Genomic DNA, 72,089 nt, shown 5'->3' on the forward strand with positions numbered 1-72,089 from the left:
AGTTCAGCCTGATCCACCATGAATCGATCTTCCTCTGCAATATGGTGGTTTGCAGCTCATCTGCACTTCCTCTGGAGGTGTCCCATTGTTCCACAACCTTTGCACGCATAGTGTTTGAAGCCGCATTGATGGGCTCGATGATCACCTCTGCAGCGCCAACAAGGTGTTAATTGTCTCGCATTAACGATTGATGGCGGACTCTGGATCATCTGAGGTCATGCAGCTGCCAGCGTGTATGTTCTGCCATTCCTGCCCGAAAACGACGTTACTTTGTGCACAGTACTTGCTGAAACCTCTTTATGCTGCGAAATCTGTTTGGTGTTATCGCTGGTAGACATAAATGCCTGGGCTATCGTTATGGCTTTGCTCAGATTCGGTGTTTCAACAGTCAATAGTTTGCAAAGGATTACCTCATGGCCAATGCCAAGCATAAAAAAAGTCTCTTAGCATTTGCTCAAGAAATCCATCGAATACGCAATGTCCTACAAGGCACCTCAGTTCGGCAACGTATCTCGCCACTTCCTGGCCTTCAGACCGTTCACGTGTAGAATCACTACCTTGCCATCAAGATGCTTTCCTTCGGATTTAGGTGCTCCCAGACCAGCGTACACAGTTCTTCATAGGATTTGGTTGTTGGTTTCACCGGAACTAGTAATTTCTTCATGAGGCCACAGGTTGTTGCCTCGCAGACGGTAAGGAGGATTGCCCTTCGTTTGGCAGCATTCTCGTCCCCTTCCAGCTCGTTGGTCACGAAGTATTGGTCAAGTCGTTCCACAAAGGCCTCCCAATTGTCCCCTTGAGAATTTCTCCAGGATACCAACAGTTCTTTACATTTTCGTGTGGTTGTTTGTTATCTCGTCGCCAATTGTTATGCTCGTAATAAAGTAATGCATCCGAGTACTGTAGACAATGAGTAAGTGTGACCTTAGCTCCTTTATTTAAACTCCAGAGTGTTGGTACAGCATGGGAGGCCTGCTTATATACAGTGCTCCTAAGGGATGCTGGGATCCCTTGGAACTCCAACAGCTAGGCCCTCTGGTGGTGGTATGATACAGGTTGTCTAGTGTTACATACATAACAAGAGTGAGGTAAGTTAATCACTGAAAGCACATCCAATTTTTTTTTTTCCATAGCCGACATGGTTTTCTGACCTCTGTAAATGGAGGATTATTTAAATTATAGAGAAAGACATGAGATCGAACATAAGAACATAACAATATAAGAACATAACAATATAAGAACATAAGAAATAGGAACAGGAGTAGGCCATATGGATCCTCGAGCCTGCTCCACCATTCAATAAGATCATGGACTCAGCTCCAATTCCCCGCCGGATCCCCATAACCCCTTATCGTTTAAAAAAAACTGTCTATTTCTGGCTTAAATTTATTCAATGTCCCAACTTCCACAGCTCTCTAAGGCAGCAAATTCCACAGATTTAAACCCACTGAGAGAAGAAATTTCTCCTCATCTCTGTTTTAAATGGGCAGCCCCTTATTCTGAGATCATGCCCTCCTGCTCTAGTCTCCCCCATCAGTGGAAACATCCTCCCTGCATCCACCTTGTCAAGCCCCCTCATAATCTTATACGTTTTGATAAGATCACCTCTCATTCTTCTGAATTCCAATGTGTAGAGGCCTAACCAATTCAACCTTTCCTCATAATTCAACCCCCTCATCCCTGGAATCAACCTGGTGAACCTTCTCTGAACTGCCTCCAAAGCAAGTTTATCCTTTCGTAAATATGGAAACCATACGCAGTATTCCAGGTGTGGCCTCACCAATAACTTATACATCTGTAGCAAGATTTCCCTGCTTTTATACTCCATCCCCTTTGCAATAAAGGCCAAGATACCATTGGCCTTCCTGATCACTTGCTGTACCTGCATACTATCCTTTTGTGTTTCATGCACAAGTACCCCCAGGTCCCGCTGTACTGCGGCACTTTGTAATCTTTCTCCATTTAAATAATAACTTGCTCTTTGATTTTTTTCTGCCAAAGTGCATAACCTCACACTTTCCGACATTATACTCCATCTGTCAAATTTTTGCTCACTCACTTAGCCTGTCTCTGTCCTTTTGCAGATTTTTTGTGTCCTCCTCACACATTGCTTTTCCTCCCATCTTTGTATAGTCAGCAAACTTGGCTACGTTACACTCAGTCCCTTCTTCCAAGTCATTAATGTAGATTGTAGATAGTTGGGGTCCCAGCACGGATCCCTGCAGCACCCCACTGGTTACTGGTTGCCAACCAGAGAATGAACCATTTATCCCGACTCTCTGTTTTCTGTTAGTTAGCCAATCCTCTATCCATGCTAATATATTACCCCCAACCCTGTGAACTTTTACGTTATACAGTAACCTTTTATGTGGCACCTTGTCAAATGCCTTCTGGAAGTCCAAGTACACCGTATCCACTGGTTCCCCTTTATCCACCCTGTTTGTTACATCCTCAAAGAATTCCAGCAAATTTGTCAAACATGACTTCCCGTTCATAAATCCATGCTGACTCTGCCTGACCGAATTTTGCTTTTCCAAATGTCCTGCTACTGCTTCTTTAATAATGGACTCCAACATTTTCCAAAACACAGATGTTAGGCTAACTAGTCTATAGTTTCCTGCTTTTTGTCTGTCTCCTTTTTCAAATAGGGGCATTACATTTGCAGTTTTCCAATCTGCTGGGTCCTCCCAAGAATCCAGGGAATTTTGGTAAATTACAGCCAATGCATCCACAATCCCTGCTGTTATTTCTCTTAAGACCCGAGGATGCAAGCCATCAGGTCCAAGGGATTTATCTGCCTTTAGTCCCATTATCTTACTGAGTACCATCTCCTTAGTGATTATGATTGTGTTAGGTTCCTCCCCCCCTATAGCCCCTTAACGATCCACTGTCGGAATATTGTTAGTGTCCTCTACCGTAAAGACTGATACAAAATATTTGTTCAGAGTTTCTGCCATCTCCATGTTCCCTATTACTAATATCCCGGTCTCGTCCTCTAACGGACCAACATTTACTTTAGCCACTCTTTTCCTTTTTATATACCTATACAAACTCTTGCTATGTGTTTTTATATTTTGTGCTAGTTTACTTTCATAGTCTATCTTCCCTTTCTTAATCATTTTTTTAGTCGTTCTTTGCTGGCTTTTAAAAGCTTCCCAGTCTTCTGTCCTCCCACTAGTTCAGGCCACTTTGTATGCCCTTGTTTTTTAAATTGGATACAATCCTTTATTTCTTTAGTAAGCCACGGATGGCTATCTTTTCTCTCATACCCTTTCCTCCTCACTAGAATATATTTTTCTTGAGTTGTGAAATATCTCCTTAAATGTACACCACTGTTTATCAATCATCCTACATTTTAATCTATTTTCCCAGTCCACTTTACCCAACTCTGCCCTCATACCTTCATATTCTCCTTTATTTAAGCTTAGTACGTTGGTTAGACCCTCCATCTGAATCTCACCCTCCATCTGAATTTGAAATTCAATCATGCTATGATCACTCATTCTGAGGGAATCCTTTACTAGGAGATTGTTTATTAATCCTGTCTCATTACACAGGACTAGATCTAAGATAGCCTGCCCCCTGGTTGGTTCCATTGCATACTGTTCAAGGAACCCGTCCCTTACGCACTCTATGAACTCCTCCTCAGGGCTACCTTGTCCAATTTGATTTGTCCAATCAATATGGAGGTTAAAATCACCCATGATTATTGCTGTTCCCTTTTCACAAGCCCCGACTATTTCCTGGTTCATGCTCCAACCAACAGAGTTGCTACTGTTAGGGGGCCTATAGACTACGCCCACCAGTGACTTTTTCCCCTTATTGTTCCTTATCTCCACCCAAACTGTTTCAACACCCTTATCATTTGAGCCAATTTCATTTCTTACTATTGCAGTGATTCCATCCTTTATCAGTAGAGCTACCCCACCTCTTTTTCCTTTCTGTCTGTCCTTCTGGATTGTCAAGTACCCCTGAATATTTAATTCCCAGTCCTGGTCACCTTGCAACCACGATAGACAATGATTATTGCAGTAAACAAGCATTACTGCTAACAAAGGTAACAGCCTAATTGGGGTTTCAGAATCTACTGTTGCTCTATTGATGAAGGGATGTCTAGTAATATTGTACATATGTGCAGTGAAGAAGTATTTGAAGATATTTCGCCAGTCAAAAGTCAAGAGTCAAGAAGGTCGAGAACAATCAAGAGTGTGATTGTTCCCAAACTGGTGAAACTATAGTGGCATATGGGTAACAGAAAGCAACCAGTCCAAGATTAGCAATCTAACCCTAAAGCAATGCAAGGCTAAAATAGATATTTTGCATATTTATCTTTGGGGAACAGGAAAAAATTCTTCAAAACTTTTTATTGGTGGAATATATAGGTTGAATATGGTCCATGGAAATGACTTGATGGCCAAAATACATTTTTTGGGCGGGGAAGAAAAATGTTAATAGCCAGGATGTGGCCCCTAGCTTTTGATTATTTCCAATATTTCTGATCCAGTAAGACAAGTGGGTTCAATGGTGGCCCCTGAACATTGAGGTAATGTTTACTACTATGTATGAATAGTGGCTCTCAACTCAAAGTTCCCTTTTGGGGCAGTCTCAAAATAAATCCACAAAATGTTCGAGGTTCGCGTACTTTGATAAAGTGTGGTAACTGTTTCTTGTCTGTTTTGTTGGTGAGTTTCCCACAATGGATCCACAGGTTGGTTTGGTGAGCAGTTGAGTGACTCCGAACACAATAGTCCCGGATTTGATTCCTGGTCTATGCTGAGTAAGCTGATCTCATCTGTGGCAGCAGCAGAGGCCGTACAATTGTGTGTAGTGCCCCCAGATTAGGGACTGAATAATTATCTCCATGTCGCTATATGTTGACCACTGCTGGAGGTGCACATGTGGATGTCAAATGTTAACAAACTGCCCTTGGCTGTGATGTCCTCCACAGTCAAGTTACCTGCTAATATTCAGTGCCAAGGCTAAAATAGATATTTTGCATATTTATCTTTGGGGAACAGGAAGAAATTCTTCAAAACTTTTTATTGGGAGAATATATAGGTCGAGTCCATGGCAATGGCTTGATGGCCAAAATGCATCTCTTAGGCAGGGAAGAAAAATAGTAATAGCCAGGATGTGGCCCCTAGCTTTTGATTATTTCCAATGGAATATCTCTGATCCAGTAAGACAGGTGGGGTCAATGGTGTTCCATCAATTAAGTGGCCCCTGAACATTGAGGTACTGTAGTTATCTACTTGGACAGCACATCTTGGGGGGGTCACTGACGTTTGTCGAATGGTACCCCAGCAAGAAGTCAAAGCCTTCAGGAAAGGAATAAGAACATAAGAAATAGGAGCAGTAGGCCATACAGCTCCTTGAGCCTGCTCTGCCATTCAATAAGATCATGGCTGATCATCTACCTCAACTCCACTTTCCCGCCCCATCCCCATATCCCTTGATTCCTTTAGTGTCCAAAAATCTATCAATCTTAGTCTTAAATATACTCATTGACTGAGCCTTCACAACCCTCTGAGTGAGGAAATTTCTCATCATCTCAGTTCTAATGGCCTTATCCTGAGACTATGACCCCCTGATTCTACACCCTCCAGCCAGGGTAAACAGCCTCTCAGCAGCGAATGGAAGAGAGAAAAACTGGCAAAAAGAAATCAAAACTATGGTAAAGTGATCCAAATATTTTGGATCTATTGCATCAGATTACAGATCTAACGGGACCTTTTACATTATAGGAGTACATCGGATTACAGATGCTCCATTTCCCCTCCATTGGCTACAGTCCTTCAGGAACTGAGCAGATCACAGACCAATGATTCTGCCATCGGGTTAAGGCCATCTGTAACATAAAACACAGGGAGCCAGTCTCATACTTTCATACTCCATAATGAAAACGAGCCCAGTATGACCGGCACTCAATTGAAAAATAAAAGATGGTGAGTTGGCGCACGGGTCATTACTCCACCCCCCCAATAGCAGCGCGAGATTGAGATGGAACCAAAAGTGGGGTCATTGAGCTAAAATGCAGCCGCAAAATACAGACTGGTTTCCACGTCGGAACCTGTGCTATTGCATTTCAAGTCAACATGGTCACAGGCATTAAAAAGAATATTAAACGGCAAATGAGATAATGTTTGATAACTGTGCACGATGTAACGGCAATAAAGAAATTCCCACTCTGCTCTTAGAAACTGCCGCTGGCCATCATGTGCCAAAGCAAACAGTGCTGCAAGAAACCAATGGAGAAACCATTTGTGCTTCTTCACTATTTGCAAATAACACTCGAGCTGCATTCTCAGGCACTGAGCCACAAAGTGGTCAATGCACAATCTTGTGGCTGTGATCCGCACACAGCCAGTGTCCAGGTGGCCCTCCACATCATCAGCCCTCAGTTTCCAGAAAAGGTCCATATCTGAGCTTGTCTCTTGCTGACAGTCTCTCTTATGTAGTTTTCCATTTTCTCTGGGTTTCTACCCTCTCCGCTCCCGTGTCGTTCAGCATTTGCATTTTCTTACTCTTTTTCTTCATCAATGCTGTGTTTGGCTCATTTGCAAGAATAGAGTAGAAAGCAACCTGACCTCTACATCAAGAGACTGATAGTACACTGCTTACTGAGATGAACTGCAAAGCAGTGTGGCGGACAACACAGTTTGCACTAAGCTTCCAGCCTTAACATTCCCCCCCACCCCATCGCCCACAGCATTTCTAATTTTCTCCCTTCCTTCTCTGATGAGTATAATGTATACACCTGTGAGGATGCTCACAGGTTTGTAGAGCTGTTGAAGTACACTCCACGTGGGAGTCCTCCCTCTATCTATTGGGGACTTGGCCTGGAGGGTGTTGCAGGGAGCAGTCCCGTGCAATAAATTTTTAAGCCGGTTCACGGGCTTAATTTCTGCGGTCTGGAGGAGTCCGTGTTCCACGTTTTTACTGAATGTGCGAGGTTGCAGCCCCTGTTCCAATATTTAAAGGGGCTGCTCCTGAAATTCTGGTTGCACTTCAGTCCCACACTCCTGATCTTTGGGCATCCTGTGCGGAGGGGAGCGAGTAGGTCCGAGGGCCTCCTCGTAGGGCTGCTCCTGGGCACGGCCAAGGGTGCCATCAGCCGGTCCAGGCAGCGGGCGGTCGAGGGGGTCGTTCGGCCTGACTGCCTGCCTCTCTTCCGCGCCTACATCCGGGCCAGGGTGTCCTTAGAGATGGAGCACGCGGTGTCCACCGGTACGCTCGCGGCCTTCCGTGAGAGGTGGGCACCGCAGGGACTGGAGTGCATCATCACCCCCGGCACCCAAATTTTAATTTAATTTTATGTTTTAAAGTTTAATTTGTTTTAATTGCCGGGGTTTTTAGTGTCCCCCTCCCCTTTTATAGGGGACACTTGTAAAATTTATGATTTTATTGCCCCAAAAAAAAATCACAAAAAACTACAAAAATACAAAAAAAAACAAAAAAAAAAAAGGGCCTTGGAAATGTTTGTACTGTCCCCCAGATCGGGGGGCACTTGATTTAATGTTTGCCTGTTTACTTTAAAAGAGTTGTAGAGCTGTTGAAGTGCACTCTACGCGGGAGTCCTCCCTCTATCTATGGGGGACTTGGCCTGGAGGGTGTTGCATGGAGCAGTCCCGTGCAATAAGTTTTTAAGTTGGTTCACGGGCTCCCAGGCCGCCTGCAATTTCTGCGGTCTGGAGGAGTCCGTGTTCCACATTTTTATCGAATGCACAAGGTTGCAGCCCCTGTTTCATTATTTAAAGGGTCTGCTCCTCAATTTCTGGTTGCACTTCAGTCCCACACTCCTGATCTTTGGGCACCCTGTGCGGAGGGGAGCGGGTAGGTCCAAGGGCCTCCTCGTAGGACTGCTCCTGGGCAAGGCCAAGGGTGCTATCAGCCGGTCCAGGCAGCGGGCGTTCGAGGGGGTCGTTCAGCCTGACTGCCTGCCTGCCTCTCTTCCGCGCGTACATCCGGGTCAGGGTGTCCCTGGAGATGGAGCGCGCGATGTTCACCGGTACGCTCGTGGCCTTCTGCGAGAGGTGGGCGCTGGAGGGACTGGATTGCATCGTCACCCCCGGCAACCAAATTTTAATTTGATTTTATATGTTTTAAAGTTTAATTTATTTTATTGTGCCAGGTTTTAATGTCCCCTCCCCTTTAGCCAGGGCGCACTTGTATAATTTGTGGTTTTAGTGCCCAAAAAAATCCATTAAAAAAAACACCCCCAAAAAAACAAAAAAAACCCCAAAAAGGGCACTTGAAAATTGTTGAATGTCTCCTCCCACCCTCCCTTTTTTAATCAGGGGGCACTTGATTTAATTGATTTTGTTTTTGCAACAAAAGAGCTGTTGAAGTGCATTCTACGCGGGATCCTCCCTTTATTTATTGGGGACTTGGCCTGCAGGGTGCTGCACGGAGCAATCCCGTGCAATAAGTTTTTAAAGTCGGTTCACGGGCTCCCAGGCCGCCTGCAATTTCTGCAAAGACTCAATAAAACCCCAGCCAGTTGGGTTCGGGGGAATCCACGATGAGGCAGATGGTTGTGAGCCTGGTGGATGAACTGATAATGTGTAGTGTGACTGTTAAACCTTTGCTAATAAACCAACTAGTTCTTAATAGCAATGTGTTGCTATGATTTCTTAAGCAAAGAACCCATGAAGCAAATACATTACAATGAGTAATCGAGAGAGCCTGACTAATAATCCAGAGAACACGAGAACACAAATCACACTATCAGTTTGAGAATTCTTTTTTTTTTAAATCTAGAGAGTGACTATGAAGCTGTCGCAATGTTGTACAAAACCCAGCTGGTTCACCAATGTCCTTCAGGGAATAAAACTTACCGTCCTTACCCGGTCTGGCCTACATGTGATTCCTGTCCCACACTAACATGGTTGACTCTTAACCGCCATCTGAAATGGCTGAGCAAGTCATGAGCTCCCACCACCTGCTCAGATTAACTATGGATGGGCAGTGAACACCGGACTTGTCAGCAGCAACCACATCCAGAGAATTAATAAAGGAAACAAATTCAAAAGAGCCTAGTAGGTAAGCGTCAGTGGGTTATTTGATCTTGGGAGGCAGGTGGTCAGATCCTGAGCCTGCTCCTGTCCTCACCTGTGCTCACTCACAGGAATAGACACAATTCTTTAGCTGGAGGACAATGAAAACAATTGTAGTGCCTTCACTGCTACCCTGGCTGTGATCAACAAACTCAGCACAGAACAGAAGCACATTTATATTTGTTCATAGCTATACACAGTTTCAGGTCTACAGAGCAGTAGTGATACCCGTCCTCCTGTTTACAATATACATAGATGACCTGGAAGAGGGGACAGAATGTAGTGTAACAAAATTTGCAGATGACACAAAGATTAGTGGGAAAGCGGGTTGTGTAGAGGACACAGAGAGGCTGCAAAGAGATTTGGATAGGTTAAGCGAATGGGCTAAGGTTTGGCAGATGGAATACAATGTCGAAAAGTGTGAGGTCATCCACCTTGGGAAAAAAAAACAGTAAAAGGGAATATTATTTGAGTGAGGAGAAATTGCAACATGCTAAGGTGCAGAAGGACCTGGGGGTCCTTGTGCATGAAACTCTTTTAGGGAGTTAACGGAAAAAAAACCCATTAAACCGTGCCCCCCGACTTGTGCATGAATCCCAAAAAGTTAGTTTGCAGGTGCAGCAGGTAATCAGGAAGGCGAATGGAATGTTGGCCTTCATTGTGAGAGGGATGGAGTACAAAAGCAGGGAGGTCCTGCTGCAACTGTATAGGGTATTGGTAAGGCTGCACCTGGAGTACTGTGTGCAGTTTTGGTCACCTTACTTAAGGAAGGATATACTGGCTTTGGAGGGGGTACAGAGACGATTCACTAGGCTGATTCAGGAGATGAAAGGGTTACCTTATGATGATAGATTGAGCAGACTGGGTCTTTACTCATTGGAGTTCAGAAGGATGAGGGGTGATCTTATAGAAACATTTAAAATTATGCAAGGGATAGACAAAATGAAGGCAGAGAGGTTGTTTCCACTGGTAGGGGAGACTAGAACTAGGGGGGCACAGCCTCAAAATATGGGGGAGTCGATTTAAAACCGAGTTGAGAAGGAATTTCTTCTCCCAGAGGGTTGTGAATCTGTGGAATTCTCTGCCCAAGGAAGCAGTTGAGGCTAGATCATTGAATGTATTCAAGTCACAGATAGATAGATTTTTAACCAATAAGGGAATTAAGGGTTACGGGGAGAGGGCGGGTAAGTGGAGCTGAGTCCACGGCCAGATCAGCCATGATCTTATTGAATGGCGGAGCAGGCTCGAGGGGCTAGATGGCCTACTCCTGTTCCAAATTCTTATGTTCTTATGTTCTTCAGAGACATGGACTATATACAGCAGGCGTCTCAAAGCACTGGAGAAGTACTACCAACGCTGCCTCCGCAAGATCCTGCAAATCCATTGGCAGGATCGGCGCACCAACGTCAGTGTTCTCACTCAGGCCAACATCCCCAGCATCAAAGCACTGACCATTCCAATGGACGGACCACATTGTCCGCATGCCTGATACTAGTCTCCCAAAACAAGCGCTCTACTCAGAGCTCCAACATGGCAAGCGAGTCCGAGGTGGGCAGAGGAAGTGCTTCAAGGACACCCTCAAAGCTTCCTTGAAGAAGTGCAACATCCCCACCGACACCTGGGAATCCCTGGCCTGAGGCCGCTCAAAATCCGGCAAGGCACCGAACACCTCGAGTCTCTTCGCCGGGAGCAAGCGGAAGCCAAGCGCAAACAGCGAAAGGAACGCACGACAACCCAAGCACCCCACCCACCCGTCACTTCAACCACTGTCTGCCCCATCTGTGCCAGAGACTCTTGGTCCCGTATTGGACTCATCAGCCACCTGAGAACTTATATTAATGTGGAAGCAAGTCATCCTCGACTCTAAGGGAATGCCGATGAAGACAGTTTCAGGAGTGTGATGGCCAAACTCCTGGAAGCTGGTCTCCATGGGAGACCACTTTGGACAGGGCGCCAGAGAGAGGTAGGGCTGGGTTTTCGGCTTTGCTCATTTCAGGGCAGTAATGGTGATGAGGCGGTAAAGTTTGCACCCAGGAACAGTTTGTGGCTCAATCAGCAATATTCATCAGCTGGGCCGAGTGTGAGACGGAGCGCTAGGAGGTGTTACACACTTCTCAGAGCACTAGGCTGGCTGAGCAACTGAAAATCCAGAACTAAACAGTTGGCCTCAGATCGCTCCAAGAGAGGCCTGTGGGGTTAAAAAACCTGGAAAAAAAACACCAAAAATATTCCCAATAAATAACTCACGCCACCACAACATAAATCACAAAAAAAAAACAATCACCTTTACCGGAGGTCGACATTACTTACCTCACTGCCACTACAGCTCAGACCACTAGCTTTCACAGGCGTTCCCACCAGCACGCTCTACGGAGCGCTACAGGTCAGGTGGCAGCCAAAAATCGAGCCGGTTTCGCAACCATGAGCGTTGCACAGCGGCTCGCCTTTTCTGGGTGGTAATGCTCCACGTCCCGTCGAAACCAGCCCCAAAGTCCCAGCGGGACGCCTGCCCGGAAGTGCTTGCCATTGTCACTGCCGCCCCTCCGGGGCACTAACAGGGGCAGCAGGAGGACGAAAATACAGCGCAAGACTCGTCCCCAGTTTTTACTTTACTAAAACTAGTTTCCTTATCCGGAGGGCAGAATTGGGCATCTTTGGTGCCAACGAGAAGGGAGCCGGGCTCGTTTACAATATGGAGCCTGGGCCTAGACTCCTGAGGTGATTTTTGCCCGAACGATCTAAATAGGTACGTACTTTTAATTGAATTTTAGGCTTTAAAATATTACTTGTGAATTGAGTTTGCCTGAGTATGCGTGGTTCATTAATGATTTAGTGATTTTGCACTACTGTTTTAAAATGCGTGAGACAAACACATTATCTCACCTCTACCTCGATGAATTGTGTCAATTAAAATAGTGCACAATTAGTGAATTCTTAATCAAATTGTGGCTTTTGAAAATATTCAGCAAGAGCAAGTTAATGTTAACCTATTACTTGTTTTTCCACTCTCGCAAACATTAAATAATTTGAAAATAGAACTATCTATCTGCAGTTCCTTCCTCTATAACGACAAGCACACGGCACTGTCATCCCAGAAGCACTGCACAGGAGGGGGCTGAACGAAAGTTGTTGAAAACTCTTTGGTCACCTTTTAATCATAAGAATCACGCTACTACAAAGTTGACAATATTTTCTGACTTTAATTAACATTGGGTACTGTGTTGAAGACTCACGATTGTTTTATTAACAAGTATCTCACCGGAATGGAAGATGACGACTGATGACTCACACCTAATGTGACACTGCAATGCAGTTGTCTTGTGCTGCAAAAACGATACCCCGTCGGTAACTTGGAGTTTTAAGGAGGATATATGGGCCCTGAATTTTTGAGCGGGTGAGGGGCGGGGGGAGGGCGCGGAGGGGGTTCTGATCTCCTGCCATAGCTTCAATGGGAGACAGCCAGAAAGCCTGGGAAAATGGCACAAATGCCTGCTTTCAGTTGTTTGCTCCGTTTCTCCAGAGGTTTTCTGCCAATCGTCTGCTGCGAGAGATTGGGAGATTTAGGGCATTATTCATTATGCTGCAAAAGGTGGGAGATACACATATTAGCAATGTTATGGGTGCGCCCTCACCTCCAGGATCCCCCTCCAAGTCACACACCATCCTGGTTTGGACACATAATCGCTGTTTGTTCATCCTCGCTGGATCAATATCCTGTAATTCCCCACCGAACAAGATTGTGGGAGCACCATCACCACATGGACTGCAACAGTTCAGAGTGGTCAGAATGTGGAACTCAATATCACAAGGAGTAGTTGCTGCAACTAGCATAGATGCATTTAAGAGGAAGCTAGATAAGCATATGAGAAAGGAAGAGAATGATATGAAGATAGGGTTAGACGAAGAGGGGTGGGAGGAGGCTCGTGTGGAACATAAACACTGCATGGATCAGTTGGACTTAGTAATACTTTGTAATCTCAAATAGCTCAGTGAGTAAATGCAGTTGCCAGTGTGGAACTGGGTCACACGAACCAGGAGAGTCTACACCATACTTCCTCCAAATAAAAGGTGTTGCTATGGGAACCCACATGGGCCCTAGCTATGCCTGCCTTTTTGTGGGATATCTCAAACATTCTTTGTTCCCGTCCTACTCCGGTCCCCTCCCTCACCTCTTTTTCCAGTACATTGATGACTGTATTGGTGCCATTGCCTGCTCTTGGCCAGGGCTAGAAAATTTCATTGACTTTGCTTCCAATTTCCACCCTTCCCTCACCGTCACATAGTCCATCTCTAAATCTTCTCTTCCCTTCCCTTCCTTGACTTCTCAGACTCCATTTCTGGTAATAGAGTATCTACAAACATCTACTATAAGCCCACTGACTCCCACACCTACCAGGACTACACGTCCTCCCACCCCACTTCCTATAAGGACTCTATTCCATTCTTCCAGTTTCTCTGTCTTGGCCGCATCTGTTCTGATGATACCATCTTCCACTCTAGTGCTTCAAATATGTCTTCCTTTTTCCTCAACCAAGGATCCCCCTTGACATGGCCCTCAACCGTGTCCGTAACATTTCCCGCACCTCTGCTCTCACCCCTTCCCCTCTCTCTCCCTCTCAGAACCACGACAGGATTCCCCTTGTCCTCACCTTTCACCCCACCAGCCTCCACGTTCAACAGATCATCCTCCGCCATTTCCGCCACCTCCAGCGTGATCACACCATCAGCACATCTTCCCCTTTCAGCGTTCCGAAGGGACCGCTCCCTCCGCGACACCCTGGTCCATTCCGCAGTCACCCCCAGCACCCACTCCCCTTCCCACGGCACCTTCCCGTGCAAGCGCAGGAGATGCAACACCTGCCCTTTTACCTCCTCTCTTCCCACTGTCCAAGGCCCCAAATACTTTACTTGTACTTCTTGCAATTTAGTATACTGTATTCGCTGCTCGCGATGTGGTCTCCTCTATATTGGGGAGACCAAGCGTAGATTGGGTGACCGCTTTGCGGAGCACCTCCATTCAGTGCGTAAGGGTGACACTGAGCTTCCGGTCACCTGTCACTTTAATTGTCCGCTCCACTCCCACTCTGACCTCTCCGTCCTCGAGGTCCTTCACTGTTCCAATGAAGCTCAACGTAAGCCTGAGGAACAGCACCTCATTTTTCAATTAGGCACTTTACAACCTTCTGGACTCAACATCGAATTCAACAATTTCAGACCATAACCTCTGCCGCTATTTATTCAGGCAGCAGCTGTTTATGAATCTGCCAACCCTATTTGAAACATTAAATCTCTCCTACCTTCCACCCTATCACAGACCGTCCCTTCTGTTCTTTTCTCCCCTCCCCCCTTACCCTTCCTCTCTCTGCACCTACTTAAAATCTCTTACATCTCGAACTTTTCCAGCTCTGACGAAGGGTCACAGACCTGAAATGTTAACTGTTTCTCTCACCACAGATGCTGCCTGACCTGCTGAGTGTTTCCAGCATTTTTGTGTTTTTGTTTTGGATTCCAGCATCCGCGGTAATTTGCTATTTTCGGGCCTACACCGTGTTGAGTTAGCGGATCACATTCTGGGCTTGGGGTATATAGCTGGTCTCAGCGCCCCTCTGTTATAGAGCGATAAATCTGCCTGGAATCCTACTACTGACCGATATCCAGTGACTCTTGCTGAAAAGTGTGTGTGCATGGACAGGACGAGGCTCAGTAGTGATGTCCTCCACAGTCAAACAGTTTGCCAGCATTCATTGTCTCATCTCCCACCTGAAGAATGGTCACTTGTAAGATACATAGGAACAGGAGGAGAAAATTTAGCCCCTTGAGCTTGTTCCACATTCAATGAGATCGTGGAGCCGAAATTCAGCTCCGCCCGAAACAGGTCGCACCTACTGCTTCTGAAGTGGTTTTTCCACCTCGTCGGATGAGGTGGCCTCCTGTGCGAAATTCAGCTCTTTGTCGTTTTTTTTGAAGCGGACCAGAATTCGGTCATAATGGGGACGGAAGTTGGGCGGAGAGCAGAATATCGGCAACAAGAGGGGCAGAAGTGGAGTCACCGCCGCTGTCAATCATCAGTGGAACGGTGATGATGTCATGATGCATGTGCGTCACCATGTCTCTCCCCTTCACTTAAAGGGGAGGGCCGCTGCGAGCTCTGCAAAGATTTTAGTTAAATCCACTGGGCCACCAGCGAGGGTTTCGGCCGGGCCAGCGGCCTGGCATCCAAAAGGGGGTGCCAGGCTGCCTGTTGGCGGCCCGGCCGAACCCAGGGGCATATTTGTCCCGCCAATCTGGAAGTCGGCCGGCAAAAAAAATAAAATGGTGGCTGCAGCAGTGCGCCCTCGCCTTTAATGGCCGCTGTGCAGCCAAGTCCCACACGCAGAAAACAAGGTGCACCGACAGAAAAAGCTGGCGGAGGCACCGCACGGCGGATCGAAGATTTTTTTACGCTGAATTTAGATGGAGGTGCGGGAGATCGGCGGTGCGTGCTTTGAGTACACACTTAGGATGGGTCGGCAGCAGCGGGGCGGAAATGGGAACCGCCGGAAAAACCCACCATTGTGAATTTCGCTGGCGGTGGCCATTCAACCACAAACCGGCGGCCTCTGCACTCCGTCGCTTGACCGCTGCTTTCTGGCGGTAAGAGGGCTTTCGGGAGGCAGAGTTTCAGCCCCATGGCTGATCTGTGACCGAACTCCATATACCCGTCTTTGCCTCATAGATTTTTATTAACCAAAGATATTAGGGCTATCAATCACAGATTTAAAATGAACAATTAACCCTGTATCACTTGCCATTTCAGGAAGAGAGCTCCAAACTCTCGCACCATTTGCGTGAAGAAGTGTTTCCTAACTTAACTCCTGAAAGGGGTGGCTTTAATTCTGTAGACTATGCTCCCTAGTTCTTCACTCCCCAACCAGCGGGAATAGTTTCTCTCTATCCACCCTATTAGTTCCCCTTAATATCTTGAAAACTTCGATCAAATCACCCCATAATCTTCTAAGGGGCAATGTAATCAAAGTTGAAGATATTAAGGGGAAGTTGGCTGAACGATACTCCAGCATTTAGCAAGTATGACCCCTCAATGCAAAGATCCTTGGGCAAAGGCACACTGTTGACTGGGAACAAAGGGCAAAGGTTTGTTGTTACTGAGCACAAGTCAGTGAATGTGTTGGGTGGGTAACTTATTACTGTGTGAAAGGACCAACAAAAAGTGTCAGCCTGCACTGCAACAGTTTATCCAGCAGTTTGTTTAATTCCACTGCCAACTTTGTTTAATTGACTCATCCAACTAATTGCATAAAGTTTCGGTTCTTGACATTTAGGCAATTAAAAGTGGGTTGCATTTTGCACTGCGTGTTGTTTGCATTTCACATTTTGAAATCCTTGCCTCTCGGCCCCTCGCCGTGAAGAGTAATTACAGAAAAGACTTGTGTTCTCCTTAACAGCTGGCTCGGTGCCAGTGTTTCTCCCTCATGGATTCGCTGCAAAAACAAGTTAGATACAGAACAGCCAGGAACATAAGAACATGAGAAATAGGAACAGGAGTAGGCCATCTGGCCCCTCGAGCCTGCTCCACCATTTAATAAGATCATGGCTGTTCTGATCCTGGCTTCAGCTCCACTTGCCCGCCCACTCCCCATAACCCTTTACGCCCTTATCATTCAAAAGTCTGTCTATCTCCATCTTAAATATATTCAATGACCCAGCCTCCACAGCTCTCTGGGGCAGAGAATTCCACAGATTTACGACACTCAGAAGAAATTCCTCCTCATCTCAATTCTAAATGGACGACCTCTTATTCTTAAAATATGTCCTTTAGTTCTAGATTCCCCCAGGAGGGGAAACATCCTCTCTGCAACTACCTTGTGGAGCCCCCTCAGTATCTTATATGTTTCAATAAGATCACCTCTCATTCTTCTAAACTCCAATGAGTATAGGCCAACCTGCTCGAGCTATCCTCATAAGTCAACCCCTTCAGCTCAGGAATCAACCTCGTGAACCTTCTCTGAAGTGCCTCCAATGCAAGTATATCCTTCCTTAAATAAGGAGACCAGAGCTGTACGCAGTACTCTAGGTGTGACCTCACCAATACCCTGTACAACATAATTACAAGTTTTGTGCAGGTATTACATTAAACTATGGAATATATTCTTAAAGAATCTCTATGCCACAGAAATGGCACTGAGTGGCGATAGAGGCAAAGTTCCACATGCTATTGCCTAGGTTTTAGTCCAGAGGTGCATTCCATGCAGGGGGGGCTGTTTTGGGAACAGGCTTCCCAAATGTCCTGCAGTTTTTAAATTTCAGGGCTGCTTTATGTTTTTAACTGTTGGTTTCCCGTCTATAGGCAGCCTGATTGACAGGCTGGAGGCCTGCCCGGGTGGAGGGCGGGGGTAGAGGTGGGGGTGGGGAGAAAAGAGGCCTTCAGCATAACAGCACAGTCAAGGAGAGCAGGTAGGTCTATGGGGGGGATGTTACAGATCAGATCATGGGGGGGTGGTAGGTTGTGGGGAGTGTCCCGATCACGAGGCGGGGGGCCAATCACGGGTGGGCTGGGGGGTGGGGGGCGGTGTGGATGGTGGGGGGCTTTAATGGGTAGCATGTTGGGAAGGAAAGACCCCTGCTCCTCCTGGCCCACAAGCAGTGCTGTAAAGGCACCTACCATTTGCATTCAGCCTTTCTTGTCTCCTTTCACCTGCCGGGTTTCCCGGCTTACAGGAGTCGGAGAGGCAGAGCAGCAGGTTAGTGAGGCCTATAAAGGCCCAGCAGGAGTCCGGAATCGGTGGCAGTCGAAGAGGCAGAGCAGCAGCGTGGGTGAGGCCTACAAGAGGCGTGCTGGTGCAGCTGCAGCAGGGTGAGGAGGCAAAAAAGTAGAAAGAAATCGAAAGGGGACGTCACAGACGAGGGGGTAAGTGATTGGCTGGAGTAGTTTTACTTTTTCATTTCTATATCAGTAAGTAACCTTTAGCATTGTTGTTGCCAATTTAAGTTTATCTAGGGGTTAAGTCATGGCAGGACAGCTCAGACACGTGTTATGCTCCTCCTGTACTATGTGGGAAGTCAGGGACGCTTCCGGTGTCCCTGACGACGACGTGTGCGGGAAGTGTATCCGGCTGCAGCTCCTGATGGACCGCATTGCGGCACTGGAGCTGTGGGTGGATTCACTCTGGAGAATGCACGATGCTGAGAATGATGTGAATATCACGTTTAGTGAGTTGGTCTTACCGCAGGAAAAGGTTACTCAGGCAGAGAGGGAATGGATGATCAACAGGAAGAACAGTGGAAGCAAGGTAGTGCAGGGGTCTCCTGCGGTCATCCCCGTGCAAAACAGATACACTGCTTTGGGTACTGTTGAGGGGAGGGCAGCAGTAGCCAAGTTCATGGCACCGTGGGTGGCTCTGTTGCACAGGAGGGCAGGAAAAAGAGTGGGAGAGCTATAGTGATAGGGGATTCAATTGTAAGGGGAATAAATAGACGTTTCTGCGGCCGCAACCGAGACTCCAGGGTGGTATGTTGCCTCCCTGGTGCAAGGGTCAAGGATGTCTCGGAGCGGGTGCAGGGCATTCTGAAAAGGGAGGGTGAACAGCCAGTTGTCGTGGTGCATATAGGTACCAAAGATATAGGTAAATAAAGGGAATGAGGTCCTACAGGACGAATTTAGGGAGCTAGGAGCTAAATTTTTAAAAGTAGGACCTCAAAAGTAGTAATCTCAGGATTGCTACCAGTGCCACGTGCTAGTCAGAGTAGGAATCGCAGGATAGCTCAGAAGAATACGTGGTTTGAGGAGTGGTGCAGCTGGGAGGATTCAAAATCCTGGGGCATTGGAACCGGTTCTGGGGGAGGTGGGACCAGTACAAACCAGACGGTCTGCACCTGGGCAGCACCTGAACCAATGTCCCAGGGGGAGTGTTTGCTAGTGCTGTTGGGGAGGAGTTAAACTAATACAGCAGGTGGATGGGAACCTATGCAGGGAGACGGAGGGAAGTAGAATGGGGGCAGAAGCAAAAGATAGAAAGAAGAAAAGTAAAAGTGGAGGACAGAGAAACGTAAGGCAACAAGCAAAAAGGGCCATATTACAGCAAAATTCTAAAGTGTGTTAGAAAGACAAGCCTGAAGGCTCTGTGCCTCAATGCGAAGAGTATTCGGAATAAGGTGGACGAATTAACTGTGCAGATAGCAGTTAACGGGTATGATGTAATTGGCATCACGGAGACATGGCTCCAGGATGACCAAGGCTGGGAACTCAACATCCGGGGGTATTCAACATTTAGGAAGGATAGACATAAAGGAAAAGGAGGCAGGGTGGCATTGCTGGTTAAAGAGGAAATTAATGCAATAGTAAGGAAGGACATTAGCCTGGATAATGTGCAATTGGTATGGGTGGAGCTGCGGAATACCAAGGGGCTAGTGGGAGTTGTGTATAGGCCACCAAACAGTAGTAGTGAGGTTGGGGACAGCATCAAACAAGAAATTAGGGATGTGTCAATAAAGGTACAGCAGTTATCATGGGTGACTTTAATCTACATATTGATTGGGCTAACCAAACTGGTAGCAATGCGGTGGAGGAGGATTTCCTGGAGTGTATTAGGGATGGTTTTCTAGACTAATATGTCGAGGAACCAACTAGGGAGCTGGCCATCCCAGACTGGGTGATGTGTAATGAGAAAGGACTAATTATCAATCTTGTTGTGTGAGACCCTTTGGGGAAGAGTGACCATAACATGGTAGAATTCTTTATTAGAATGGAAAGTGAAACAGTTAATTCAGAAACTATGGTCCTGAACTTAAGAAAAGGTAACTTCGATGCTTTGAGGCGTAAATTGGCTAGAATAGATTGGCAAATGATATGTACAGGGTTGACGGTGGAGAGGCAATGGCAAACATTTAAAGAGCACATGGATGAACTTCAGCAATTATACATCCCTGTCTGGAGTAAAAATAAAACAGGGAAGGTGGCTCAACTGTGGCTAATAAGGGAAATTAAGGATAGTGTTAAATTCAAGGTAGAGGCCTATAAATTGGCCAGAAAAAGCAGCAAACCTGAGGACTGAGAGAAATTTAGAATTCAGCAGAGGAGGACAAAGGTTTTAATTAAGAGGGGGAAAATAGTGTACGAGAAGAAGCTTGCCGGGAACATAAAAACTGACTGCAAAAGCTTCTATAGATATGTGAAGAGAAAAAGATTAGTGAAGACAAACGTAGGTCCCTTGCAGTCGGATTCAGGTGAATTTATAATGGGGAACAAAGAAATGGCAGACCAATTGAACAAATACATTGGTTCTGTCTTCACGAAGGAAGACACAAATAACCTTCCGAAAGTATTGGGGACTGAGGGTCTAGTGAGAAGGAGGAACTGAAGGGTATCCTTATTAGGCGGGAAATTGTGTTGGGGAAATTGATTGGATTGAAGGCCGATAAATCCCCAGGGCCTGAGAGTCTGCATCCCAGAGTACGTAAGGAAGTGGCCCTAGAGATAGTGGATGCATTGGTGATCATTTTCCAACAGTCTATCGACTCGGGATCAGTTCCCATGAACTGGAGGGTAGCTAATGTAACATCACTTTTTAAAAAGGGAGGGATAGAGAAAGCGGGTAATTATAGACCAGTTAGCCTGACATCAGTGGTGGGGAAAATGTTGGAATCAATTATTAAGGATGAAATAGCAACGCATTTGGAAAGCAGTGGCAGGATCGGTCCAAGCCAATATGGATTTATGAAGGGGAAATCATGCTTGACAAATCTTCTGGAATTTTTTGAGGATGTAATTAGTAGAGTGGACAAGAGTGAACCAGTGGATGTGGTGTATTTGGACTTTCAAAAGGCTTGTGATAAGGTCCCACACAAGAGATTGCTGTGCAAAATCAAAGCACATGGTATTGGGGGTAATATATTGATGTGGATAGAGAACTGGTTGGCAGACAGGAAGCAGAGAGTCGGGATAAACGGGTTCTTTTCAGAATAGCAGGCAGTGACTAGTGGAGTGCCGCAGGGCTCAGTGCTGGGACCTCAGCTCTTTACAACATACATCAATGATTTGGATGAAGGAATTGAGTGCAATATCACCAAGTTTGTAGAGGACACTAAACTGGCTGGCGGTGTGAGCTGTGAGGGGGACGCTAAGAGGTTGCAGGGTGACTTGGACAGGTTAGGTGAGTGGGCAAATGCATGGCAGATGCAGTATAATGTGGATAAATGAATGAGGTTATCCACTTTCGGGGCAAAAACGCAAAGACAGAATATTATCTGAATGGCGGCAGATTAGGAAAAGGGGAGGTGCAACGAGACCTGAGTGTCATGGTTCATCAGTCATTGAAAGTTGGCATACAGGTGCAGCAGGTGATAAAGAAGGCAAATGATATGTTGGCCTTCATAGCTAGGGGATTTGAGTATAGGAGCAGGGAGGTCTTACTGCAGTTGTGCAGGACCTTGGTGAGGCCTCACCTAGAATAGTGTGTTCAATTTTGGTCTCCTAATCTGAGGAAGGACATTCTTACTATTGAGGGAGTGCAGCAAAGGTTCACCAGACTGATTCCCAGGATGGCTGAACTGACATATGAGGAGAGACTGGATCAACTGGGCCTTTATACATTGGAGTTTAGAAGGATGAGAGGGGATCTCATAGAAACATACAAGATTCTGACGGGACGGGACAGGTTAGATGCGGGTAGATTGTTCCTGATGTTGGGGAAGTCCAGAACCAGGGGACACAGTCTTAGGATAAGGGGTAGGCCATTTAGAACTGAGATGAGGAGAAATTTCTTCACTCAGAGTTGTTAACCTATGGAATTCCCTGCCGCTGAGAGTTGTTGATGCCAGTTCATTGGATATAGAAACATAGAAAAAAAGTGCAGGAGTAGGCCATTCGGCCCTTCGAGCCTGCACCGCCATTCAATGAGTTCATGGCTGAACATGCAACCTCAGTACCCTATTCCTGCTTTCTCGCCATACCCCTTGATCCCCCTAGTAGTAAGGACTATATCTAACTCCTTTTTGAATATATTTAGTGAATTGAAGAGGGAGTTAGATATGGCCCTTACGGCTAAAGGGATCAAGGGGTATGGAGAGAAAGCAGGAAAGAGGTACTGAGGGAATGATCAGCCATGACCTTATCGAATGGTGGTGCAAGCTCGAAGGGCTGAATGTCCTACTCCTGCACCTATTTTCTATGTTTCTATGTTAAAATGACTGTCAAAATGGAGGCACACAGCCTCATTACAATATGTAAATGACCTGTTACGTTCAGAATAAATTCACAGGACTATATCGCAAGCTCAAACTGTTGTGACCCTGGTCTCTTTATTCAGACTCCAGAGTGAGGAAGCAGCATGGTGAATCACCTTTTATACCTGCTTGCCCCAGGGTGCACAGGTGACACTTAGGTCTCCCACAGGTGTGCCCCCTAGTGGCAAGTCTTACATTTGGGTAAGGTCTGCATACATACAGGACATGACGAACCCATCTCCTGCGAGCAGTGTGGTCGCCCACCCCTCACCCTGCCTCCATTAAATCCAGAAGTGGACGGGTTCAAGGCAGGTTGGGTTCCTGTTTCAAATGTTTTGAATTTTAACCTCTGACAATACCTGAACCCGTCCATTTGTGGGAGTTAAGAGTCAGCCCATGATCTCTCAAACTCATTCCCAGATAGTGTCCTGCCTGGAACTCTGATGCCATTTTAATTTATTTTCAATCACGATTTGGAAATTTAAGATCGAAGAATAAATCCTCCAATTGGTGAAGGTCACTGTTGGACGCTGGCCGAGTTTGCGCTATGTTCTTGTGCTCACTATTTTAACACCTCTGGTAACCTGGTTAACGTCTCATTTAAAAACAGTCCATGCGGGAAGGTAGCATGGGCACATGACGAGCTTGTGCACGAACTTCATCAATTAGAGGTTCTGCCCAATTAGACAAGAAACAGGAGGAGGGAGAACAGCTTCACTCTCACAGATTTAAGAGACGCTATAAATTCTCCTCAGCATCCCTGCACTGAAGAGTAGAAAAATAAAAGCAGGCAATCAGCCCCATTCTTGGGCGATGATATTGGCAGATAGTGCGTGAGGGCCAATACAGTGAAAGGGAGACAGACGGAGGGAACAGAGAGTTAGAGTGGGAGACAAACATGAGAGACAGCTGGAGGTTTCCTTTAATAATTGCACATGAGCAATACCATGAGAAATCAGCCAGCATTAAAAAAAAAACAGTGGCTGTTTAATTCTTGCTCTAATTCTGTTTTCATCAGGGATGGAGTGCAAAAGCAGGGAGGTCCTGCTGCAACTGTATAGGGTATTGGTGAGGCCGCACCTGGAGTACTGTGTGCAGTTTTGGTCACCTTACTTAAGGATATATTGGCTTTGGAGGGGGTACAGAGACGATTCACTAGGCTGATTCCGGAGATGAGGGGGTTACCTTATGATGATAGATTGAGTAGACTGGGTCTTTACTCGTTGGAGTTCAGAAGGATGAGGGGTGATCCTATAGAAACATTTAAAATCATGAAAGGGATAGACAAGATAGAGGCGGAGAGGTTGTTTCCACTGGTCGGGGAGACTAGAACTAGGGGGCACAGCTTCAAAATACGGGGGAGCCAATTTAAAACCGAGTTGAGAAGGAATTTCTTCTCCCAGAGGGCTGTGAATCTGTGGAATTCTCTGCCCAAGGAAGCAGTTGAGGCTAGCTCATTGAATATATTTAAATCACAGATAGATAGATTTTTAACCAATAAGGGAATTAAGGGTTATGGGGAGAGGGCGGGTAAGTGGAGCTGAGTCCATGTCCAGATCAGCCATGATCTTATTGAATGGCGGAGCAGGCTCTAGGGGCTAGATGGCCTACTCCTGTTCCTAATTCTTATGTTCTTATGTTCTTATTTCTTCGGTGGGGCAAGGGAGGGGGGTGCGGGGATCTGAATTAACAGCAGACGACTAGCACCATCTCTGTGGTCCACCATTTTTAATTGAAGGAATCACAGGAATATTTGCCCCACCATTTCCCCCCCCGGTTTGGAGATTTAGGCTGAGAAATCCGAGTCATTTGCGCATCCCGTTAGCACGGGGCACAAACGACTTTTTGCCTGGGCGTGGCGCCGCTAACGACTCCCGCTAAATTCCGCGGGAGTTTAGCGGCAGCGGTAACCCATAGCGCCCCGCTCCGCTGGCGATTACATCATCACCGTGCACAGCGCCCGGTTATCGCCCCAGAACAAAAATTGGGGAGCAGCCCCGGAAGCTGCGCGGGACAATGCCAATGACAGTTTCAGGGGATGTGGACCGGGCGGGAGGTCGCTCACACGCCGATACTTAAAGGGGAGGTGGCGCCCCGTTGATGCTTCGATCGTGGGGTCCGTGCCGCGATCGGTCGGCCCGGCGCTCTGCTTGAGTGCCAGGCTGTTAGCACGGCACCCCTGCTCCCCGGTGGTCCAGGGAGGCCCATTTCTTCACTGCAGAGTTTGCGGCTTGAGCCCTTCCCTTTAATGAAGTGAAGCATCCCTCCTACGCGGCAGCGCTACATGGCCCCGTGTGTAACGCTGCACCCCGCTTCCGACCGTTCACCACACCACCGTCCCAGAAAAGACATGCAGTGCGATATTTTGCATTCCACTTCCTTTTGAGGTGGTAACGCAAATTTCTCGAGCGGGGCAGGACTTCCGCACCAGGCGCAAAATGTCCCGCCTCCCGGATGTTACTGCGCCCAAACGGGACGCAACGGAATTTCTCGCCCTTACTGTATGACCTAGCCTGACACCCCAGTGCAGTACCGATGGAGTGCTGCACTATTCAACATGTTCCTTAGAAGAGACATTAAACTTAGATGTTTCGTCTGTCTTTTTCTGTGGATGTAAAAATCTCAAGGCACTTTTAAAACCTTTCCTGGTGCCCTGGCCAACATCACCAAGAGCAAACCAATTGTACTTTCACCTCATTGATACCAGTGAGCTCTTGCAACACACAGAATGGCTACCATATCTGCCGACAGTGTCAGCTGTGGCTCAGTGGGTAGCACACACGCCTCTGATGTCAGAAGGTTGAGCATGTAAATCCAGATTGACACTCCAGTGCAGTGCTGTCGAAGGTGCCGTTATACCAAGGCCTCGTCAGCTCTCAGGTGGATATAAAAGATCCAATAGCACTATTTTGAAGAAGAGCAGGGGAGTTATCCCTGGTGTCCTGGCCAATATTTATTCCTCAATCAACCTAACAAAAACAGATTTCTGATCATTATCACACTGCTGTTTGTGGGAGCTTGCTGTGCGCAAAATTGCCTGCTGCATTTCCTACATTACTTCATTGGCTGTAAAGCACATTGGGACATCCGGTGGTCATGAAAGGTGCTATAGAAATGCAAGTCTTTCTTTCTTTACAAAACAACAGTCATTGCATTTGAAAGTAATTTGGTGTATGTGAAGTGTTTTGAAATGTTTGGGAACCATGATCAAATGCTATTATTTATGTTTTCCCCTTTCATCTCCACACCAGATATTAGGACATGGAGAGATATCTAATTATTCCAAAATTTGTTGAATGGTTTGATGCAGGCTCGAAGGGCCGAATGGCCTACTCCTGCACCTATTTTCTATGACCAACGCTCATCAATAAAATATCAATGCGCTAAATACTAGGGCATCAATGTTTTATCTCTATTGACGAGACCTCACCTAATCGATAACATTATTAACTTTTTATTAATAGGACAACAGAGGAGTGGAAGTGTTCAATCACGGTGATGTTTTCATTCTAACTCAGTAACATTAATTCAAAAAAGCAAAAAAATTATATTTATATAGTGCCATTAACGTAGTGAAACGTCCCAAGGCGCTTCACAGAAGCATTATGAGATTTAAAAAATTTGACACCGAGCCACAAGTAGAAATTAGCGCAGGTGACCAAAATCTTGGTCAAAGAGGTTGGTTTTAAGGGGCATCTTAAAGGAGGAGATATAGGGGTACACAAGAACATAAGAAATAGGCCCCTCGAGCCTGCTCCACAATTTAATAAAATCATGGCTGATCTGATCATGAACTCAGCTCCACTTCCCTGCCCGCTCCCCATAACCCTTTACTCCCTTATCGCTCAATAATCTGTCTATCTCCGCCTTAAATAGATTCAATGACCCAGCCTCCACAGCTCTCTGGGGCAGAGAATTCCACATATTTACAACCCCCTGAGAGAAGAAATTCCTCTTTATCTCAGGTAGAGAGGCGGAGGCATGGCCATCAATAGTTGAGCGATTACGATCAGGGATGCTCAAGAGGGAAGAATTAGAGGAGCGCGGAGATCTCGGAAAGGTTGTGGGGCTGGAAGAGATTGCAGAGATAGGGAGGGGCGAAGCCATGGAGGGATTTGAAAATAAGGATGAGAATTTCAAAATCAAGGCGTGGCTTAACCGGGAGCCAATGTAGGTCAGTGAGCACAGGCGTGATGTCTATTGACTTTACAGCCACCTAAGAACTCATTAAAGAGTGTAAGCAAGTCTTCCTCGATTCGGAGGGACTGCCTATGATGATGATGATGATGATTTCTATATAAACAAACAAACAACTATGTTAATTATGCTGAACTTTAAAAAAACACACACATTTTGAAACATGAAGGGGTAGAAATTCCTCTTGGGCGGTGATGCTAAACGCACGGTATCAGATCAGCTGCCCGTTATGCACAGCACCCGATATTGAATTCCACTGACTGCATTGGAACTGAATATCAGGTGCTGCATAAAACCGGCAGCCAATCAGATACCGTGCGTTTTGCACCACTGCCCGAGACAAATTTCTACGTCGAAGAGTCTTTTTAAACTCAGGCATGCATGGCTAAGTTTGAAAGATCCGATACTAAAGTTGGAGCTTCTCTAAACCCATCTGATGTTCTGCCTCAGTCACATATTTAGATCCCACACCACTAGGCACCTCCAACAAACTCAGAATGTCTGCTTTGAAACAACTTTCCTAAGATGTCAAAAGAAGATGGGATTCATAAAATTCACCATCACCCAGTTCAACTTGCATCCACTTAGAACTACCCTCGGTTTCCTAATGTCCAATTAATTTTCACCAAATTCACTACTTATCCAGCAATTCTACGAGTCACTCTCTGCACCATTAATCGATTGGGCTGAAATGACTTGGTGGAAGCTGAAGTTACATCATGCGAAAGCCACAGTTAATCTTAGAGTGATTCTGATTACATTTCTCGTCACGCCAAGCTGACTTGGGGTATATGACTTAAAGTGCTATCCCACATGGTCTCTGCTCAAACTGATACTAAAATGATGTGTCCCGCCTGCATTTGTTGAAGGTAAACACGTGCCACCCTCAACAATAACTTGCTTTTATATAGCACCTTTAACGTAGTACAACGTCCCAAGGAGTTTCACAGAAGCATTATCAAACCAAATTTGACACCGAGCCACATAAGGAGATATTAAAGGCAGATAAAAGAGGTAGGTTTTAAGCAGCATCCTGACAGGTATAGAGTTATGAGTTTGGGAAGTGGGTGAGTTTTAAGGGTTATTCTCTTTAAACCATTTGGAGGTTGGAGTAAGTTGTTAGTGGCAATTGCCAGTAGCTTCTAAGTAAGTAGCAGTTTAATTTAAAGGGGAAAAGTTAAATAGTTGGGAATCTTTCAGGTTTAGGCAGAGAAAAACAAGGTAACTCTCCAGTAGGAGGCAATTAGCAGCTAGTTAAAACCAGTTCTGTAAACAACTGACCAGTAGTGAGTCATCTGACCTAGATACAGTTTAAAAAGAGGCAGCTTGTGCAGAGCACGGAGTGCAGCAGCAAAGAGTGGCATTCGTGAGTTTGGTAAGTGGGTCAGTTCAGGCAAGTGGGGGTGGCAGGTGCTGTTTTGTCTCTGTTTTTCCTACCAGTGCTGACACGAGAGTGGCTGATAAGGACTGCGAGAGTAGGAGACGGAGGCCCAGAGACCAGCCCAACCAGCTGCAGGCAAAGATAGAGGGGTGTGAAATCGAGAGGTGAAGTCACAGCCAAGCTGGGAAGTAGTTGGCTGTTCGACTGGTAAGTATAACTCTCTTTACGACTGACTTTTAGATTGGTTTAATTGGCGGCAAACTACTAAGTAGCTGTTTGGTGTTTAAGTAAATTTTAGTAAGTAAATTAATTTAAGGGTTAAGTCATGGCAGGAGAGCTCAGACCCGTGCCATGCTCCTCCTGTATCCCTGACTACTATGTGTGCGGGAAATGTGTCCAGCTGCAGCTCCTGAAAGGCTGCATGACAGCACTAGAGCTGTGGATGGACTCACTCTGGAGCATGCGCGATGCTGAGAATGTTGTGGATAGCACATTTAGTGAGTTGGTCACACCGCAGATAAGGGTTAGGACAGATAGTGAATGGGTGACCAAGAGACAAAGCAACAGCAGGAAGGTAGTGCAGGAGTCCCCTGCGGTCATCTCCCTCCAAAACAGATATACCATTTTGGATATTGTTGGGGGAGATGACTTTATAGGGGAAGGCACCAGCAACCAGGTTCATGGCACCATGGGTGGCTCTGCTGCACAGAAGGGCGGGAAAAAGAGTGGGAGAACTATAGTGATAGGGGACTCTATTGGAAGGGGAATAGATAGGAGTTTCTGCGGCCACAACCGAGACTCCAGGATGGTATGTTGCCTCCCTGGTGCAAGGGTCAAGGATGTCTCGGAACGGCTGCAGAGCATTCTGGAGAGGGAGGGTGAACAGCCATTTGTCGTGGTACATGTACGAACCAACGATATAGGTAAAAAGCGCGAAGAGGTCCTACAAGCTAAATTTAGGGAGTTAGGAGTTAAATTAAAAAGTAGGACCTTAAAGGTAGTAATCTCTGGATTGCTACCAGTGCCACGGTCGAATCATTAGAGGGAGCAGGATAGTTAGAATAAATACGTGGCTTGAGCAGTGGTGCAAGAGGGAGGGATTCAAATTCCTGGGACATTGGAACCAGTTCTGGGGTAATTGGGACCTGTACAAAAGGGACGGTCTGCACTTGGGCAGGACTGCAACTGATGTCCTAGGGGTAACAGTTCGGGAGTGTTTAAACTAATATGGCAGGGGGATAGGAACCTATGCAGCGAGACAGGGCAAAGTAATGTGGAGTCAGAAACAGATGGTAGAAAGGTAAAAAGCAATAGTGGAAGGCTGAGTAAACAAAGGCAAGAAACAAAAAGGGCCACACTACATCATGATTCTAAAAGGACAAAGAGTGTTAAAAAAACAAGCCTGAAGGCTTTGTGTCTTAATGCAAGGAGTATATGTAATAAGGTGGATGAATTAACTGTGCAAATAGATGTTAACAGATATGATGTGATTGGGATTACAGAGACGTGGCTCCAGGATGATCAGGGCTAGGAACTCAACATCCATGGGTATTCAACATTCATGAAGGATAGAATAAAAGGAAAAGGAGGTGGGGTAGCATTGCTGGTTAAAGAGGAGATTAATGCAATAATTAGGAAGGACATTAGCTTGCATGATGTGGAATCTATATGGGTAGAGCTACAGAACACCAAAGGGCAAAAAACATCAATGGGAGTTGTGTACAGACCTCCAAACAGTAGTAGTTATGTAGGGGAGGGCATCAAACAGGAAATTAGGGGTGCATGCAATAAAGGTGCAGCAGTTATCATGGGTGACTTTAATATGCACATAGATTGGGCTAACCAAATTGGAAGCAATACGGTGGAGGAGGATTTCCTGGAGTCATAAGGGATGGTTTTCTAGACCAATAAGGGGGGGGGGGGGGGGAGGCCATCTTAGACTGGGTGCTGTGTAATGAGAGAGGATTAATTAGCAATCTCGTTGTGCGAGGCCCCTTGGGGAAGAGTGACCATAATATGGTGGAATTCTACATTAGAATGGAGAATGAAACAGTTAATTCAGAGACCATGGTCCAGAACTTAAAGAAGGGTAACTTTGAAGGTATGAGGCGTGAATTGGCTAGGATAGATTGGCGAATGATACTTAAGGGGTTGACAGTGGATGGGCAATGGCAGACATTTAGAGACCGCATGGTGAACTACAACAATTGTACATCCCTGTCTGGCGTAAAAATAAAAAAGGGAAGGTGGCTCAACCGTGGCTATCAAGGGAAATCAGGGATAGTATTAAAGCCAAGGAAGTGGCATACAAATTGGCCAGAAATAGCAGTGAACCCGGGGACTGGGAGAAATTTAGAACTCAGCAGAGGAGGACAAAGGGTTTGATTAGGGCAGGGAAAATGGAGTACGAGAAGAAGCTTGCAGGGAACATTAAGACGGACTGCAAAAGTTTCTATAGATATGTAAAGAGAAAAAGGTTAGTAAAGACAAACATAGGTCCCCTGCAGTCAGAATCAGGGGAAGTCATAATGGGGAACAAAGAAATGGCAGACCAATTGAACAAGTACTTTGGTTCGGTATTCACTAAGGAGGACACAAACAACCTTCCGGATATAAAAGGGGTCAGAGGGTCTGGTAAGAAGGAGAAACTGAGGGAAATTCTTATTAGTCGGGAAATTGTGTTGGGGAAATTGATGGGATCGAAGGCCGATAAATCCCCAGGGCCTGATGGACTGCATCACAGAGTACTTAAGGAGGTGGCCTTCGAAATAGCAGATGCATTGACAGTGATTTTCCAACATTCCATAGACTCTGGATCAGTTCCTATGGAGTGGAGGGTAGCCAATGTAACCCCACTTTTTAAAAAAGGAGGGAGAGAGAAAACAGGGAATTATAGACCGGTCAGCCGGACATCGGTCGTGGGTAAAATGATGGAATCAATAATTAAGGATGTCTTAGCAGCGCATTTGGAAAGAGGTGACATGATAGGTCCAAGTCAGCATGGATTTGTGAAAGGGAAATCATGCTTGACAAATCTTCTGGAATTTTTTGAGGATGTTTCCAGTAGAGTGGACAAGGGAGAACCAGTTGATGTGGTGTATTTTCAGAAGGCTTTCGACAAGGTCCCACACAAGAGATTAATGTGCAAAGTTAAAGCACATGGGATTGGGGGTAGTGTGCTGATGTGGATTGAGAACTGGTTGTCAGACAGGAAGCAAAGAGTAGGAGTAAATGGGGACTTTTCAGAATGGCAGGCAGTGACTAGTGGGGTACCGCAAGGTTCTGTGCTGGGGCCACATTGTACATTAATGATTTAAGCAACAGGATTAAATGTAGTATCTCCAAATTTGCAGATGACACCAAGTTGGGTGGCAGTGTCAGCTGCGAGGAGGATGCTATGAGGCTGCAGAGTGACTTGGATAGGTTAGGTGAGTGGGCAAATGCATGGCAGATGAAATATAATGTGGATAAATGTGAGGTTATCCACTTTGGTGGTAAAAACAGAGAACAGACTATTATCTGAATGGTGACAGATTAGGAAAAGGGGAGGTACAACGAGACTGGGTGTCATGGTACATCAGTCATTGAAGGTTGGCATGCAGGTACAGAAGGCGGTTAAGAAAGCAAATGGCATGTTGGCCTTCATAGCGAGGGGATTTGAGTACAGGGGCAGGGAGGTGTTACTGCAGTTGTACAGGGCCTTGATGAGGCCACACCTGGAGTATTGTGTACAGTTTTGGTCTCCTAACTTGAGGAAGGACATTCTTGCTATTGAGGGAGTGCAGCAAAGGTTCACCAAACTGATTCCCGGGATGGCGGGACTGACATATCAAGAAAGACTGGATCAACTGGGCTTATATTCACTGGAGTTCAGAAGAATGAGAGGGGATCTCATAGAAACGTTTAAAATTCTGATGGGTTTAGACAGGTTAGATGCAGGAAGAATGTTCCCAATGTTGGAGAAGTCCAGAACCAGGGGTCACAGTCTCAGGATAAGGGGTAAGCCATTTAGGACCGAGATGAGGAGAAACTTCTTCACCCAGAGAGTGGTGAACCTGTGGAATTCTCTACCACAGAAAGTTGTTGAGGCCAATTCACTAAATATATTCAAAAAGGAGTTAGATGTAGTCCTTACTACTAGGGGGATGAAGGGGTATGGCGAGAAAGCAGGAATGGGGTACTGAAGTTGCATATTCAGCCATGAACTCATTGAATGGCGGTGCAGTCTCGAAGGGCCGAATGGCCTACTCCTGCACCAATTTTCTATGTTTCTATGAGTCAGAGAGGTTTATGGAGGGAATTTCACAGCTTGGGACCTCGGCAACTGAAGACATAGCTGCCAATGGTGGAGTGATTAAAATCGGGGTGCTCAAGAGGTCAGAATTGGAGGAACACAAATATCTCGGAAGATTGTAGGGCTGGAGAAGATTACAGGGAGAGGGAAGGGCAAGGCCATGGAGGGATTTGAAAACAAGGATGAGTATTTTAAAATTGAGGCATTGCTTAATGTCGGTCAGGAACCACAGGGGTGATGGGTGAATAGGACTTGGTGCATGTTTGGACACGGGCATTGCAATAAAAGAACTTGCATTTGTATCGAGTGTTTCATGATCTCAGGACATCTCAAAGCACTTTACAGCCAATGAAATATTTTTGAAGTGGTGTCACTGCTGTAATGTAGGAAACACAACAGCCAATTTGCACACAGCAAGCTTCCACAAACAGCAATGTGATAATGGCTAGATAATGTTTTTTTCAGTGATGCTGGTTGAGGGATAAATATTGGTCAGGACACCAGGGAGAACTCCCCTGCTCTTCTTCAGAATAGTGCCATGGGATGCTTCACATCCAACTGAGGGAGCAGACGCGGCCTCAGTTTAATGTCTCATCAAAAAGACGGCACCTCCAACAGTGCAACACTCCCTCAGCACTGCACTGGACTGTCAGCCTATAGTTTTGTGCTCAAGTCTCTGGGGTGGGACTTAAACCCACAACTTCCTGACTCAGACAAAAGTGCTACTCACTGAGCTATAGCTGACTTGAAATCCCTGAAGAATATTGTTTAAATTAGTTCATCTATATATCCATGCCATCTGGATGTCATTTATATAGCACCTTTAACGTAGTAAAACGCCCCAAGGCACTTCACAGGAGTATTATGAGACAAAATATTTAACACAGCTACATATGGAGAAATTAGCACAGGTGACCTAAAGCTAGGTAAAAGAGGTATGTTTTAAGGAGTGTCTTAAAGGAGGAAAGAGAGGTAGAAAGGCAGAGAGGTTTAGGCAGGGAATTCCAGAGCTTGGGGTCTAGGCAACAGAAGGCATGGCCACCAATGGTTGCGTGATTATAATCTAGGATGCTCAAGAGGGTAGAAATAGAGGAGCGCAGCTATCTCGAGGAGTTGTGGGGCTGAACGAGATTACAGAGTTAGGGAGGGGTGAGGCCATGGAGGGATTTGAAAACTAGGATGAGACTTTTGAAATAGAGGTGTTGCTTAACCGGGAGCCAAAGTAGGTCAGCAAGCACAGGGGTGATGGGTGAATGGGACTTGGCGCGAATTAGGACACGGGCTGCCGAATTTTGGATCACCTCAAGTTTACATAGGGTAGAATGTGGGAGGCCAGTCAGGAGTGCATTGGAATAGTCAAGTCTAGAGCTAATAAAGGCATGGATGAGGGTTTCAGCAGCAGATGAGCTGAGGCAAGGGCAGAGATGGATGATGTTAGAGGTGGAAATAGGCAGTCTTAGTTATGCTGCGGATATGTGGTCAAAAGCTCATTTCAGGGTCACCCAATGTTGCGAACAGTGTAGTTCAGCCTCAGACAGATGTTAGGAGAGGAATGGAGTCAGTGGCTAGGGGACGGAGTTTGTGGCGGGGACAGAGAACAATGGCTTCGGTCTTCCCAATATTCAATTGGAGAAAATTTCTGCTCAACCGGAACTGGATATTGGACAAGCAGTCTGACAATTTAGAGACTGTGGAGGGGTCGAGAGAAGTGGGGTAGAGCTGGGTGTCGTCAGCGTACATGTGGAAACTGATGCTGTGTTATCGGATGATGTCACCATGGGACAACATGTAGATGAGAAATAGGAGGGGGCCAAGGATAGATCCTGTGGGAACACCAGAGGTAACGATGCAGGAGCAGGAAGAGAAGCCATTGCAGGTGACCAGTATAAACAATATAATAATAATTTTAAATCAGAGATCATAGACCTTTGCTAGATATGGATATATAAGGATTTGGAGCTAAGGTGGGTGGATGGAGTTAAGATACAGATCAGCCATGATCTCATTGAATGACGGAACAGCCTCGAGGGGCTGAAGGGCCAACTCCTGTTCCTATGTATGCTGAATTTTATTATCATGAGTGTCTAATCCAAATACAAGCACTGACAAAGAGGGACAGAAAAATGGCATTAGCAGAAAACTAAAATAACCATCAAAAAATGATTATATGAAATGACTTGAGTCAAGCTGCCTTAGGATTTATTGCAGTACTGTATCACTATGGACATAATAATTGCAGCATCTATCCAAAACAGTGCCATATGGCCTCGAGTACTGCCAACTAATTGGGTCTTTTGGGACCACTAGGCTCAAGAACTACTGTGGCCTAACAAAGCTTGTGGCAACTTCCCCAACAATACTGACAAAAAAACAGTTTCCATGGCATCACTTGAACACTGGGTTCAACTGTACCCGTGTTGATCAGTAAGCGTGTTTATTTATAGAGTAAGTGCAATGGCTAATCACATCGATAGAATCATTCTCATTCGTCAACCTCTTCCATATAAACTTGCACTGGTTGTTTTCGGAGTTCATTTACCTCTTTTAGACATATGAAGGGAAGTCTCAACCCTTGATTGAGAAGATGATTTGGTGTAACTTGTGGGCGGGTAGGATAATGATAAGAAGCATATCAGAACCGAATTTCTGCAAGAAAGAACAAACTTACAACTCTTTTGGGCGGGGAACAAAATAAACATTCGATCAAGTGCCCCCCGATCTGGGGGACACTCCAGACACTTTTAACTGCAAGAACAAACTTACATTTCTATTGCTTCAGGACAGCCCAAAGCACTTTACAGCCAATTAATTACTTCTGAAGTTTTCCTGTTTTTAATAGGCAAACACAGCAATCAATTTGAACAAAGCAAATTCCCACAAACAGCAATGAGATGAATGACCAGTGAATCGATTTTCGTAGTATTGGCAGAGGGATGAATATTGACCAGGACACGAAGGGAGCTCCCTGCTCTTCAAAAAAGTGCCATGGGATCTATTATTTATGCCCGAACAGGCACCCAGGGCTTCTGTGCAATATCTCATCTGAGAGACAGCACAGCCAATAATGCAACGTTTCCTTAGCCCTGGAATCAAGTGTCAGGCTAGATTATGTGTTGAAGTCCTGCGGTGGAGCTTGAATCCAAGCCTTCTGACTGAAAGGTGAGAGTGCTAATACTAAGCTAAGTGAACAATCGCTTCAACATTTTTCTGTGTGGTGTCTGCTTACGTAAACTGGACATCTTGCGTCCACCTGAAGGGGGAGACAAGGCCTCGGTTTAACGTCTCATCCAACCTCCGACAATGTCATCATCATCATCATAGACAATCCCTCGGAATCGAGGAAGACTTGCTTCTACTCCTGAAGTGAGTTTTTTCATGGCTGGACTGTCCAATACGAGAGCCACATCCTCTGTCACAGGTGGGACAGATAGTCGTTGAGGGAAGGGGCGGGTGAGACAGGTTTGCCGCAAGCTCTTTCCGCTCTCTGCACTTGATTTCTGCACGCTCTCGGCGTTGAGACTGAAGGTGCTCAGCGCCCTCTCGGATGCACTTCCTCCACTTAGGGCGTTCTTGGGCCAGGGACTCCCAGGTGTCAGTGGGGATGTCGCACTTTATCAGGGAGGCTTTGAGGGTGTTCTTGTAGCGTTTCCGCTGCCCACCTTTAGCTCGTTTGCTATGAGGGAGCTCCGAGTAGAGCACTTGCTTTGGGAGTCTCGTGTCTGGCGTGCGGACTATGTGGCCTGTCCAGCGGAGCTGATAGAGTTTGGTCACTGCTTCAATGCTGGGGATGTTAGCTTGAATGAGGTCACTGATGTTGGTGCGCCTGTCCTCCCAGGGGATTTGTAGGATCTTGCGGAGTCATCAAGATCCATGGCGCGGCCCTGGATTCCGTGGACCACTTTCCATATCTCAGGAGCCTATCAACAAGAGCAGGCATCAACGACGAGATCCAACACCGCCTTCAGTGCGCCAGTGCAGCCTTCAGCTGCCTGAGGAAAAGAGTGTTTGAAGACCAGGCCCTCAAAACTGCCACCAAGCTCATGGTCTACAGGGCTGTAGTAATACCTGCCCTCCAGTATGGCTCAGAAACATGGACCATGTACAGTAGACACCTCAAGTTGCTGGAGAAATATCACCAATGAAGACTCCGTAAGATCCTACAAATTCCGACAATGTGGCACCCCCTTAGTACTGCACTGGGAATGCGAGTGCTGATTTTGCGTTCGAGCCTCTGCAGTGGGACTTGAACCCACAACCTTCTGACTCAGAGGCGAGAATGCTACCTAGTAAGCCATGGCTGACACAAAATGGCCCAAGTATGGAATAATTCAAGAGTCAATTCAGGCACGGTCCACATTTGCCTATTAAAAAGCAAAGGTAGTCAATAGCCTTGTGTCCTCAATGTGAAAATAATCTTGTAGAATCTTTCTAAGAGTCACGAAATTGCTGACAAATATTTGTTTATTACCTGTATCACAGTATTTGGAATATGCAATAGTCTGAATTGTGCATTAGACATTTGAAGGCAAACCCTATTACTTATTGTAATTACATTTTCAGTGACATAACACTCATATTTGGCAAACAAATCCCCAGTGGTCGGAGCAACGGAAAACTACAACTAATTATAATTAGTAAAAAAAAATAGAAACATAGAAACATAGAAAATAGGTGCAGGAGTAGGCCATTCGGCCCTTCTAGCCTGCACCGCCATTCAATGAGTTCATGGCTGAACATTCAACTTCAGTACCCCATTCCTGCTTTCTCGCCATACCCCTTGATCCCCCTAGTAGTAAGGACCTCATCTAACTCCTTTTTGAATATATTTAGTGAATTGGCCTCAACAACATTCTGTGGTAGAGAATTCCACAGGTTCACCACTCTCTGGGTGAAGAAGTTCCTCCGCATCTCGGTCCTAAATGGCTTACCCCTTATCCTTAGACTGTGACCTCTGGTTCTGGACTTCCCCAACATTGGGAACATTCTTCCTGCATCTAACCTGTCTAACCCCGTCAGAATTTTAAACGTTTCTATGAGGTCCCCTCTCATTCTTCTGAACTCCAGTGAATACAAGCCCAGTTGATCCAGTCTTTCTTGATAGGTCAGTCCCGCCATCCCGGGAATCAGTCTGGTGAACCTTCGCTGCACTCCCTCAATAGCAAGAATGTCCTTCCTCAGGTTAGGAGACCAAAACTGTACACAATACTCCAGGTGTGGCCTCACCAATGCCCTGTACAACTGTAGCAACACCTCCCTGCCCCTGCACTCAAATCCCCTTGCTATGAAGGCCAACATGCCATTTGCTTTCTGAACCACCTGCTGCACCTGCATGCCAACCTTCAATGACTGATGTACCATGACACCCAGGTCTCTTTGCACCTCCCCTTTTCCTAATCTGTCACCATTCAGATAATAGTCTGTCTCTCTGTTTTTACCACCAAAGTGGATAACCTCACATTTATCCACATTATACTTCATCTGCCATGCATTTGCCCACTCACCTAAACTATCCAAGTCGCTCTGCAGCCTCACAGCATCCTCCTCGCAGCTCACACTGCCACCCAACTTAGTGTCATCCGCAAATTTGGAGATACTACATTTAATTCCCTCATCTAAATCATTAATGTACAGTGTAAACAGCTGGGGCCCCAGCACAGAACCTTGCGGTACCCCACTAGTCACTGCCTGCCATTCTGAAAAGTACCCATTTACTCCTACTCTTTGCTTCCTGTCTGACAACCAGTTCTCAATCCATGTCAGTACACTATCCCCAATCCCATGTGCTCTAACTTTGCACATCAATCTCTTGTGTGGGACCTTGTCGAACGCCTTCTGAAAGTCCAAATATACCACATCAACTGGTTCTCCCTTATCCACTCTACTGGAAACATCCTCAAAAAATTCCAGAAGATTTGTCAAGCATGATTTCCCTTTCACAAATCCATGCTGACTTGGACCTATCATGTCACCTCTTTCCAAATGCACTGCTATGACATTGTGGAAATGTATTTTTATCTAAGCTGATACCATACGGTATTTGTGTGCCTTTTGATTAAAATGGAGTCCTGGCCCTTCCAGAACTTTCTGCATTTTAGCAGCCAGCTTATTATGAACAGCTAAACCTGCTGTTAGATGGCTGATGGTTATCAGACAGCTAGGAGACAAGTCATGCTGAGACAAGTAACCCCCCATGGTGCTCTCCTATTGTCTACACTACAGGAGTTCCATGTCACCCCACCCTTATCTTCTAGCCATTATCTCTTTCCGAGACCTCATCCATTTGAAGCAAACAGGTAAACTGACCAGGAAATTGGATAATCTGTATTCACAATACAAGACAGGTGATAGCCCATTACCTATGACTCATGGAGTAATGGCCATTTGGCTTTCTGATAACCCTGACAAAAGGAAATATCTTGACACCATTAACTCTTTATCTGTATTCACTGACTGTGAGACAGAGCAATACACAGGGAGAGGCCAGAACTTGGGTTTTACTGTATAAATATCTTGTGAAGCTGTACCATTGCGGAGGTTTCATTTTGCCCTTGACTGAGTGAAACCTACCCCTAGCGAGCAAGTAAATTAAAAGGGAAACTTCCATCGGAGCTGTAAGTGTCGGAGTCATTCTTTTCTGAGGTCGAGATTTCGACAACATCCTTAATAATTGACAGATAGAATGGAAATTAAATTCTACGATTTATTTTGAATCAACAGGGTTGAAATATGCACAATGAGCAGGTTAACATTTCAGATGGAAATCTTTGGCTTTCTATTTTAGCATTAGCCTGTTAATTTTAGTTGCAAGACATGATTAGAACCCAAATGTCACAAAAACAAGTTTACCATTGAGGCAACCAAACATAGAAACATAGAAAATAGGTGCACCACCATTCAATATGATCATGGCCGATCATGCACTTCAGTACCCCATTCCTGCTTTCTCTCCATACTCCTTGATCCCTTCAGCCATAAGGGCCACATCTAACTCCCTTTTAAATATATCTAACGAACTGGCCTCAACAATTTTCTGTGGGAGAGAATTCCACAGGTTCACAATTCTCCGATAGAAGAAGTTTCTCCTCATCTCAGTCCTAAATGTCTTACCCCTTATCCTTAGACTGTGACCCCTGGTTCTGAACGTCCCCAACATCAGGAACATTCTTCCTGAATCTAACCTTTCCAATCCCATCAGAATTTTATACATTTCTATGAGATCCCTTCTCATTCTTCTAAATTCCACTGTATGTAAGCCTAGTCGATCCAGTCTTTCTTCATATGTCAGTCCTGTCATCCGGAAATTATTCTGGTGAACCTTCGCTGCACTTCCTCAATAGCAAGAATGTCCTTCCTCAGATTAAGAGACCAAAACTGTACACAATATTCAAGGTGTGGCCTCACCAGGACCCTATACAACAGTAGTAACACCTACCTGCTCCTATACTCAAATCCCCTCGCTATGAAGACCAACATGCCATTTGCCTTTTTCACCGCCTGCTGTACCTGCATGTCAACTTTCAATGACTGATGTACCATGACACCCAGGTCTCGTTGCACCTCCCTTTTTATTAATCTGTCACCATTCAGATAATAATCTGCCTTCCTGTTTTTACCACCAAAGTGGATAACCTCACATTTATCTACATTATACTGCATCTGCCAAGCATTTGCCCACTCACCTAACCTGTCCAAGTCACCCTGCAGCCTCTTAGCATTCTCCTCACAGCTCACACTGCCACCCAGCTTAGTGTCATCTGCAAACTTGGAGATATTACATTCAATTTCTTTGTCTAAATTATTAATGTATATTGTAAATAGCTGGGGTCCCAGCAATGAAACTTGCGGTACCCCACTAGTCACTGCCTGCCATTCTGAAAAGGACCCCGTTTATTCCTACTCTTTGCTTCCTGTCTGCCAACAAGTTCTCTATCCACGTCAGTACATTACCCCCAATACCATGTGCTTTAATTTTGCACATCAATCTCTTGTGTGCGACTTTGTCAAAAAGCCTTTTGAAAGTCTAAATACACCACATCCACTGGCTTCCCCTTGTCCACTCTACTAGTTACATCCTCAAAAAATTCTAGAACATTTGTCAAGCGTGATTTCTCTTTCATAAATCCATGCTGACTTGGACCGACCTGTCACTGCTTTCCAAATGTGCTGCGATTGCATCTTTAATAATTGATTCCAACATTTTCTCCAACACCGATATCAGGCTGACCAGTCTATGATTCCCTGTTTTCTCTCTCCCTCCGTTTTTAAAAGTGGGATTATATTAGCTACCCTCCAGTCCATAGGAACTGATCCAGAGTCCATAGAATGTTGGAAAATAACCAATGCATCCACTATTTCTAGAGCCACTTCCTTAACTACTCTGTGATGCAGACTATCAGGCCCTGAGGATTTATCGGCCTTCAATCCCATCAATTTTCCTAACACAATTTGCTGACTAATAAGGATTTCCTTTAGTTCCTCCTTCTCGCTAGACCCTCGGTCCTCTAGTATTTCCGGAAGGTTATTTCTATCTTCCTTAGTGAAGACAGAACCAAAATATTTATTCAATTGGTCTGCTATTTCTTTGTTCCCCATTATAAATTCACCTGATTCTGACTGCAAGGGACCTACATTTGTCTTCACTAATCTTTTTCTCTTCACGTATCTGTAGAAGCTTTTGTAGTCAGTTTTTATGTTCCCTGCAAGCTTACTTTCATATTCTATTTTCCCCCTCCTAATTAAACCCTTTGTCCTCCTCTGCTGAATTCTAAATTTCTCCCAGTCCTCAGGTTTGCTGCCTTTTTTGGCCAATTTATATGCCTCTTCCTTGGATTTAACACTATCCCTAATTTCCCTTGTAAGCCACGGTTGAGCCACCTTCCCAGTTTTATTTTTACGCCACACAGGGATGTACAATTATTGAAGTTCATCCATGTGATCTTTAAATGTCTGCCATTGCCTATCCACCGTCAACCCTTTAAGTATCATTCGCCAGTCTATCCAAGCCAAATCACGTCTCATACCATCAAGTTACTATTTTTAAGTTCAGGACCCTAGTCTTTGAATTAACTGTGTCACTCTCCATCTTAATGAAGAATTCTACCATATTATGGTCACTATAGCCCAAGGGGCCTCCCTACAAGATTGCTAATTAATCCTCTCTCAGTACACAACACCTAGTCTAGGATGGCCAGCTCTCTAGTTGGTTCCTCGACATATTGGTCTGGAAAACCATCCCTTATACACTCCTCCACCGTATTGCTACCAGTTTGTTTAGCCCAATCTATATGTAGATTAAAGCCACCCATGATAACTGCTGTACCTTTATTATAGCAACAAAATCAGCTAGTATTATTGCAACAAAATCATCCTGCATGTATTGTCCTTAAAATGTACAAGACCTTTTATACTTCTAAATTATTTCTCTTTCTTCCCAGAATTAGAATCGTAAAATAATACAGCACAGAAGAATGCTATTCGGCCATGACGTCTGTGCCAGCTCTTAAAAGAGGCATCCAATTTCACCCACTCTCCTGCTCTTTCCCCGTAGCCCTGTAAATGTTTCTGTAATAGATCTCCCCCTAGTGGACTATTGCTCCACCTAGTTGACTACTATGGTAATGCAACTATGGAAACATCACATGATAACAGTTGGAGCCATCTTGTGAAATGTGTTTGTTATTGACGTCGCAAGAAAATATCACAGTTTTCATTTCAAGTATGTTATATATGCAGACTATAGAAATACTCTCCGAGTAGTCACTGTATAGTTGCATAAGATGGAGACTTGTTACCTGATTTACTATCAATAAGGTTTACACTGTGCTGGCACCACTAGAGGGTGCAACTGGTGGAGACCGGGGTTTCCTGCCCCTATGCACCAGAGGGCACTGCAGTGGTAGACCCGAGGGTCACCCGCATAGGTGTCCAGGGCCCTGTATAAAAGGCTGCCCACTATACTTGTGCCTCACTCTGGAGTTACGAATAAAGGACCAAGGTCACTACAGTTTGAGTACAACACATTGCCTCGTGGAGTCATTCATAAGTGCATTTCAGACATAACAACTGGCGATGAGAATACGGACTTTCACGTGATTATGGTTACCTTTGGCACACTAAAAGACTTCGCAAAGGGTGATGATTGGGATGCGTTCATGGAAAGGCTCAAACAATATTTTGTGGCAAACGACCTGGCAGGGGAGATGGACACATTGGCAGAGAAGTGCAAGGCTATACTGCTGACCAGTTGTGGGCCCGAGGTCAACCGCCTCGTCAGGGACTTGCTGGCACCCACAAAGGCCAAGGATAAGACATACGATGAGCTGACTGAACTAATTCATGACTAACTAAAACCAAAACAGTGCATGCTCATGGCCAGGCACAGATTCTACACTCACCGCAGACCTGAGGGCCAGGAGATTGCAAAATATGCTGCCGACCTCAGGAGACTTGCGGTACCGTGTGATTTCGGCACACACCTCAACGAAACATTGCGAGACATCTTCGTTATGGGAATTGGTGACGAGGGCCTCCTTCAACAAGCTATTATCTGCTGACACCACAGTCAACCTGCAGAAGGCCATCAGCATCAGTCAGGCGTTCATGATCTTGACCTGTAGCATCAAGCAAATTATTCATCCTGTGGACTCAAACTCGGCAAGTACAGCACACAGAATGGTGCTTTTCACAGGCAAGACTGTAGAACGTTGCTCTGCCCAGGGCAGAGAGCACACACTTCAGGGTTCCAGAACTCAAGAGTCCGCCGAGGGGTGCTAATCGAGGAGCACTATGCTGGCTTTGCGGAGGAAACCATAGGACTCACCAGTGTCGGTTTGCTGAGTACGTATGCAAAGCCTGTAACACCTCCAGCGTATGTGTAAAAAAAAATACGATTCATCGTCTAGCAGAGGAGTCGGTAGATGACTTTGAATCCAGCAAGGAGTATGATGATTTGGCCAGAGAGGCAGCTCAGCCCCAAGAAGAAGTTTATGGAGTGTATACCTGCACCACCGATGACTTCCATCTTCACTGGAGGACAGAGATAAATGGTATTCTATTCTTCATGGAAGTGGACACGGGAGCAAGCCAGTCAGTGATGAGCCAGGATGCCTTTGAGGCTATGGAATGAAAAACGACCCGAGCTGATTCCAGTACAGGAAAAGTTGCGCACCTACACCAAGGAGTTGATTCCAGTCCTTGGTAGTGCGGATGTCAGTGTAATCCATAATGGCGTGGTGCACAAGTTATCTCTGTGGATTGTTGCAGGTGATGGTCCAACGCTACTCGGAAGAAGGTGGATGGGGAAGATCCAGTGGAAATGGGAAGACCTCTTCACTCCAGCAATCGATATCCCGTGTGCTCAGAGGCAGAACAAAACCTCACCTTCGCTTGAGCCAGGCACCAGAGAACAGACCAGCGCAGCACCTGAGGCACAGACCGTCCATCACGACTGCGTGGCAATGATCCGACCGGAACGACCTAAAGGTACCTTCCCGGCTCCAGTGGTTGGACTACTGGGGAGGAATATCGAATTCACAGGCACTCTTCCAGCTTTTGTGGCAGAATTGCGGGAGAGAAGGATCAAGGCAATCGACCTAGAGGACAGAAGCAAGATGGCGTCCCTGCTGCAGTGAGGTGCAGCATGGCTATAAAAAAACATGGCCTCGGCCATATCACGAGGTGCAACGCTGAGGGACCAACACGTGGTGTCTAACAAAGGATTTTATTGGGCTAAAGCCAGCAGGGTTCTCTTAAAGGAGACCTGCTAACAACTGAACTTAGAGACATTGTATGCATGGCAATCAATGTAATGAACTGATTAAGATTGTGAACAAAATGTTGTTGTGAGATGTCAAGAATAGAGTGTCCCCAAAAGTAGCAAGCGAGCAAATTCGGGAGGGTAAAGGCGCTGATCTTGATGCCCTGCCCCAGGTGTCCCCATAAGTTATAGGCCAGCGACCTCAGGAAGGTGAAGGCACTGATCCTGATACCCTGCCCCAGGTCTATCCCACGCTGCAGGCACCCGATGACACTATTCGCCACGGACCTGGAAACGAAAACGGCGCCAATACGTGCAGTCGGCCGGCGTTGCCCACCACCCGGGTGGAGACCCCAGACCCAGTCGCTACCTCAGCCATGTCCGGGAGCAAAAGGTCAGAACCAACGAGTTCCCCAAACGGGACCTGGAACAGTCAGGTTCCCAACACCGAGAGAGAGCAGGCAGAAGATTCTGCAGCCCTCAAAGGAGGACAGGGAGGTCACACACATCTGTGGCTCTGCCCACCACTAGGCAACGGCAAAGGCCCCGAGTCCTGGCTAGGTGAGGAAACCAAGCCCACCCCGCTAGCAGGGGGCGCAGCGCCGCTATCAGACGACTAGGACCCCGTCCGGTTACTCTGGAACCTGCCTCCTCGCATACCTGTACTGCCACCTCAGTACTGACCATGACTGAACCATGAATGCAATGTACCCAATCCTGGTGCACGACCACAAAATGTAACAAATGTAAGTCACTGAACCAAGGTGTCACAATACAAGCTAACTTTCTTTCTTTGTACTTGCACTGTGTCTGATCCTGTATGTTAATGTAACGGGCCTGCTGCATGATCTCACTGTGGGGGGTGGGGGGGGGGGGGGGTGTATGTAGCCATGGACACACACATGGATCACACCCAAAACCCACTGGACCCTCCACTGCATCATCGAACCATCCAAACTTGTAACCACTATCCAACGTTGTGGCAAAATGACTTGGAGGTCAACAGGGAGAGACCAAAGCCAAAGCACAGCCAAGGTGCAAGGGCTATTGGCACTTAAGTCTGGGGAGAGGTAAGCCAGAGCACATAGTGCAAAGGTAATCGGCACAAAGGACTTGGGGGAGAGTGATGTTATATATGCAGACTATAGATATACTCTCTGTGTAGTCACTGTATAGTTGCATAAGATGGAGACTTCTTACCTGATGTAATATCAATAAGGTTTACACTGTGTATATACTATGCTGGCACCACTAGAGGGTGCAACTGGTGGAGACTGGGGTTTCCTGCTCCTGTGGCAGAGGCTGTCCACCAGAGGGCACTGCGGTGGGGGACCCGAGGGTCACCTGCATAGGTGTGCAGGGCCCAGTATAATAGGCTGCCCACCATGCTTGTGCTTCACTTTGGAATTTATGAATAAAGGACCAAGGTCACGACAGTTTGAGTACAACACATTGACTCGTGGAGTCATTCATAAGTGCATTACAGACAAAGTATTTATCCAATTCCCTTTTGAAAGTTACTACTATTGAATGTATTTCCACCACCTTTTCAAGCAGTATATTCCGGATCACAACAACACAATTATATTGCCTCACACCAACCAGGACTGAGGGGATGCACGAGCGACCTGCTCTCAGGTGACGATCAGTTGGGCTCTGGAACCAGTCTGCAGGTGATGTACAACAGCAGACTGAGCGTGACTGCCCCCTCTGTTTTTGCAACCTGTGGCTCAGTGGGCAGCACACTTGCTGCTAAGTCAGAAGGTTGTGGGTTCAAGTCCCACTCCAGGGACTTGAGCACATAAAGTTAGGCTGACACTCCAGTGCAGTGCTGAGGGAGTGCTGCACTGTCGGAGGTGCCGTCTTTCAGATAAGACATTAAAACGAGGCTCCGTCTGCTCTCTCAGGAGGATATAAAAGATCCCTTGGCACTATTTCAAAGAGGAGCAGGGGAGTTATCCCCGTGTCCTGGCCAATATTTATCCCTCAATCAATACAACAAAAACAGATTATCTGGTCATTATCACATTGCTGTTTGTGGGAGCTTGATTTGCGCAAATTGTCTGCCACGTTTCCCACATTACATTCCAAAAGTACTTCATTGGCTGTACAGCGCTTTGAAACGTCCGGTTGTCGTGAAAGGCGCTACATAAATCCAAGTTTTTTTCCTTCCCTGGGGATGCCAAGACTAGTTATGACTTTCCAACCAGATTTGACAATAATACATGGCTCCATGGTTCGGTGGGATTTGGGTACATGCCCATGATGGTTCATTCTGTTTAATTCCTAGTCGCAGACCCTTTGCTTCAAAGCCTCAAGTGAAAAGAATATATAATAATTTAGAAGATGGTTATTGTAAAATTAAATGAAACTTTGATGCTCACTTTGGAAAAAATAGCCTGGTTGTTGAACAATTCAGGCATTTTCATTCATTTAATGTTGACATATTTACAGATGACAAATACAGGATGAAAAACAAGTTTCCAGAATGTGTTTTCAAAGAGGCGGTCTCCCACATGCTACTAATACACTCAGTCTCACCAGTCCAATTTTAATTTACTTTTACCAATTTTTCTCTCCTTTCCTTTGCTCGCCTGAAGCCACTGATGCATGCTGGGGTATGGCAGCCCTTTGTGCCCTATTTTAACAAAGGTGATAAACTACTTAAAATAAAAGGGGCTACAATCATAGGAAACTACAAACCATAATAAAATATATACCCCTATGATCAGCAGAGGCTGCTAGTCACAAAGTAAGCGGGGAAGTAGAACTCCTGGCAGCATTAGGATACGTGAATGTTTGACTTATGATAATGGCGGTTGAGGTCTCAGAAGAATCCCAGTGGTATTGTATGAAATCAGGCACGTCATCATACAGCAAAGCCTGATTGGCTGCACCCAACCAATATATCACCAACCTTCCAAGCAGGCACTGTCACACCTGTCTGGCAATGACCAGGGAACTGTCTTCACAAGGTCCAGCTCGATGTACAACTGTGCCAACTGTTACTTGGACATTTGCAGTCACCATGCATCAAATGGTGGTCACAGCCAGTGGCTTTACCGGACAGCTGAGGACTCAAGGTGGCCTTCATCTTCTTCTTAGCATGTTACAATGTGGACTTGGAGATGGAAATAATAGAGTGGCAAAACAGGGAAAAATTCTTTGCCATCTCCAACAATTATTTTGGCTTGTCATTTCTCCGCCTGTAGTGCATGCACCAGTGGGCATGCTCACAGGTTTGTCGAGCTGTTGAGTAGGGAGTGGCTTACCCAGTCATACGATGTTCACAAGACTGAATAAAACCCCAGCTAGTTGGGTTCAGGGATTCACAATGAGCCAGGTGGTTGTGAGACTGGTGGATGAACCGGTAATGTGTAGTGTGATTGTTAAACCTTTGCAAATAAACCAACTAGTTCTTAATAGCAATGTGTTGCTATGAATTCTTAAGGAAAGAACCCATGAACCAAAGATATTACACTGCCCTTTTCGCCTTGGTAAAACCTGCCGCTGGGACAAGTCATCTTTTGAGACTTTCAAAGTCGGTAAACATTTGTGTCGCCTGATTCTGTCGGTTTCCTTCCATTGTCCACATCCATTTATATTTCAACCCACGTGCAATTTTCCACTCCCACCACTATTGTCTTCCCTGAATCTGCCCCAAAACCACACCTGGAGCTGTAGTGTTGTCGGTGAGATGTGCACAAATTCTTGACCACTCAGAACTGACTTACACCAAGCTCATGGTCTACAGGGCTGTAGTGATACCCGCCCTCCTGTATGGCTCAGAGATGTGGACCATATACAGTAGACACCTCAAATAGCTGGAGAAATACCATAAACAATGTCTCCGCAAGATCCTACAAATCCCCTGGGAGGACAGACGCACCGACGTTAGTGTCCTCGATCAGGCCAACATCCCCAGCATCGAAGCACTGACTACACTCGACCAGCTCCGTTGGGCGGGCCACATTGTTCGCATGCCTGACACAAGACTCCCAAAGCAAACGCTCTACTTGGAACTCCTACATGGCAACAAGCCCCAGGTGGGCAGAGGAAATGTTTCAAGGACACCCTCAAAGCCTCCTTGATAAAATGCAACATCCCCACCGACACCTGGGAGTCCCTGGCCAAAGACCGCCCTAAGTGGAGGAAGAGCATCCAGAAGGGAGCTGAGCACCTCAAGTCTCATCGCCGAGAGCATGCAGAAAGCAAGCGCAGGCAGTGGAAGGAGCGTGCGGCAAACCAGATTCCCCACCCACCCTTTCCTTCTACGACTGTCTGTCCCACCTGTGACAGAGACTGTAATTCCTGTATTGGACTGTTCAATCACCAAAAACTCACTTTGAGTGGAAGCAAGTCTTCCTCGATTTTGAGGGACTGCCTATGATGATAACTATTATACACAAAAACAGCTGTGTGGTTCACAGCAGACCTGTTCCTTTAGTCCCATTGATCAACAGCACACATCCTTAAGGCGGCTGGTAAAATACATTTGGCGGGGGCCTCGAAACAATGGTTCATGAGCAGATGATGAATGGCGATACAGCCATTATTGTCAAGGGTTACAGGCTAAATATATTAGTAAACAATATTCCACACTCCAGATGTCATGAGAATACATCAGTAGGTTTCACATTATGGTTTGAGGCCACTTTGAACTTGCATTTATAGAACATCTTTTCATGGTGAAATTACTTGAAACAGTGAATTACTTTTGAAATGCAGTGACTGTTGTGTTGATAAATTGCAGCTCACTTCTCCATTACCGGTGGCAACAAATGAGACACGATGAGGTACAATATGAACACAAGAGCTTCTTCTAGACAAGCCTGCTGCTCCGTTTTTTGGGGGCCTCTAATTATGGTCTGTCTGGCTGCATGCAGAAACCAAGCGCAGGCAATGGAAAGAGCGTACAGCAAACCTGTCCCAGCCACCTTTTCCCTCAACAACTACCTGTCCCTCCTGTGACAGGAACTATGGTTCTCGTATTGGACTGTTCAGCCACCTAAGGACTCATTTTTAGAGTGAAAGCAAGTCTTCCTCGATTCCGAGGGATTGCCTATGATGATGATGTCTCGCTGCGGAATTTCCCACAGCCGACATTTAGCGTCCCATTCTTTTATTGACGCGAATAGCACAGATACATTTTAGGGGAAGCTAGATACGTAGATGAGGGAGAAAGGAATAGAAAGATCTGCAGATAGGGAGATAGAGTTAGATAAAATAGACAGAGGATGCTCGAGTGTAGCATAGACCCCGGCACAGACCAGTTGTGCCAAATGGCCTGGTTCTGTGTTGTACATTCTATGTAATTATATGTAACCTACAGTCCTGCCCATTACAGCATCAACTGTCTCTTAGAGGACTTCAAAGTTTTGTGCTCAACAACCTTATGTAGAAGTGCATTCCAAACAGCAGTTACTGGGGCCGAAATTCACCATCCCCAAAGGGACAGCTACCGCGGGGTTTGGGCAGCCGATCGAATCGATCAGCCACCGTAGTCAGATGATTTTCCCTCCCTGAGCCATATTCAGCTCGTGGGGGGGGGGGGGATTTAAGTGGTGTGTACTTCCGCTGGGAACGGTGGGGTGAAACCGGTGTAAAAGGTAACTTTCCAGCGGTGAGCTCTGCTGAAAAGCAGCAAGGACAGGGATTTTCAGCGGCTAAAAGGTAAGGCTTTTCCCGGCAGTGCCCCCGCGAGGTATTCGATGTGGTGCTTGAACATCACACCGCTGGAGTGTTACCGCGATCGTGGCCCTTTAGTTGGAAATCATTTTATTCATTTTAGTTTTTTTATTTCAGATTCCAGCATCCACTGTATTTATCTTTTCACAGTTTTATTAATTGTTTTGACTCCATTCAACCTGAGTGCTGCTCACAGGTTTGCACATATTCCTGCACTTCTGTACAACTTTCAGGTCTGACCTTTAGTGGAGGCCTGTGGACTGCAGAGACCTGCTTGGCAGGGTTCACCCTGAGGATGGGAGGAGTGTTGGGAGGGTGACACCTGGTACACCTGCTCAGAAGCAGGGTGGTACACAGGAGAAGGCATCGCCGTCAGCACTGTGCAGAGAAGCAGCGAGCAATGGAGACAGCAGGCATGATTCGTTCTTTCTGCGCCAGACCAGTGTGCCCGCTGTCTTCACTGGCCCGAGTCAGGATTGCGGTTGGCTGCTTGGGGACAAGGGATATCCCCTGTCCACTTGGCGGCTCACTCCACTGCAGAACCCGAGGACAACGCATACAATGACGCTCATTGTTCCACCAGGTGCATGATAGAGCAGTGCATAGGCATCCTTAAGCAGAGGTTCCGGTGCCTGGATCGCTCTAGTGGCACCTTGCAGTACTCTCCTGAATGGGTCTCCATAATCGTCGTGGTCTTCCATCATGGTGGCCAAGTTGTGCAGCATACAGGACAGCCGCTGGAGGTCGAGCCAGCAGTACCACCTGAGGAGGAGGAGGAGGAGGATCCCTGTCATCCCAGAGCTAGGAATCGTCGTCCCCATCGCAACGCTGGAAGGGCCGGGTGCAAACTGGGAGGGTGCCACTCACATATATGGAGGTGCCTGACACCTCCCCTGCAATCTCCCTCCATGCATTATGTACTGGGAGTCTGCTAGGTCTCCCCATGTCAGGAAACAGTATTCTTCTTCTGTCGTTCACACCGTCCATCAGTGTCTCCAGCTCCATATCAGTGAACCTGTTGGCTCTCCTTGCACCTCTTATACCAGCCATCCTTCTAAACTCCTTCCCCACCCCCACCCTTTCAGGGCCTTGCTGCAAACCTTGGCTTTTAAAAAGGCCAGGGAGCAGCTGGCTCATTTCAAAACCCTTACCTGCATGCTGAATTTCTCAGTGGTGATAACGCTCAAATTAAGACAGCCACACCACTGAAAAATCCACTTTGGAAGGTTCATTAGCACTGGAATCCATTTGTTCAATTTTGGAGCTGAATATGGGGTGGCCCAGCCATGAAAACATTTCGGTGCTAATGGCCACAAAAAGCTGGGGGGTTTGGGGGGAGCACCAGCTTTCCAGCGGTACTGAATTTCGGGCCGACATGTCTTACATTTTAATGGCCCAGATTTTGCATTGGATATTGACAGCGAACTGTCAGCTTTCGCCATCATTACCCCTCTGACACTGACCATTAATTTCAGGATTTAGCCTCTGCACATCTAAACACGAAATCCTGAAGTCGCGATCTGTCATTCACTGCTCTGACACAGGCTGCTCTGTAGACACAACAGAGAAGCAGAAAAGAAGCAACAGTGGAACCTGCCCTAATTGAGCCTATTGTAAACCAGCACGTCAATCTGGTTGTTGTACGAGGAGATGTTGAACAGAATGGACATATATTTTCTGGAATTTAGAGGAATAAGAGGTGATCTCATGGAAACATAAAATTCTGAGAGGGTTTATCGGGGTAGATGCTGGGAGGCGCTTTCCCCTGGCTGGAGAGTCTCGAGCTCGGGGCAGGCCATTTAGGACCGAGATGAAGAGAAATTTCTTTACTCAGTAGGTTGGGAATCTTTGGAATTCTCTACCCCAGAGGGCTGTGGATGCTCAGTCGTTGAGAAAAGTCAAGAATGAGATCGATAGATTTTTGGACACTAAAGGTACAAAGGATATGGCGCTTGGGAGGGAAAGTGGAATTGAGATAGAAGATCAGCCATGATCTTACTGAATGGCAAAGCAGGCTCAAGGGGCAGTGTGGCCTACTCCTGCTCCGATTTCCTATGTTCCCATGTACCACTTCATGCCACAGGGCATAAGAGAGGAAGGTTCCTGTAACACGTGTCACATGGGAATGGGAGGTGCACGGTGGTGGGATACTGTCCCTCTGGTAAATAAATAAAGAGTAGCTTTCTACGTACTTAACTTTCCCGCGTGAAGAGATACAGATCAGCCACGATCTAATTTGTAGTCGAACAGGTTCGAGGGGCTGAATGGCCTGCTCCTGTTCCTATGAGTGAGCGTCCAAAAACTTAGAGTGCAGAACTGGTAAGAAAATGCTACATGTTGATAGTGCTGAACCAGCCCGGTGATTAATTCATAATAAAAGGTTCTTTTTTGGGGATGGGGCCGAGGAAGGGAGAAGATTGCATTTAGAAATGTGGCTTTCTGACACATCCAGCAGCTGCCATGGGAAGCAAAGAATAATTGGACGCGAGAGATTTGCCAGTTACTGCATGCTACGAAGGGTGCCAGAAAGCAAAGCCTTTTGGTGCTGCTAACACTACACACGAGCTACAGGCAAATATCCATAGTGCTGCAGGGCAGGAACTTTTCAACCTGATTTTGTGATTTAATGGCTAAACGGGGGGAGAGGAGGAGTCCTCTCGACACTTCTAACTAGATACAATAAGACGTGCAAGTGTTACTAATTCTTTGCAGTGTTCAGCAAGACCATAGCCTAGATATTAGTGTTGGTGATATTATTGGATCAATGCTTAATGCAATCATATGTTCTTCCATTGTCAATTATTTTAATAGAGGTGTTGACCCACTTAAAATAAACAGAGAGGTTCAGTCTTTGATTATATTCAAAACAGAGATTAATAGATTTTTGGATATTAAGGGAATGAAGGGATATGGGAACAGTGCAGGAAAGCGGAGTTGAAATAGAAGATCAGCCATGATCTGACTGAATGGCGGAGCAGGCTCAAGGGGCCAAATGGCCTACTCCTGCTCCTAGTTCTTATGATGTTCTTAAATGCCATGCAAACTCATGAAGTGTTTGTCTGCTAATATCACCAACAGTGATTTCTAGACTCAGTGAAAGATTCCTGCCATTGAGCATCGACATCAACATAGCCCCAAATCGGAGGGGGCAGCAGAAGCAGTGCCGCAAAAAAGTCAATGCCGGGGCACTTAAAGACCCAGCTAAGAGAGCCCTATACAGCCAGCATCTCACACCAAACCTGGTGTGCCTTGACGATCCTGAGACGCAGAATGCCCGCTTGGTCTGCCCTCCAGGCCTCCATAACCAGTGCCTACAAAGAGACACTCGGTTACTCAACCAGGAAACACCAGGACTGGTTTGATAAGAATGATCAGGAAATCCAAGAGCTAATAGATCGCAAGCGCAAGACATTTCTGAACCTTTAACAACAACCCAATGCGAGAGCAGCAAAACAGCATTACAGACGGCTCAAGGCTGAGGTCCAACAAAAAACCCAGGACCTAAAGAACAGGTGGTAGATGAAGAAAGCACAGGAGATACAGGCCAAACACCCAAGGCCCCACCCCACTGCTGGCCAAGAATGGGGAAACACTCATCAAGGACATCGAGGCAGTCAGGGCCTGTTGGAAAGAGCACTTTGAAGATCTCCTCAATCGAGACTCTGCCTTTGACTCGAGTGTTCTCGACTCCATCCCACAGCATGCGACCCGTCACCACCTCAGTGAGACCCCAACACTACATGAAGTAGAAAAAGCCAGAAGTCAGCTTAAAAACAACAAGGCTACGGGTGCGGATGGAATCCCTGCTGAGGCATTGAAATATGGCGGAGAAGCACTGCTGGTGCGAATACACAACCTCATCTCTCTCAGCTGGAGGGAGGAGAGCATGCCGGGGGATCTCAGAGATGCAGTGATCGTGACCATCTTTAAAAAAGGGGACAAGTCCGACTGCGGTAACTACAGAGGAATCTCCCTGCTATCAGCCACTGGGAAAGTCATCACTAGAGTCCTCCTCAACCGTCTTCTTCCCGTGGCCGAGGAGCTCCTCCCGGAATCACAGTGCGGATTTCGTCCCCGACAGGGCACAACGGACATGATTTTTTGCAGCGCGACAGCTACAGGAAAAATGCAGAGAACAGCGCCAGCCCTTATACATGGCCTTCTTCGACCTTACAAAGGCCTTTGACATTGTCAACCGTGAGAGTCTATGGAGTGTCCTCCTCCGTTTCGGATGCCCCCAAAAGTTCATCACCATCCACCGCCTGCTCCACGATGACATGCAGGCCGTGATCCTTACCAACGGATCCATCACAGACCCAATCCATGTCCAGACCGGGGTCAAACAAGGCTGCGTCATCGTTCCAACCCTCTTCTCAATCTTTCTCACCGCCATGCTCCACCTCACAGTCAACAAGCTCCCCGCTGGAGTGGAACAAAACTACAGAACCAGTGGGAACCTGTTCAACCTGTGCCATCTCCAGGCCAGATCCAAGACCACCCCAACTTCTTGTCGAGCTACATTATGCGGACGACGCCTGCATCTGCGCACATACAGAGGCCACACTCCAGGACATAGTCGACTTATTTACTGAGGCGTACAAAAGCATGGGCCATACGCTAAACATCCGTAAGACAAAGGTCCTCCACCAGCCTGTCCTCATCGCACAGCACTGTCCCCCAGTCATCAAGATCCACGGCGCAGCCCTGGACACCGTGGACCACTTCCCATATCTCATGAGTCTCCTATCAACAAAAGCAAGCCTCGACGACGAGATCCAACATCACCTCCAATTCACCAGTGCAGCCTTCGGCCGCCTGAGAAAAAGAGTGTTTGAAGACCAGGCCCTCAAAACTGCCACCAAGCTCATGGTCTACAGGGCTGTAGTAATACTTGCCCTCCTGTATGGCTCAGAGACATGGACCATGTACAGTGGACATCTCAAGTTGCTGGAGAGCTATCACCAACGATATCTCCGCAAGATCCTACAAATCCCCTGGGAGGACAGGCGTACCAACATCAGTGTCCTCACTCAGGCTAACATCCCCAGCACTGAAGCACTGACCACACTCGATCATCTCCGCTGGGCAGGCCACATAGTTCGTGTGCCAGACACGAAACTCCCAAAGCAAGTGCTCTACTCGGACCTCCTTCATGGCAAATGAGCCAAAGGTGGGCAGCGGAAATGCTACAAGGACACCCTCAAAGCCTCCCTGATAAAGTGCAACATCCCCACTGACGCCTGGGTGTCCCTGGCCCAAGACTGCCCTAAGTGGAGGAAGTGCATCCGAGAGGGCGCTGAACACCTCGAGTCTCAATGGTGAGAGCATGCAGAAATCAAGCGCAGACAGCGGAAAGAGCGTGCGGCAAACCTGTCCCACCCACCCCTTCCCTCAACCACTATCTGTCCCACCTGTGACAGAGTCTGTGGCTCTCGTATTGGACTGTTCAGCCACCAAAGAACTCACTTCAGGAGTGGAAGCAAGTCTTCCTCGATTCCGAGAGACTGCCTATGATGATGGGCGCAACTTGATTAAAACGTTTTCAAAGCCAGGGGTGCTCCTGTGTAAATAAAACTCAGACAATGGATTTCTGGTAGTGGGGACAAAAATTCTCAAACCTGTGATGGATAAGGAACAAAGGAACAGGAGGAGGTCATCTAGCCCCTTGAGCCTGTTCCGCCATTCGTGACTGATTTGTGGTCCACCTTTGCCCCATATCCGTTAATACTGTACCTTTCTTAACAAAAATCTATCAATCTCAGATTCAAATGAACAACCGACTTTGCATCAATTGCCATTTGGTTGATATTTTTAGGCTATGTCCCCTTGACCTAGGGGCCGAAATTGCTGCCGCACCTATGATTTTTAGAGCGGTACTTACCGCTGGGAGCTCCGATGCAGTATGAAGAGCCATTTTCAGGACTTTGAAATTTCAGTGGCCACCTTTGAAATTTTTTCAAAGTCCCACAAGAAATGACTCTTAATGGTGGAGGGCCATAGACTTAAAGCCAGGCTGAGTGGCTGAAAATCGGTCGGACAGGATCTGTGCCACTGTCAATCAGTGGTGGAGTAGTAGTGACGTCACAGAGCGTGAGTGTCACCACGTTCTCTCCCCTGCGTTAAAGGAGAGAGATTCTGTTATTTTGAATCTTCGGCCACTGGGCCAGCAGGGAGGGTTTCGGCCGGGCCAGTAGCCGGGCACCCAAGAGGGGGTGCCAGGCTGCCTGTTGGCGGCCCAGCCGAACATGAGGGCCGGATTTTGCCGGCCGATCGGGAAGTCGGCCGGCAAAAATTGTTACATTGCGGCCGGGGCAATGGGCCCTCCTCTTTAAGGGCCGCTGGACTGCCGGGCCGCACTCAGTGCGGAGATGGTGCACTGGCAGAAAAACCTGTCGGGGGCACCGCGCGGCGGGGGATCAACAGATGGAGCTGAATATCGGCAGATAAGTAGTTTTGTTTAAAAAAAATGCCGGTGCAACCCCGATGACTCGCTTTTGGCAGTCATTAGAATTGGGCGGGATCAAGTCCAGGCCGAAAAATCCCCGACCTGAATTTAGGTTGGGTCAGCCAGTTGACCCCAAAGCCGCGGCCATTCAATTTTTAAGAATGGCCGCCGCAAACGGGTATTAACTGGTCTTTTTGTGACCCTGAATTTCGGGCCCCTAGATTCCCCAACTAGCGGCAACAATTTCTCTCCATCTACCCTATATGATTACTTGAATATCATGAAAACTTCGATCAAATCACCCCTTAACCGTCTAAATTCCAGAGAATACAATTGTAGATTGTGTAATCTCTCCTGTAGATCTTTTTAGTTTTAATGGCAATAGATGAACTAAATGGCCTTCTTGACCTTGTGGAAATACTGCTCTGTGCAGTTCTAAACCATTCAGATCAGGGGCCCCAGGTTCCACACTGGTCTGTGGGGAGTCACCTCGTGTGATGGGGTCCATTGCAATTCGGCCTTGGTGCTACTGCATGAACTAGGGAAAGAGAAAAAAAGAAAAATCGGCCAGGGTTCCTGCTCCTGACCACTACCCAGTGATCTCTGTTGGGTGTTTAGAAACATAGAAACATAGAAATGTAGAAACGTGGCAATTAGGTGCAGGAGTAGGCCATTCGGCCCTTCGAGCCTGTACCACCATTCAATATGATCATGGCTGATCATGCAACTTCAGTACCCCATTCCTGCTTTCTCTCCATACCCCTTGATCCCTTTAGCTGTGAGGGCCACATCTAACTGCCTTTTGAATATATCTAATGAACTGGCCTCAACAACTTTCTGTGGTAGAGAATTCCGCAGGTTCACAATTCTGAAGTTTCTCCTCATCTCGGTCCTAAAAGGCTTACCCCTTATCCTTAGACTGTAACCCCTGGTTATGGACTTCCTCAACATCGGGAACATTCTTCCTGCATCTAACCTGCCCAATCCCGTATGTGTTTTATATGTTTCTATGAGATCCCCTCTCATTCTTCTAAATTCCAGTGAATATAAGCCTAGTCGATCCAGTTTTTCTTCATATGTCAGTCCTGCCATCACGGGAATCAGTCTGGTGAACTTTCGCTGCACTCCCTCAATAGCAAGAATGTCCTTCCTCAGATTAGGAGACCAAAACTGTACACAATATTCAAGGTGTGGCCTCACCAAGGCCCTATACAACTGCAGTAAGACCTCCCTGCTCCTGAACTCAAATCCTCTCGCAATGAATGCCAACAATCCATTTGCCTTCTTCACCGCCTGCTGTACCTGCATGTCAACTTTCAATGATTGATGTACCATGACACCCAGGTCTCATTGTACCTCCCTTTTTCCTAATCTGTCACCTTTCAGATAATATTCTGCTTTCCTGTTTTTGCCACCAAAGTGGATAATCTCACATTTATCTACATTATACTGCATCTGCCATGCATTTGCCCACTCACCTAACCTGTCCAAGTCACCCTGCAACCTCTTAGCATCCTCCTCACAGCTCACACTGCCACCCAGCTTAGTGTCATCTGCACACCTTAAGATATTATATTACATTCCATTCCTTCATCTAAATCATTAATGTATATTGTAAATGGCTGGGGTCCCAGCACTGAACCTTGCCGTACCCCATTAGTCACTGCCTGCCATTCTGAAAAGGACCGTTTAGTTCTACGCTCTGCTTCCTGTCTGCCAACCAGTTCTCTATCCACGTCAATACATTACCCCCAATACCATGTGCTTTAATTTTGCACACTAATCTCTTGTGTGGAACCTTGTCAAAAGCCTTTTGAAAGTCCAAATACACCACATCCAATAGTTCTCCCTGGTCCACTCTACTAGTTACATCCTCAAAAAATTCTAGAAGGTTTGTCAAGCATGATTTCCCTTTCATAAATCCATGCTGACTTGGACCGATCCGGTCACTGCTTTCCAATAATTGATTCCAACATTTTCCCCATTACCGATGTCAGGCTAACCGGTCTATAATTCCCTGTTTTCTCTCTCCCTCCTTTTTTAAAAAGATACCCTCCAATCCATAGGAATTGATCTAGAGTCTATAGAATGTTGGAAAATAACCACCAATGCATCTACTCTTTCTAGGGCCACTTCCTTAAGTACTCTGGGATGCAGACGATCAGGCCCTGGGGATTTATCGGCCTTCAATCCCATCAATTTCCCTTACACAATTTCCTGATTAATAAGGATTTCCTTCAGTTCCTACTTCTCGCAAGACCGTCAGTCCCCTCGTATTTCTAGAAGGTTATTTGCTCAGTCATCATCAACTGACTGTGGGTAGCGCTATCGAAACTTTACTAGTATTACTTTTAACGAAACATGTAGAACCTGATACTCTAAATGAGTAATAAAATAAATTTAAAACTGATATTAGCATGAACTTTTGTACAAAGAGTACGAGATGTTTGGAGTAAAGGACTGGCTGGGGAGTACAGTGAAGAATGTCAGTAATGTTCAAGCTGTAATATAACAGAAAAAGCTGGTAATATTCGGCAGGTCAGCATTTCCTGCATTTTCTGTTTTTATTTCAGATTTCCAGCATCCGCGGTATTTTGCTTTTGTATTAATATTCACGCTGTAACTGGCTGAGATGAAAGGAAAAGCTGCAAGACTGAAAATAGAACAGTAGTAGGCCATTCAGCCCCTTGAATCTGTTACATGGGAACAGGAGGCCATTCAGCCCATTTAATCTGTTACTTGGGAACAGGAGGCCATTCAGCCCCTCAAATCTGTTACATGGGAACAGGAAGCCATTCAGCCCTTCGAATCTGTTACATAGGAACAGGAGGCCATTCAGCCCCTTGAATCTGTTGCTTGGGAACAGAAGATCATTCAGCCCCTTGAATCTGTTACATAGAAACAGGAGGCCATTCAGCCCCTTGAATCTGTTACATGGAAACAGGAGGCCATTCAGCCCCTCGAATCTGTTACATAGGAACAGGAGGCCATTCAGCCCCTTGAATCTGTTGCTTGGGAACAGAAGATCATTAAGCCCCTTGAATCTGTTACTTGGGAACAGGAGGCCATTCAGCCCTTGGAGCCTGTCCCCACCATTCAATTATATAATGGCTGATCTGTACCTCAATTCTATTTACCCATTAGTGCTCCATATCCCCTAATCTTGATATCAAAGGCTGGGAACGCAACCATCCAGGGGTATTCAATATTCAGAAAGGACAAACAGGAAGGAAAAGGAGATGGGGTAGTGTTGCTGGTTAAAGAGGAGATTAACATAATCGTAAGGAGGGACATTAGCATGGATGAGGTGGAATCGGTATGGAGAGCTGCAGAATACCAAAGGGCAGAAAACGCTAGTGGGAGTTGTGTACAGAACACCAAACAGTAGTAGTGAGGTTGGGGATGGCATCAAACAGGAAATTAGGGATGTGTGCAATAAGTGTACAGCAGTTATCATGGGTGACTTTAATCTACATATAGATTGGGTGAACCAAACTGGTAGCAATATGGTGGAGGAGGATTTCCTGGAGTATATAAGGGATGGTTTTCTAGACCAATATGTCGAGGAACCAACTAGAGCTGGCCATCCTAGACTGGGTGTTGTGTAATGAGAGAGGATTAATTAGCAATCTTGTTGTGCGAGGCCCCTTGGGGAAGAGTGATCATAATATGGTAGAATTCTTTACTAAGATGGAGAGCGACACAGTTAATTCAGAGACTAGGGTCCTGAACTTAAGGAAAGGTAACTTCGATGGTATGAGACGTAAATTGGCTAGAATAGACTGGCAAATGATACTTAAAGGGTTGACGGTGGATAGGCAATGGCAAACATTTAAAGATCACATGGATGAACTTCAACAATTGTACATCCCTGACTGGAGTAAAAGTAAAACGCGGAAGGTGGCTCAACCGTGGCTAACAAGGGAAATTAGAGATAGTGTTAAATCCAAGGAAGAGGCATATAAGTTGGCCAGAAAAAGCAGCAGACCTGAGGACTGGGAGAAATTTAGAATTCAGCAGAGGAGGACAAAGGGTTTAATTAAGAGGGGGAAAATAGAGTATGAGAGGAAGTTTGCTGGGAACATAAAAACTGACTGCAAAAGCTTCTATAGATATGTGAAGAGAAAAAGATTAGTTAAGACAAACATAGGTTCCTTGCAATCAGAATCAGGTGAATTTATAACGGGGAACAAAGAAATGGCAGACTAATTGAACAAATACTTTGGTTCTGTCTTCACTAAGGAAGACACAGATAACATTCCGGAAATACTAGGGGACCGAGGATGTAGCGAGAAGGATGAACTGATGGAAATCCTTATTAGTCAGGAAAGTGTGTTCGGGAAATTGGTGGGATTGAAGGCCGATAAATCCCCAGGCCCTGATCGTCTGCATCCCAGAGTACTTAAGGAAGTGGCCCTAGAAATAATAGATGCATTGGTGATCATTTTCCAACGGTCTATCAACTCTGGATCAGTTCCTATGGACTGGAAGGCAACTAATGCAACACCACTTTTTTAAAAAGTAGGGAGAGAAAACTGGGAATTATAGACCGGTTAGCCTGACATCAGTAGTGGGGAAAATGTTGGAATCAATTATTAAAGATGAAATAGCAGCGCATTTGGAAAGCAGTGACAGGATCGGCCAAGTCAGCATGGATTTATTAAAGGGAAATCATGCTTGACAAATCTTCTAGAATTTTTTGAGGATGTAACTAGTAGAGTGAACAAGGGAGAACCAGTGGATGTGGTGTATTTGGACTTTCAAAAAGCTTTTGACAAGGTCCCACACAAGAGATTGGTGAGCAAAATTAAAGCACATGTTATTGGGGATAATGTACTGGCGTGGATAGAGAACTGGTTGGCAGACAGGAAGCAGAGAGTCGGGATTAACCAGTCCTTTTCAGAATGGCAGGCAGTGACTAGTGGGGTGCTGCAGGGCTCAGTGCTGGGACCCCAGCTATTTACAGTATATATCAATGATTTAGATGAAGGAATTGAGAATAATATCTCCAAGTTTGCAGATGACACTAAGCTGGGTGGCGGTGTGAGCTGTGAGGAGGATACTAAGAGGCTGCGGGGTGACTTGGAAAGGTTAGGTGAGTGGGCAAATGCATGGCAGATGCAGTATAATGTAGATAAATGTGAGGTTATCCACTTTGGTGGCGAAAACATGAAGGCAGAATATTATCTGAATGGCGGCAGATTAGGAAAAGGGGAGGTGCAACGAGACCTGGATGCCATGGTATATCAGTCATTGAAGGTTGGCATGCAGGTACAGCAGGCGGTGAAGGCTGCAAATGGCATGTTGGCCTTCAAAACGAGAGGATTTGAATATAGATGCAGGGAGGTCTTACTGCAGTTGTACAGGGCCTTGGTGAGGCCACACCTTGAATATTGTGTAGAGTTTTGGTCTCCTAATCTGAGGAAAGACATTCTTTCTATTGAAGGAGTGCAGCGAAGGTTCACCAGACTTTTTCCCGGGATGGCAGGACTGACATATGAAGAAAAACTGGATTGACTAGGCTTATATTCACTGGAATTTAGAAGAATGAGAGGGGATCTCATAGAAACATATAAAATTCTGACGTGATTAAACAGGTTTTATGTTGGGGAAGTCCAGAACCAGGGGTCACAGTCGAAGGATAAGTGGTAAGCCATTTAGGACCGAGATGAGGAGAAACTTCTTCACTCAGAGAATTGTGAACCTGTGAAATTCTCTACCACAGAAAGTTGTTGAGGCCAGTTCGTTAGATATATTCAAAAGGGAGTTGGATGTGGCCCTCACGGCTAAAGGGGTATGGAGAGAAAGCAGGAATGGGGTACTGAAATGCATGATCAGCCATGATCATATTGAATGGGGGTGCAGGCTCGAAGGTCCGAATAGCCTACTCCTGCACCTATTTTCTATGTTTCTAAATCTAAAATAAAACAAAAGATGCTAGCAATGCATCTCAGATCCATGAGCATCTGCAAAGAAAAAAGATAGATCAACATTCTGGGATCAGCCCCAAACCCAAGAGTAGCTCCCTACATCGTTAACCTATCTTTTCTCTTTCTGGACACTGATGAACCTGCTGTTTATTTCCTACTGGAGTGAAATAGTTAAGTGTGCTGGAGGGATGGCATTCAATGGGCCAACTGGCCTTCTCTCATCCTTTCATATGCCTTCTATTCTTGCATTTTTTTAACAAGTACAAGTCTTCAATAAATATTGTGATCTACCCAAGCAGGATAAGTTAGATTTCTTTTTCTTTTTCTGAAAGGCACCGACATGTTGCCTAGACAACAAGGCTGTGAAGTTGTCCAACTGACAACAACAAGGAGGTTAATTAGCAAGAAGGAAGAGGCGGATTTTCACAGTGGCATCTAAATGAAACACGACTTGACAGAGCAAAAGAAATTTAAGAAACTACCATCCAGTTTATTGAACGCTCGACTAGTCAACCTCAGGAGACTTGCTTCCATGATGCTCATTATAGGAAACCACATGAAGACTCCCTCCATAAATAATTCATCCTTCTCTTCACTATAGAGTGAAGCTTCTTTCCCTAATCATTATCTGCCTCCTGCTATCTATCAAGAGCATGTTAAGCTTACTCGGGCCAATTATTCTCCAACGCCCCCCCCCCCCCCCCCCCATCCCCACCTCACCATGACCATTTGGGCAGGAGCAGAGTGTCCAAAGTGTGCTGTGTCTGTCCAAAACGAGGGTAGCTGAGACTTCCTGCCCTGGTCCGTGTTACCCCGAGGGAGTCTCTGACACAGGCTGGGTTTGGAGTTAGAAGAGCATGAAGTCGAGGCGAACATACGAACAAGAGTAAGCCATTCTGCCTTTTAAACATGTTCTCCCATTCAATGTAATGATGACTGATCTGTATCTCAACTTTACTCACATTTGCTCCACATTGATTGATGCTCTTGCCTAACAAAAATCTATCAATCTCTAGTCTGGAAATTTTCAATTGACTAGCATCCACAACCTTTTGGAAGAAGAAAGCTCAAGACCGCCTCTATTTGCATGAAGAAGTGCTTCCTGATTTCACTCCTAAATGGCCAAGCTCTAATTTGAAGATTATAGCCCCTTGTTCTGGATTCCCCACCAGAGAATATAGTTCCTCTGCATCTACCCATTGAAAACCCTTTATCCTTTTACAGATTTCAACTCGATCACCCTTCAACCTTCAAAAGCTTTTAACTGTGCCGGCTACAATTAGGAAAATCAGATCTGCATGCGGCCTAACAGTTGGTCCTTGAAGGGACCCCTGTCAGTTGCAACCAACCACGCAAGGTTTTAAAATATACTTACGTGAATGTGGAGCAGGAGTGCCCCTCCCGACCTCACGTTCAAACCTTGTGAGCTGCTGCCATGACCCTGTGATCACCACTGCTTCCCCCACTAATCACTGCCGCTACCTCACTCCCGACCACAGCCATCCCCCATCCAGATTCCCCCCCCCCCCCCACCTCACCCGGCCCAATCGTGCCCCCCCCCCCCCCATCGCTCTGCTTCATCACTTGCAACGCCAGCAGAGGCCGGATATTCAATGCCGCTACTCCGGCATACTGCCTGCTTGATGGTAATGAGGCTTGAGGCCCAATAACAGGAATCCTCGAGCCTTACCATTCCAGCCCATGGATTGATCCCGGCATCACCCGCCCCCCCGCCTTTCCCTACCCCACCCGTGTCCAAAAATACACAAGTACGAATTACGAGGCATTGACTTTAGCTTTTAGGGCCAAAAATTCTGTGCTTGAAAGACATTCTTTTTCACAGCGATTTTATCCTATTCTTTTGGATAAGTCTCAAAAATAACAGCATGTAAATTCCTAACATGTGGTGTTTGGTATGAGGGAAAGTATTTCACAAATCATTTTGGGGAAAGAAAAGAGCCATGACTCTGCTCGACACAATGCCACACACAAGGGACTAAAGGATTTATGCCCTTGCATCGAGTATTTGTAAATGAATGAATGAAGATTTGCCACTTTCTTTTATGAACTTGGTTTTCCATTAAAGGTTCAGATGCCACAAGGTAGAGGCTGGATTGTATCGCACTCCAGTTTGGCTGGTTGTCTCTCTCCTTCTGGTGCAAGAGAGAGAAAGACAGACTTGGATTTATATAGCGCCTTTCACGACCAATGGACATCTCAAAGCACTTTACAGCCAATGAAGTACTTTTGGAGTGCAGTCACTGTTGTAATGTGGGAAACGCGGCAGCCAACTCCCACAAACATCAATGTGATAATGACCAGATAATCTGTTTTTGTTATGTTGATTGAGGAATAAATATTGGCCAGGACACCGGGGATAACTCCCCTGCTCTACTTCGAAATAGTGCCATGGGGTCTTTTACGTGCACCTGAGAAGGCAGACGGGGCCTCGGTTTAATGTCTCATCAGAAAGACGGCACCTCCAACAGTACCCTGGAGTATTTACAAGGCAGAAATCTGGAGGACAATCTGAGCTGAAATCAGAAATCGGGAGAGCCCTGTTGGTTTACAAACCTTGAGGTTACTAGGATTTTGAGGGTAGATAGTGAGAAACGGTTTGTGCTAGTGGGGGGGGTCTAGGACAAGGGGACATGACCTCAAAATAAGAGCCAAGCCTTTCAGGAGCGAAGTCAGGAAACACGGTTTCACAGGATGGTCGAAGTGTGGAACTCTTTCCCACAGTAAGCAGCTAGCTCGATCCATAACCTTAAATCGGAGGCAAATAGATTTTTGAATGCCACGGGTATTTTAAGGGATATGGAGCTAAGGCGGGTGGATGGAGTGAGGATATATACCAGCCATGATCTCACTGAACGACGGAACAGGCTGGAGGGGCTGAATGGTCTACTTCTGTTGCTATGTTGAAGCAAAAGAGGGTTGCATTCTGATGTCGCGCTGAAGACGTATTGCCTCACGCTGGTTGTGTACATCAAAAGGAAGGACATTAGAGTGGATGAGGTGGAATCTGTATGGGTGGAGCTGTGGAATACCAAAGGGCAGAAAACGTTAGTGGGAGTTGTGTACAGATCACCAGTCAGTGAGGTTGGGGATGGCATCAAACAGGAAATTAGGGATGCGTGCAATAAAGGTTATTTATGGGTGACTTTAATCTACATATAGATTGGGTTAACCAAACTGGTAGCAATACAGTGGAGGAGGATTTCCTGGAGTGTATTAGGGATGGTTTTCTCGACCAATATGTCGAGGAACCAACTAGAGAGCTGGCCATCCTCGACTGGGTGATGTGTAATGAGAAAGGATTAATTAGCAATCTTATGTGAGGCCCCTTGGGGAAGAGTGACCATAATATGGTAGAATTCTTCATTAAGATGGAGAGTGACACAGTTAATAGAGACTAGAGTCCTGAACTTAAAGAAAGGTAATTTCAACGGTATGACATGAATTGGTTAGGATAGACTGGCAAATGACACTTAAAGGGTTGACGGTGGATAGGCAATGGCAGACATTTAAAGATCACATGGATGAACTTCAACAATTGTACATCCCTGTCTAGCATAAAAATAAAACAGGGAAGGTGACTCAACCGTGGCTTACAAGGGAAATTAGGGATAGTGTTAAAGTCAAGGAAGAGGCATATAAATTGGCCAAATAAAGCAGCAAATCTGAGGACTGGGAGAAATTAGAATTCAGCAGAGGAGGACAAAGGGTTTAATTAGGAGGGGGAAAATAGAATATGAGTGTAAGCTTGCAGGGAACATAAAAACTGACTGCAAAATCCTCTACAGATATGTGAAGAGAAAAAGATTAATGAAGACAAATTTAGGTCCCTTACAGTCAGAATTAGGTGAAGTCATATTGGGGAACAAAGAAATGGCAGACCAATTGAACAATACTTTGGTTCTATCTTCACTAAGGAAGACACAAAACCCTTCCAGAAATACTAGGGGAACGAGGTTCTAGCGAGGAGGAGGAACTAAAGGAAATCTTTACTGGTCAGCAAATTGTGTTAGGGAAATTGATGGGATTGAAGGCCGATAAATCCCCAGGGCCTGATAGTCTGCATCCCAGAGTACTTAAGGAAATGGCCCTAGAAATAGTGGATGCATTGGTAGTCATTTTCCAACATTCTATAGATTCTGGATCAGTTCCTATGGACTATGTAACCTCACTTTTTAAAAAGGGGAGAGAGAAAACAGGGAATTATAGACCATGCAGCCTGACATCGGTGGTGCGGAAAATGTTGGAATCAATTATTAAAGATGTAATATCATAGGCAGTCCCTCGGAATCGAGGAAGACTTGCTTCCACTCCTGAAGTGAGTTCTTTGGTGGCTGAACAGTCCAATACCAGAGCCATAGACTCGGTCACAGGTGGGACAGATAGTCGTTGAGGGTAGGGGTGCGTGGGACAGTTTGCCGCACGCTTTTTCCACTGTCTGCACTTGATTCCTGCATGCTCTTGGTGATGACTTCCTCCACTTAGGGCGGTCTTTGGCCAGGCACTTCCAGGTATCAGTGGGGATGTTGCACTTTATCAGGGAGGCTTTGAGGGTGTCCTTGTAGCGTTTCCTCTGCCCACCTTTGGCTCGTTTGCCATGAAGGAGCTCCGAGTAGAGCACTTGCTTTGGAAGTCTCGTGTCTGGCATGCGGACTATGTGCCCTGCCCAGCGGAGCTGATCGAGTGTGGTCAGTGCTTCAGTGCTGAGGATGTTAGCCTGAATGAGGACGCTGATTTTGGTGCGTCTGTCCTCCCAGGAGATTTGTAGGATCCTGCGGAGACATCGTTGGTGATATTTCTCCAGCAACTTGAGTTGTCTACTGTACATGGTCCATGTCTCTGAGCCACACAGGAGGGCAGGTATTACTATAGCCCTATATACCACAAGCTTGGTAGCAGTTTTGAGGGCCTGGTCTTCAAACACTCTTTTCTTCAGGCGGCCGAAGGCTGCACTGGCACACTGGAGGCGGTGTTGGATCTTGTCGTCGATTCCTGCTCTTGTTGATAGGAGGCTCATGAGATATGGGAAGTGGTCCACGGTGTCCAGGGCTGCGCCGTGGATCTTGATGATTGGGGGGCAGTGCTGTGCGGTGAGGACAGACTGGTGGAGGACCTTTGTCTTACGGATGTTTAGTGTAAGTCCCATGCTTTCGTATGCCTCAGTAAATATGTCGACTATGTCCTGGAGTGCAGCCTCTGTATATGCGCAGACGCAGGCGTCGTCCGTGTACTGTAGCTCGACAACAGAGGTTGGGGTAGTCTTGGATCTGGCCAGGAGACGGCGCAGGTTGAACAGGTTCCCACTGGTTCTGTAGTTTAGTTCCACTCGAGCGGGAAACTTGTTGATTGTGAGGTGAAGCATGGCGGCAAAAAGATTAAGAGGGTTGGGGCGATGACGCAGCCCTGTTTGACCCCGGTCCAGACGTGGATGGATCCGTTGGTAAGGATCACGGCCTGCATGTTGTCGTGGAGCAGGCGGAGGATGGTGACGAACTTTTGGGGGCATCCGAAACAGAGGAGGATGCTCCATAGACCCTCGCGGTTGACAGTGTCAAAGGCCTTTGTAAATTCGAAGAAGGCCATGTATTAGGGTTGGCGCTGTCCCCTGCATTTTTCCTATAGCTGTCGCACTGCAAAAATCATTTCCGTTGTGTCCCGTAGGGGACAAATTTCGCGCTGTGACTCCGGGAGGAGCTTCTTGGCCACGGGAAGAAGTCGGCTGAGGAGGACTCTAGCAATGACTTTCCCAGTGGCTGATAGCAGGGAGATTCCTCTGTAGTTGCCACAGTCAGACTTGTCCCCTTTTTTTTTTTAAAAAGATAGTCATGATTACTGCATCTCTGAGATCCCGCGGCATGCTCTCCTCCCTCCAGAGAGACGAGGTTGTGTATTTGCACCAGCAGTGCCTCTCCACTATACTTCAATGCCTCAGCAGGGATTCCATCTGCCCCGTAGCCTTGTTTTTAAGCTTTTTCTACCTCATGCAGTGTTGGGGTCTCACTGAGGTGGTGGCGGGTAGCATGCTGCGGGATGGAGTCGAGAAACTCGAGTCAAAGGCAGAGTCTCGATTGAGGAGCTCTTCGAAGTGCTCCTTGCAGCAGGTCCTGATTGCCTCGGTGTCCTTGATGAGTGTTTCCCCGTTATTGGCCAGCCATGGGGTGGGGCCTTGAGTGTTTGGCCCGTAGGTGGCCTTGACTGCGATGAAGAATCATCGCACATCATGGTTGTCGGCCAGCTGCTGTATCTCCTGTGCTTTCTCCATCCACCACCTGTTCTTTAGGTCCCGGGTCTTTTGTTGGACCTTAGCCTTGAGTCGTCTGTAATGCTGCTTTGCTGCTCCCGCGTTGGGTTGATGTTTAAGGCTCCCAAATGCCCTGCGCTTGCGATCTATTAGGTTTTAGATCTCCTGATCATTCTCATCAAACCAGTCCTAGTGTTTCCTGGTTGAGTAACAGAGTGTCTCTTTGCAGGTGCTGGTTATGGAGGTTTGGAGGGCAGACCAAGTGCTGTGGGCATTCTGGATCTCGGGATCATCAAGGCATGCCAGGTTAGCTGTGAGGCGCTGGCTGAAAAGGACTCTCTTAGCTGGGTCTTTAAGTGCTCCGGCATTGACTTTTTTGCAGCACTGCTTCTGCTGTCCCCTCCGCTTTGGGGCTATGTTGATGTCGATGATGGATCGGATTAGGCGGTGGTCTGTCCAGTAGTCGTCGGCTCCTGTCGTGGCGCAAGTGATGCGCACATCCTTGCGATCCCTAGCTCGGACGATGACAGTGTCGAGCAGGTGCCAGTGTATGGCGGAACAAGGCGTTGGTGATGACAAGTTCGTGCTCTAGACATTTTGTCAGGAGTAGGGTACCACTGGAGTTGGCTTTCCCTACCCCCTCTCTGCTAATCATGCCCCCCAGAGGTCTGTGTCCTTGCCAACCCTGCCGATGAAGTCACTGAGGAGGATCAGTTTGTCACCCGTGGGGATGCAGGTCAGGGATTTTGAGAGGTTGGTGTAAAAACCTTCTTTGGCCTCATCAGTTGCATCGCGTGTCGGGGTGTATGCATTGATGACTGTGGCGCACTGTTCCGGGATAGGGTGAGTCGAAGAGTCATAGCAGCGCATTTGGAAAGCAGTGACAGGATTGGTCCAAGTCAGAATGGATTTTTGAAAGGGAAATCATGATCACATCCTCAAAAAATTCTAGAAGATTTGTCAATCACTAGAGTGGACAAGGGGGAGCCAGTGGATGTGGTGTATTTAGACTTTCAATAGGCTTTTGACAAGGTCCCACATAAGAGATTAGTGTGCAAAATTAAAGCACATGCTATTGGGGGTAATGTAATGATGTGGATAGAGAACTGGTTGGCGGACAGGAAGCAGAGAGTAGAAATAAATGGGTCCTTTTCAGAATGGCAGGCAGTGACTGGAGGGGTCCTGCAAGGTTCAGTGCTGGGACTCCAGCTATTTACAATATACTTGAATGATTTAGACGAAGGAATTGAATGTAATATCTCCAAGTTTTGGTCTCCTAACTTGAGGAAGGACATTCTTGCTATTGAAGGAGTGCAGTGAAGATTCACCAGACTGATTCCTGGGATGGTGGGACTGACCTATCAAGAAAGACTGGATCAACTGGGCTTGTATTCACTGGAGTTCAGAAGAATGAGAGGGGACCTCATAGAAACGTTTAAAATTCTGACAGGTTTAGACAGGTTAGATGCAGGAAGAATGTTCCCAATATTGGGGAAGTCCAGAACCAGGGGTCACAGTCTAAGGATAAGGGGTAAGCCATTTAGGACCAAGATGAGGAGAAACTTCTTCACCCAGAGAGTGGTGAACCTGTGGAATTCTCTACCACAGAAAGTAGTTGAGGCCAATTCACTAAATATATTCAAAAGGGAGTTAGATGAAGTCCTTACTACTAGGGGGATCAAGGGGTATGGCGAGAAAGCAGGAAGGGGGTACTGAAGTTGCATGTTCAGCCATGAACTCATTGAATGGCGGTGCAGGCTAGAAGGGCTGAATGGCCTACTCCTGCACCTATTTTCTATGTTTCTATGTTTCTAAGTTTGCAGATGACACTAAGCTGGGTGGCCATGTGAGCTATGAGGAGGATGCTAAGAGGCTTCAGGGTGACTTGGACAAGTTAGGTGAGTGGGCAAATACATGGCAGATGCGGTATAATAAGGATAAATGTGAGGTTATCTACTTTGGTGGTTAAAAACAGGAGGGTGATTATTATCTGAATGGTGACAGATTGGTAAAAGGGGAGGTGCAATGAGACCTGGGTGTCATGGTACATCAGCCATTGAAAGTTGGCATGCAGGTACAGCAGGCGGTGAAGGCGGCAAATGGCAGGTTGGCCTTCATAGCGAGAGGATTAGAGTATAGGAGCAGGGAGGTCTTACTACAGTTGTACAGGGCCTTGATAAGGCCAACCTTGAATATTGTGTACAGTTTTGGTCTCCTAATCTGAGGAATGACATTCTTGTTATTGAGGAAGTGCAGCGAAGGTTCACCAGACTGATTCCCGAGATGACAGGACTGACATATGAAGAAAGACTGGATCGATTAGGCTTGTATTCACTGGAATTTAGAAGAATGAGAGGGAATCTCATCGAGACATATAAAATTCTGATGGGATTGGACAGGTTAGATGCAGGAAGAATGTTCCCAATGTTGGGGAAGTCCAGGACCAGGGATCACAGTCTAAGGATAAGGGGTAAGCCATTTAGGACCGAGATGAGGAGAAACTTCTACACTCAGAGTTGTGAGCATGTGGAATTCTCTACCACAGAAAGTTGTTGAGGTCAGTTCGTTAGATATATTCAAAAGGGAGTTAGATGTGGCCCTCATGGCTAAACGGATCAAGGGGTATGGAGAGAAAGCAGGAATGGAGTACTGAAATGCATGATCAGCCATGATCATATTGAATGGTGGTGCAGGCTCGAAGGGCCGAATGGCCTGCTCCTGCACCTATTTTCTATGTTTCTAAAAATCTGGGCGTGTGCTGGCCAGAATGAGTGCTCTGGAATTCCTGTTGTAATCCAGCTTTCTAAGTTTCCAACATGCACTGTGGAGGACGAGGTCAGAGAATTATCCTTAAAATTACCACTTCCAGCTGTCTGCTATTCTTGTACACTACAGGTGCAGCGTCCTGAATCCGGAACCCTCGGGACCGAGGCCATGCTGGATTTTGCGTTTTGCCGGACTTTGAAACATCTTTCTGACGTCACGAATCCGGAAACAGCGGAGCCCAGGTTCGGGTATTTCCGGATTTCCGAACATCAGAAAGCAGGGAGTGGGGGGGGAGGTTCTCGCCGAAGAGCTGTTCGGGTTGCCGGGCGATGAGATCATCGGGCAGGGCCTCGCTGCCATGGCAGTGTTCGGGCGGGGCCCCGCTGCAGAGGAGCCGGTCGGGCGGGGCAGCAAGGAGGCCCCGAGGTCGGGCAGAGCGGTACCTCGAGGTCGGCGGGATCTGGATTCCAGACGACCCGGTCACCAATCAGTCCGGAGTCCAGATTCCGGAACTCTGGATTTTGGATGCTGCACCTGTATAACCATTTCAGTTGCACCCATCACATTGCAAAGTTTGTGACGGTCCTGGATAGCTCTTTGGCCAATTTCTTCTCTCATTGCCCAAGTGCCTTTTCCTTTTTCTTCATTGATTAAAACATTGCTTCCTCCTTTCTGATTGGCTATTTTCTACTTTTGTTACTTACCAATCAGATTACACAAAACCTTCCTCCCCATAAAAAAACGAAGTGACTATTTGTACTCAGGCGTTTCTGTTCCTTCAGCTCCTGCGTCCTCCGAACTCCGCCCCTGCCCGGAAGTGGAAGTGGGGCCCTGCAAATGGCCATGCTGTCTCTCCGAGCCAGCGGACGGTGGCGGGAGGAGAGTGCCGGCGGGCAGCTGGGGGAGAGAGCCGGTGGCGAGGGCGAGAGAGAGAGTGCGAGAGAGAGAGTGCGAGAGAGAGAGAGAGTGACACGGCAGGGGGAGGGGAGAGAGAGGGGGTGAGGGCAAAAGAGAGATAGGGTGGGGGGGGGGCAAGGGAGAGATGGGGTGAGGGAATCGGAGGGGAGAGAGGGAACTCGGGGAGGACGGATTCCGTTCTT

This window comes from Pristiophorus japonicus, chromosome 21 (assembly GCF_044704955.1).
Source record: "Pristiophorus japonicus isolate sPriJap1 chromosome 21, sPriJap1.hap1, whole genome shotgun sequence".
NCBI classification, from domain to species: domain Eukaryota; kingdom Metazoa; phylum Chordata; class Chondrichthyes; family Pristiophoridae; genus Pristiophorus; species Pristiophorus japonicus.